The 69,319-nt window shown below is 59.8% G+C and overlaps 1 protein-coding gene and 1 non-coding gene across 3 annotated transcripts; one reads left to right on the top strand and one right to left on the bottom strand.

Moving 5' to 3' along the window:
- The first annotated feature begins 7,767 nt into the window (after window positions 1–7,767).
- LOC133767350 (U6 spliceosomal RNA) lies at window positions 7,768–7,873 on the top strand. The gene has a single exon (XR_009866838.1). It is a non-coding gene; the product is annotated as a U6 spliceosomal RNA (small nuclear RNA).
- Window positions 7,874–31,571: 23,698 nt separating this feature from the next.
- Window positions 31,572–46,307, bottom strand: SALL3 (spalt like transcription factor 3). Of its 2 annotated transcripts, XM_062200318.1 has the most exons (4): window positions 46,226–46,307; window positions 41,989–41,991; window positions 33,000–36,430; window positions 31,572–32,003 (listed from the first exon to the last, which is right to left on the bottom strand). In XM_062200318.1, the coding sequence occupies exons 1-4, from the start codon at window positions 46,305–46,307 to the stop codon at window positions 31,572–31,574; spliced, it is 3,948 nt and encodes a 1,315-aa protein (XP_062056302.1). The 2 variants fall into 2 exon arrangements, with proteins under 2 accessions (XP_062056302.1, XP_062056303.1); XM_062200319.1 differs by lacking the exon at window positions 41,989–41,991.
- Between the last annotated feature and the right edge of the window lie 23,012 nt (window positions 46,308–69,319).

Genomic DNA, 69,319 nt, shown 5'->3' with positions numbered 1-69,319 from the left:
ATAGGTGTCTCATTCGCCTCTGCCTCTCCTCCCATTCTAAGTCACCGAATACACAGGAGAGAAGCAGCAATTATTGGTAATAACTTTATTGGGTATAATTTGCATCTATCTTCTGAAAGGAGCCGCATATTAAGCTCGAGCACTGGTACTTGACCCTGCCCAGATCCGTTCCCTGCACCGCAGTGTCCCTTTCTTCCAGGAAGGGTAGGGACCACACAAATTACACCGTACTCGCTGTGGACAGTCTTTTAGCAGAGAAATCAGTGCACTCATCATGCCCGAGGCAGTGTCTGTGCAGATCTCATATTGTGCAAACCTTAGTTTGAGCTGAGACCGAAAGGACCGGACACCTTTCCACAGAGGGCAGAGAGACAGAGTCCTGAGTGCACTGGCCATAGCTGCACTCCAGGATAAAGGCTGGGCTCCGTGGGCAACCAGTTGGCACCTGTTGCATTATGGCCAGGGTGGGGGTGGGTAGTGTGTGTAGAAACCTGAGTTCGGGGTCTCCCCTGCCCTTCTCGGTAGTCCCCAGGGTAGAGGTGGCCACGGCGGGAGGCCTGGAGCCTGAGCACCCCAGGATACAGGTGGGCACAGTGGGAGGCCTGGAGCCTGGTCAAAAGAGCTTTGGAAGAGCCACCACCAGCATGGCAGGGTCACCTCTGAGAACCACACTTGCAGGGCGAAGGAAGCCACATCTGGGGATGGACAGATGCAGCACTTTCCACGTTACTTTAAAAACTTTCTCTCCACACAAGAATAATATGCATATTGTAGAAAAGCATAAAGCAGAAGTAAGTAAAACGGTAAGACTGAAACTGCAAATGTCCTTTGCCCGCAGACGTGGGATCGTTCTCTTTGTCTACACAGAGTGTGCTTTTCATAATAAAGTGGGGTGGTGGACATTTTTATTCTTAAAAGGTGTGAACCTTCTGGCTGGCACCGCGGCTCACTTGGCTAATCCTCTGCCTGCGGCGCCGGCACACCGGGGTTCTAGTCCCGGTTGGGGCACCGAATTCTGTCCCGGTTGCCCCTCTTCCAGTCCAGCTCTCTGCTGTGGCCCAGGAGTGCAGTGGAGGATGGCCCAAGTGCTTGGGCCCTGCACCCGCATGGGAGACCAGGAGAAGCACCTGGCTCCTGGCTTTGGATCAGCGCAGCACCGGCTGTAGCGGCCATTTGTGGGGGTGAACCAACGGAAGGAAGACCTTTCTCTCTCTCTAACTCTGTAAAAAAAAAAATGGTGTGAAACTTCTAACATAAAAAATCTTCATTCTTCTCTATGAAATGCGTATTCCAGAATTTTACTCAGCACCTCTGCCTGTGTGTGTGTGTGTGTGTGTGTGAACACTAGTGCTGGGCTGTCATGTCCACAGACATGCTTCCTGTGAAGACAGCATTTCAGCGGCCTTGTGAGTGAGCCACTCCTCGGGGGCGTTCTCACTGCTTGGGTTACACTCGAAGCGCTCAGCACCTTTTCAGCGCCTGGTTCTGTCAGCGAGTGGCTGGTTCGGCCCAGTGGACAGACTGTGTCAAGGGCTGCTGGCCCTCTCCAGCCCACACCTCCGCTCTGCTGACTCAGCCAGCAAGGGCCGCTGGAGCGCAATGCAGGCGGCTCCGCGCTCGGCTCCACAGCGGAGGGGGAGGGCGTGAGCCCTGCTCCACTGGCCACTGGCGCCACCCCGCCGGCCGCTGCCTGGGCGTTCCTCGGCTTGCACATCTACCTCGCCTGCCTGTCTGAGGTTCAGTGCCTTCCATCCCACGCCTGGTACAGTCTTCGCTCACAGTGGACGGCTAGTACCTTTTTGTAATTAGGCAAAAGCCCAAAGCACCGCTGCTCCCCGAAGCCCTGGGAGACCTGGCGGTCAGATGCCTGCCTTTCTGCTCGGATGAGTGCGTGCGAGCAGCTCAGCCGCTCTGCTCAGCTGCCCACGAGGGCGGCGCTAAGGGGAAACGCAGCCCATTTCCCGCCTTTTACAGGACTGAGGGCAGGAAAGGCCGGGGAGCGGTCCGTGCAGCCCTGGCACCGGCTGCCCCACAGGAGCGCCCCTTCTGCTCTCCTGCTGACGCACAGCCACGTGGGGGCACGTGGCAGCCATTCTGCTGTCATCCCCCATCAATTCACTGTGTACTCAGTACCACACATTGGGCTCTTTCGACAGATGTCAACACTGTCCCACTGAGATGCCAGACATCATTTCTTCTTTGGTTTAAAAAAAGGAAAAGTTCTTTCCAAATTGGATGAATGAAAAGTTAGGTTTTTTTTTAAAAAAAAATGTATTTATTTATTTGAAAGGCCGAACGACAGAGAGGGAGGGACAGAGTCAGTATGTTCTCACACACCCGAGAGTAGTTAGGGAGTTAGAGAACTGCAGTGGAGAAGAGAGTGCCTGTGGCAATCAGCTGTTGCCATAACGCGCGGCCTTTGCCTGGGCTGATAAATTGATCGTGCGTAAGACTGCCTTCACGGAAATTTCTGGTCTGTCGTTACTGGGAGAAAAGGAAACGCTGAACGGTCAGTGGTCCAAGTCTCACCAGCTGACGGGCGAGGGCCAGCCAGTGGCCTGGAAGAGCAAGATGCAACCACAGCACACACGGAACAGAGGTCCGTCGTCAGAATTCAGCTGGTGGGAAAAGGGGCTATTTTCCTGAGTTTCCTCCAAGGCTGAGTAAAATTTCCCAGACTTTAAGATGCGTGTAATGAAAGAGACAGAATATCCTTGCAATGAGGCCAGTGCAGTACATTGCATGTAGGTATGGGGGTCACCAGAGGCGGCAACCAGACATTCAGACTGGTGTGTTTGGGTGTGTGTGCGTCCATACACACATTTTAAATCAAAACAGCGTGCCAGCCTTTAGAAAATCAGCAGCGTGTGTCGAGGAACGCGGGACTGCTGAGTCAGGGGAGGCTAAATGAGATCCCAGCATGCCCTTGGGACGTGGGCACACAGCCCCCCCCCCCCAAGCTCTGGACGGGTGGTAGACAGGGGCCTCCTGAGATCCCGCCCAGGCATCTGACAGCTGAGGGGGCTCCTAGCCACTGCTTCTCGTTAAGAACACGCTTGGCGCTGCCTAAGCCGTTTCTTACCATGGGTATGCAGCTACTGAACTTACAGTGGAAACCCTTCTGTCTCGGAGCACGCGTTGGACTCCATTTAGGTAGAAGTGAATGTGCGGGGGCAGAATGCAGCTCAGGGGCAGCCAGGGCTGGGGCCCTGCTGGCGAGGGGGCAAATGCTCTGATGCTGGACTGTGGGGGCCGCACAGCTCCCTAAATATGTTCCAGCCACGGCATCGCACACTTTCAATGGATGACTTCTACGGTATGTAATTTATATCTCAATAAAGATGTAAAAGGCCGTCCTCCTCTCCAACATCTGCGGGGCTCTGATTTGCCCTGATGTCATTATTTACTTTAGCGCGCAGTCAGTGCGCTTCGTATTTGATCTAATCTCCATGATGGCTTGTTTACATGAGGCAAAATTAAATTTTCCTATTAATTGTGTACAAGGACATACAGCTGCATTAGCAGTTTCCTTTGTGTCAGAATGAAAAAATGCTTCTCCTGGCTTCATGGTTTTTTAAAAAAACTAAGAGGTTTGGTATGTTGTTTCTAGATATTTCATGACAGAAAGCGCAGTGTTTACTCAGGCCAGATGCTGCGCGCTGCGATGTGACTGCCAAGGAGACAGGGCGACAGCGCAGGCTGTGCTGTCTGTCGGTGTAGCCGGCTTGCAGTGCAGCCCCGGGAGGCTACTGCGTGTCAGACCCCAGGCTGCGCTGCGGCCTGCTTCAGTGCTCTCAGCTGTGCTGGGAACCTCTTCTCCCACGGCGCTGGAGCCGGGGTCAGCGAGCCGTGCTCGGGCTGGGGTGAGGCTCCAGAGTCCGCCCGGGTCCAGAGCCGTGGGCGGGACGAGCCTTGGACTCCACTCCGGTCTCCCTGACCACCTCGGATGCCAGTCACAGGTCACGGTGGGCTTTCCCAGGAGGAAGTCCGGAAACCCGGCCCCACCTCCCAATCCTGCGGGGGCTCCGGCGGGCGGTCCCGCCCTCTCCCCCTGGACGACCCCGGGCCCTGCGCCCCGCACAGGCCGGGCTCCGTCCGCCGGGTCAGCGCCTCGCCGACCACCACACGCCCAGGCGAGAGTGGCTGCGGGCCTGGGGCTGCGGAAATCGCGACTCCAGCCCCTCACCGCTTCCGGGGCCTCTCCCTTAGACCCCCTTCCTGCCCCCTTCGTGGGGCGCCGGCCCTGAGGTCCCGGGGCGTTTCGGGGTGCGCGTGGCCTCACCACGGGGCACAGCCGTCTCCTCACAGTGCGGGCACGTCGGGGTTTCGGGTGCTCTCTGCCCGCTCTGGTGACGCCTGTGCGGGCCGGCCTGCGGGACGCGCCCTGGACGCGTGCTGGCGGGAAGCGCGTGACGCCGGCTGTGCGCTCCCAGGCTCCCCCGCGGCAGCACAGGCGGGCTGCGGGACGCTCCCAGGCTCCCTCGCGGCAGCGCAGGCCAGCCCGCGGGACGCTCCCAGGCTCCCCCGCGGCAGCACAGGCGGGCCGCGGGTGTTGGCGGGAAGCGGGAGCTGTCGGGACGGCTTCCGGGGTGATGGGAGACTTCTGATCTTAGTACTCCGCCGGAGAAAGCCGGGTGCTCCAGTCTTCCCTCTGGGCTGCTAGAGGGCAGTTTGCGGCCCTTGGAGTGTCCAGAGGTGCGTGGTGCGGTGGTGGCCCTGACTCCGTCCGCAGACCCCAGGCACCACCCCTGCCCCTGGACAGAACTCACGTCCGCTCCAGACGCACGGCCGGTGTCCAGCGGCCCTGCTGGACCCGAGGACCGCTGGCCGGCGTGCGTGCCCCGCCCCGTGCCCTTCGTTAGGAGGGAGCTGGCAACTCTAATTTTCCCAGACGTGTTGGATTGCTTTCTGAGAGCAGACCACACAGATGTCAGCATTGTTTTATCGTCTTTGTGTTTTTTTGTTGTTGTTTTTTTTTTTTTTGGACAGGCAGAGTGGACAGTGAGAGAGAGAGACAGAGAGAAAGGTCTTCCTTTGCCGTTGGTTCACCCTCCAATGGCCGCCGCGGTTAGCGCACCGCACTGATCCGATGGCAGGAGCCAGGTGCCTATCCTGGTCTCCCATGGGGTGCAGGGCCCAAGCACGTGGGCCATCCTCCACTGCACTCCCGGGCCACAGCAGAGAGCTGGCCTGGAAGAGGGGCAACCGGGACAGAATCTGGCGCCCCGACCGGGACTAGAACCCGGTGTGCCGGCGCCGCAAGGCAGAGGATTAGCCTAGTGAGCCGCGGCGCCGGCTCGTCTTTGGTTTTTTAAAACGAGCAGCTCCACTGTCCTGCAACAGAAACCATACACAGCAGAGAATACGGCACATTCACTTTCAGCTGTATTTAAGGAGCACGACACGTCACAAGTTTGGGGAGCCAACAGCGCCTGGTATTTAGGAGTTAAGGATGGGGCGGCACTGTGGCGTAGTGTGCTCAGCATCTCCTCGGGTGCCGGCAGCCCATATGGCTGTGGTTCGAGTCCCGGTTGCTCCACTTCCCATCCAGCCTGGGAAAGCAGTGGAAGATGGCCCAAGTCCTTGGGCCCTGCACCCACATGGGAGACCTGGAAGAGGCTCCTGGCTCCGAATCAGCACAGCTGCAGCCATTTTGGCCATTTGGGGAGTGAAGCAGTGGATGGAAGACCTCTCTCTCTAACTGTACCTCTCAAATAAATAAATAAATCTTTTTTTAAAAAGTTCACGCTGTGCAGCGGGATGCCTGAGCTTCACTTACTCTGTCCGCTCCCCAGCTCTAGGATGTTTTTTTTTAATTGAATATTTTATGAACAGAGAGCCAGCATGACTTTCCATGGTGATGACATCTTGGTCAGTCCCTTCAAGGGAAACCAGGCCGTCCAACGTGACGGAGCCGAGGCCCTTCATGCACTGACAGACACTGGTGCTGCATGTGAGGTCGTGTTTCCAGAGCAGACCACGTGCGTCTGAGCAGACACAGTGGAGCGGGGACCCTGGCTGACTTCCACGGCGACTCCAGTAGAGGCGTGGTGACCCATGGTGCTCTCGGGAGCGCGACAAGGCTGAAGGCAGCTTCAAATGCTGAGTGTTCATCTCCTCACCTGAAGAAGGGTGGTGACGGTGCTGACTTCGCAAGGTGTGTGGGAGAGAGACACATCCTGCACCGAGCTCCGAGCAGACACTGCCCTGTCATGATGTGTGGCTCCCTCGGCGTGGGCCTTGGAGTGTCAGGGCCCTGTCACACAGCAGGGCTGGCCTACACGAGACGACAGACCAGAGGCCATCCCGGTCACTGGGCTGGGCTGGTGGCCCTGCGGCCCTCAGAGCTCCACAGTCAAGAGAACACGCACGCCCTCTCACCCTCGCCTTTACCAAAAGTTGCTCACGCGCTGTGTGTGTGTTACGACCTGGAGTGAGCTGTTCACGGCTGCTGGGAGCTCCAGGAAAGGAGGGAGGGTGAGCGCCCTCCGAACAACAGCAGATCTCAAAATAAAAAAATCCTCATTAGAGAATATTAATACTCATGGATTAAGAAAAACAAAAGGAGAAATTGCCTGGAATAAACGCAGATCACCCTTTGATTCTGTCCACTGAGACGTACAAATGATTGCTCCATTAAGCAGAGGCTGCATGGCTAGGAATAGGGGTTCCAGCCCTGCCGCGCCCTTCCCGGGAAGCCAGGCGCACCAGAGCTGGGAAAGGGTGGGCCCGACGGGGCCAGCTCCAAACCAGCCTGCCACATCACACGGTCACGGAAGATCCACTGCTAACGGCTCTCTCCTTCCCAAGAGAAGAGAAAGGTTGGTGTCAAGAGATCACGTATGCAGAATAACGCTACAGACCTGGGCAAAGCTGGGTTCATGTCTAGTTGCAAGAGGCCTTACAATTTAAAGTGACAACAAAGAACCGAATCCTGCCATTTGCAGGGAAATGGGTGGACTTGGAGGACAGTCTGTTGAGTGACAGCCAGAGAGAAAGACAATTCCTGCATGTTCTCCCCTGCACGGGGAGCTCAGGGTGAACAGAGGGTTGACTGCCACAGGCTGCGAGGGTGGCAGAGATAAAATGAGTTCAGGGAAAACCAGGGGAAGCCTGGTGAGAGACTGAATCGGGAAGTTAATGGGGGAGACGCACCGAGGGCTACACGGGAACTCGGTGTTACTGCCTCACAAGGTCTGTCTGGTGAATTTAAAATCAATAATAAAAAAAATAACAATAATTAAACGTGGAAATGCTAACACATGCTTGCTAGGACTGAGTCGCCCCACGTGGGCCTGGCTGCACTGCCCGGGACCCCAAGCTCAAGGTTTGAATCCCAGTTCTGTCCCCCGAAGGCGGCACAGCTCTTCCCGAGCCTGCTGGGTCACTGCTGCTCTGCTCTCCCACATCCCGGTGCGAGCCGCGTGAGCGTACATCTAACTCCGTGAGTGCAGTCAGCTCCCAGGAGCCCCACAGGGTGGGCGCATCCTGCTCCCCATCGCCTGGGCCGCAAAGGACCCCGCAGGAGCCGTTAGCGTTAGCATGACTGTCAGGGCATCATGGAGTGCGCATCCCTTTGCATCTGCCGTGTAGAATATGATTTTCTCCAGCGTGTCTCTGTGCTGTGACAGCCACATCTGACCGTGTGAGGTTTCCTGGGCTGTCAGATGTAATTTGGTTAACCTGAGAGAAACATGACAGCCCCGTGCATTCTCTCACGCGCTGTCGTGTCCTTCCTCCTTCTCGGCGTTGGAGATGCCTTCTCTTGTGCTCGCTTCGGCAGCACGTATACGAAAAACTGGAACGATACAGAGATTAGCACGGCCCCTGTGCCCAGGATGACACACAGATTCGGGAACTGATGCATGGTTTTCGGTTGAAGAACATTTTTTTTTCTTCATACTATTTGTTGAACTCTTAGTGTAGGGTTAATAACATGTATAAAGCTGATTGAAAATAGATCTTAGTAAAAAATGAGTTGGAATAGGAGAGGGGGGAGGAAGAAGGGCGGGAGTGTGGGTGGGAGAGAGGGAAGGATGGGGAGAATCGCTGTGTTCCTGAAGCTCTGTGTTCCTGAAGTTGTGTGTGTGAAATGCATGGAGTTGGTGTACCTTCAATAAAAGGTTTCTAGAAATCCGTCTCTGTTCCCTCCTGGGAGGACTGCGCCAAGCCCTCCCCTCCCAGCACGGGGGCCGGCAGCTGGCGCTGAGCTCCCTGCAGGTCTGAGGGCCACTTCTGCGATGTTGTGTTCTCTCGGCACCTGGAAGGTAGCCTGCCGCTTTCTCCAGCCTCCGTGGGTTTTGATGGCACCTGTCTTTCAATCTGCTGTCACTCAAGTTGTTTTCCCTGCAGGTAAGGTGTGATTTTTTTTCTCTGTCTGTATTTTTCGGGAGTTTAATTATGACATGGCTTGGTATGGATCTGAGTTTATCCTGTTTGGGATTTGTTTAACTTCTTGACTCTATCAGGTCGTCTCTTGCTAAACTTGTTAAGTTTTCAGCTGTTACTTCTTTGAGTGTTTCTATAGCCTCTTCCTCTTTCTCCTCTCTCCTGGTAAACATTGGATCTTTGGTTACACTTCCGCAGGTCTCGGGGGCTCCTTTTCTTCAGTGAATGTTTCTGTTTTCTCTCTGTTTTTCAGATTTGGTAATTTCTATTTTCCATTTCCAGCGTGTTCTGTGTCATCCGATCCTCCACTGAGACCGTTGACTAAGCTCTTTATTTTGATTTTCATAGTTTTCAATTTTAAGCTTTCCATCTGGTTCTTCATTATATCTTCTATTTCCATTACTTCATTTGTTTCAAGCGTATTTGTAATCACCCATTAAAGCATTTTTGTCACGGATGCTTTAAAATCTTTTTTTAAAAAGATTATTTATGTGAAAGACAGAGTTACAGAAAGAAAGGGAGAGGCAGAGAGAGAGAGAATCTCTCATCCTGTGGTTCACTCCCTAAATGACGCAATGACCAGGGCTGGGCCAAGACAAAGTCAGGAGCCAGGAGCTCCATCCTGGTCTCGCGTGTGAGTGGCGGGGGCCCCACTGTTTGGACCATCTTCCGCAGCTTTGCCAGGCGCTTTCGGATGCTTTAAAATCTGGGTCAGGTGATTCCGTGAACTTTTTCATCTTGGGGTTGATACCTCCTTGGAGTCCTTTTCTCATGGTTTGAGAGCTTCCTGGTTCTTGGTGTGACTTGTGATTCAGATTGAAACCATGAGACCCTGGGTCTTATCTAGAACTGACTGGCATGGCTGCAGCAGCAGTGTGGACATAGACATCCAGGTCCCTCACCTGGCCTCCGTGGACTGCTGAGACTGGGTTGGGAGGAGGACCTGTCCCCGACACTGCTGGATAGCTGTGAGGGTCCCAGCTTCCTTCATGACCACAGCAGATGCCACTGCAGGAATGGCCACGTTGCCACTGGGGGACGATGGCTGCCCTGGGTCCCCCACTGGGGGCGACCTTGCTGCCGAGGGCCTCAATGAGAGCGGCTGCCGGGGTGGGAGGGGCAGGGGTGCCATTCTGTGGGGATTGGCTAAAGCGGATGGTGACTGAGAACATCCTGTGTGCTGCGCCCCTCTGCTGTGGGTGGGCCAGGGCAGGCAAGCGCTCACTGACTGGCTCCGGGGACACCCAGGTGCCAGCGTCCCAGCTGGTCTGGCTGTCTCCTCCTGGCCTTGCAGAGTGCCCGTGTTAGTCTCCTGGGGGATAGCCAGGGCTTCAGTTGTGCTGAGCAGGAAGGAGAGGGGCGAGCGTGTCTGCTCATCACCCTGGGGGCAGAGGTCCTGGCAGGTGCTGTTGGCAGCATCCCCCACAGGGGCCGAGTTCCCAGTCTGCCCTGGGGACCTCCACTGGCCAGCACGGGCGGGTACGTGACCACTCACAACCCGCTGCTCTGCAACCTGACCTTGTCGTGCTGGCCTCGCTGCCCCATCGTCCCACTGGGACGGCGCCGTCCTCATCAGCTTCACACTGTGTCTTGATATTCAGCAACACGCAGCGTCACACTCGGACATTTTTCACGACTGTCTTGCTGGCCTTGACTGCGCTCCCCTGTGGGCTCTGTGTACAAGCACGGATGCTCACACACGTTCCTGGGATCTCTGCATGCATGTGTGCATGTATTCATGTGCTCAGATGTGTTGATATTTACATGTGTGTATATGTTTATATATAGTCAGGTGTAGGTATGTATAGATGTAGATGTTATATGTGAGTGTGTATTTATGTAGCGTCTATAAGTCTAGTGTATGTATCTTTAGCTATGTGTGATGCAGGTATGTCTGTGTGCATGGATAGGTTTTATCTGTGAATGTGCTCATACATATATATACATTCTAGATTTCTTAAGGACAGTATGTTGTAGATAGGACAGCTCTGTGCTTTTGCTTCTGCGATCTGAGGTGACAAAGCTGCAATGTACAAGGTATATGCTGTGGGGTCACCTTGCTGGAGGCAGCTCCCCTCCTCTGCACTGCCTGCCCCTTGTTCCAGGGGCACTGCCTCCTGCCACGGATCCTGAGGGGATCCCTGTGGCCACACCCTTGCAGGCCACTGGCTGACCCGGCACTGGACTTTACGGTGTTTCCTGCCAAACACTGCTCATTTCACATAAACAGAAAGCAGCACAATTTGCAGATAACCCCAATGGGAAGTGTGGCAACTGAATTAAAAGCAGCTCTGTTTTCATAGTGGCAGTTCTGAAGACCAGCAGCCTCGGAGCAAAGGGGAGACAGGCAGCTGGTGTAGTTTCAGCAGAACTGCTCTGGGAAAACAGGGGAATTACGCTGGGCAATGATTTGTACCCAGATCCGCAGTCGCCCGCAGTGAGAACTTGGTGTGGTCAGCCGCCTCGCGGAGCTGAGCCCCCTGGAGGTGACAGCAGCGGCCCGCGGGTGTACAGAGAGCCCTTCCGCTTTCTCCTAAGCTCGCAGGGCCCCCTGGCTCTGCCCCTGTCTTTGGTCATGAGAGGAATGTTGCTAAGCGAATGGCCCTCTTCTTAAACTTGTTCAAGCCGGCCAGGAGCTAGCAGGTGTCAGCCGTTTTTGCTCAGATCTCTCCTGTGTTAGTTCCCTTGCAAGGACAGTCTTCCTCTGTCTGTGTCCCTGTGTTAGAACCCTGCTGTCTGCTGGCCTTGGCACACCAGGCTGCCGTGCTGCTGGGGGCTCAGGGAGGAGACCCGGGGGCTGGGACTGAGCCTCCTCCACTTGCACGCATAGTGGGAGTCGAGTTTTGTTCGGAAGTTGACTTCATGTATCCACGGTGCCTCCCTCAGACAAGTATCACTTAACATACCCATAGTGCCTCTGGCAGACACGTATCACTTAACATACCCACAGTGCCTCCGCAGACATGTATCACTTAACATACCCACAGTGCCTCCCGCAGACATGTATCTATTGGTAAAAACGGTTCCACGCTGAATGATTAAGTCAGTGGGACCGTGACAACGGTCACTGTGCTGGGTGGGAGATTGTGACAAGAGGTAACTTCATGTGGCAGAAAGCGCTGACACAATGTGCCCACATTGTCACGGCTGCCGTACGGCTTGCAGCAGCTCTGAGGGGCCTTGCGGTCCTCCCAGTGGGCAGGAGTCAGGTGGGAGCTGGGTGGGCAGGAGGGAGCCGTGCTCTGGACAGCAGGGTGCCGCGCAGCCCCTCCCACTGCACTCATGGCGGTCCCGGGGCAGGGCGTCCCTGTGGGAGGTGGATTTGGCTAGCCCCGCTGGGTTCTCTTCCGATTTCTGCGATCAGCACAGCTCGCCAGGAGCGCGTCTTTGGGGATATTTCCCCTCACACAGGGAGGGAGAGTGGTGGCGTGGGAAATGCTTCAGGCTTCGCTGCTTTTCCTCACGGAGCAGACGGATTCAGTGCAAGAAGCCGTCCGCTGGAAGGAATCTCCCACCAGTGTCGTTCAGAGGCGGTGGGTTCGGCAGTGACTATCGTGAGAGACTCCGATGCCGTTATTACGGCAGCTGGGGCCGTCTTCCACAGGGTTCAGGGGCGGCATCGCTTTTGGTTTACTTTCCATGTCCGTCTCACCGGGGAAGGGTTGGGCCCTGCACCTGATTCTGGGTGTTGGAGGGAAGGCCTTGTCTTTGCAGCTAGTAGGAGTGAGAGTTGATTTTCTACAAAACTAAATACCTACAGCGTTAGAAATGCATTTACCTCCCCCCACCCCGCCCCTGGCTGAACGAGCTAAATACCTGGCAGCATTAGAGATGCTCCCCCCCCCCCCCCCCCCCCCGCTGAATGAGCTGTGCCTGTGTGGAGGAGGGCATTGTGCGTGGGGGCTGCTGGCTCCCTTCACACTCACCCTCTGCTCAAGAAGGTGGGCCTGGCAGGGGGCGTGGCAGGTGGAGACAGCGCCTCCCTCAGGGTAGTGGGCACCCTGTGGCCAGCCGTCATCCTCTCTGGGGCCAGGCAGGCTGGCTCACTGATCACTGTCCCTAAACTCAGGGCTCCTCCCCAGCCACGTGACCGTGGCCTGGCCACACCTGGCCTTGCCCTGCCACGCGACAGTGCCCTGGTCTCTCCTGTCCCTGCCCTGACACACGACAGTGCACTGGCCACACCTGGCCCTGCCCTGCCACGTGACAGTGCCCTGATCTCTCCTGTCCCTGCTCTGCCACGTGACCGTGCCCTAGCCACACTAGGCCCTGTTGGAACTGGTGTAAAACGCTGAGACTCAGGCTACCTTCAGTCGATGCCAGTAGCAGACTGCTTTGTCTGTGACCCGAGTCTCCCATCTTCGCCAGCATCCAACCTGTCAGCATGGGCCACGGCAGGGCTCCTACCGTGTCCCGGACACTAGCAAGACTCCCTGATGTCATTGCCAAGACACGTAACAGGAGACTGGTAGTCACTGCTCCTCCTGCACCCAGGGGAAAACCGACGGAGAAGGACTGGGTGGCCCCCCAAGGGCCGCACGGGGACAGGGAGAGCTGACCACCCTGACCACTCAGCACCGGGTATCCTGAGCAGGGGCGCCTTTTCCGTGGGGTGGTTTGGGACAGAAGTACTAACGAGAGAGGGTCAAGCATGGTGGGGCCGTCAGAGAGACGAGGAATGTCGGTGTCACTCAGCTCAGCTGCTCACAACCTCAGGACAGCAGGGCTGCAAGAGGATCTGGACCTGCCTGGGGGTGCCCTGCCCAGGGGCCTCTTCAGGTCCTAAGCCAGGAAAGGCCAGAGGCCCCATGTTGCTGCTGCACAGCATCGGCCCGGTCAGCGCCCTGCAGGCCAGTCTCGTCCTGGTTTCCCAGGGCACAGCATCGGCCCGGTCAGCGCCCTGCAGGCCAGTCTCGTCCTGGTTTCCCGGGGCTGTTGTGTGCTATGGGTGGGAGCTGCAATGCTGAAGGGAGCGGGGGCCTCCCTGGGAGCTCAGGTTCAGGTCCGTTTTGGTACCGCAGGCGCTTCTTCCATCGCTGCCTATGAAGTCAGTGTGCAGGTTGAATGATGGTCCCAGGCATGAGGGGAACAGTGGGCTTTCTAGCCCCAGCTACACCCAGGAGAGGTGGGGTGAGGGTGGGGGATCACGGGCAGGCCGACGTCCACAGCGTGGGGAGCTCTCAGAGGGAGCCCCAGCGCGAAAGCTGCGTGGCCGCAGCCAGGCCTGTGTGCTGGGCGTGCGTGGGTCACAGGTGCTTCGTGGAACTTGAGAGCACCTGTGCACCGTGTCCCAGGCCCCTGGGCTGCTACAGCCACGAGCCCTGGGCTGGGCAAGTCACAAACCAGTGAAGTCATTCTCCCGGTTCTGGAGAGCGCAAGGCCGAGGCGCCCGCAGACCCAGCGTCTGCTGGGGCCTTCCTCGTGGCACCTTCTTCCCGTGTGCTCACCTGGCAGAAGGGTGAGCGGACGCCACAGGCCTCTTCCACGTGTGCACAGGCCCCTCGGTGAGGCACCCCAGCCGGCTCCATCACAGTGGGACCCAGCTTTCGGGAGACACAAACGCTCAGACCAGCACATGGCCTCAGGGATGCGTGGGGGCGGCCGTGCCCAGCTCCACGTGGAGGTGGCCACACAGGGACATGGGCCCAGGGTGTCACAGGAGCTAGGAATCTAGGTCTGGGGGTGACAAGCCACAGCCAACCTAAGTCCAAAGAACAACTGAGAAAGGCGCTTGTGTGCCTGCGAGCCATCAGTTCCCAGCTCTGCCCCAGAGGCTGGCGCTGGAGCCGCCCTTCTCGGCACAGATCTGCAACCTGCTCTTGTTGCGCTCGGGGCCCTGGGTAGCTGCCCGCTGGGGACGCCCTGTGAGCTCGGCCAGCAGACAGACAGCATGGGAGGAGGAGAGGCTGGGGACGCGTTTCCTCAGCCATTCTGCCAGGTGTGGTCTGGGCACTGTCCACGTCCACGGCTCCTGCTGGTCCTCCCTCCTGCTACAGCTCTCCTGGGGCTCCACAGAGGCTGGCCACTGTCCTGCTCGGACTCTGAACGCAGTCCCTTCTCTGAGACTCCTCCAGGGTTCCATCTGCTGCCCACCAGGACCTGGGCAGAGACGTGGCCAGCTGTGTTCCCCAAAAGGCAGAAGTGCTAACCTCTGGGGTCTTGCAGATGTGAGAATGAACAGGGACCCTAAACCCAGTGCCTAGTGATGACGAGATGAGAGGGGGGCACACAGACACACCAGGGAGCAGAGGGTCTGGGGAAGATGCAGGCAGGGGTGGGAGGGGTCAGCTACAAGCCGGCCAACACCTCGGGAGGCAAGGGAGGGTCTTCTCAGAGCCTCGAGGGGGCGTGGCCTGGAGGTACCTTGGTCTCGAACTTCTGGCCTCTGGGTGCTGCTGCCTCAGCCCCCAGAGTGTGGGGTTTTGCGACCCAGTCCCAGGGTGCTCGCACAGGCCAGTCTGAGCGTGGCCAGTGAATGGAGCACACGGAGGTGACTCAGAGCAGGATTCTGCCCACCCACCTGTGCGCGTGTGGCCTCACCTGGGACAGCCAGACAGCACCGGCCTGGCCAAGTGGGGTTCCAGGTGTGGCTCTGTGAACACGCAGCTGCAGTGCTGTCTCTGGGGACCGGGGGTGCCGCTTCGCTCAGGCTCCGAGAAGTCTTGCAGTGGAGAACCAGCATGGTGCTTGTCTTCCACACTGTCCTGGGTCACTGGGTCCCTGCCTGAGGCCCTGCACGCGGCCATGCTTCCCCCTGCACCACACACTTGCTTTTTCAAAGACTTATTTATTTGAAAGGCGGGGTTATGGGGGCGAGGTTGGGGAGAGAGTGAGCCAGCGAGCGAGCTATCTTCCATCCTCTGGTTTACTCCCCAAATGGCTGCAATGGCTGGGGCTGGGCCAGGCCCAAGCTAGAAGCCTGGAACTCCATCTGGCTCTCCCATGTGGTTCAGAGGCCCACGTACTTGGGCCATCTTCCGCTGCTTTCCCAGGCTTATCAGCAGGGAGCAGTCAGGATGCTAACTAGTGTTCACGTGGGATGCTGGGGTTCCAGGTGGCAGCTCCAGCCACTGCTCTACCACGTCGTAAATAGACACCAGCCATGCTTATGTGGGGGGCAGCCATTTCAGCATGAGGGGTTCTTTACACGAGGGCTGAAAAAGACTAAAGCAGACGAGGCCAATATTGAAATTCAGAGTTGAGACAAGGATTGCTTTGGGACTACCATTCTGATGCTCTTTCCCTAGGATTCAAGGGCCATCTGATCTAATCCAATGTCAGCTGAGCCCTGTCTGGGGAGGAGGGCAGGTGCAGCCCTGGTGTGGACTAGATCCAGGCTTCCCCGAGGCAGGGAGGCCCCCTGCCAAAGCACCCGGGGAAGGTCCTCCCCACACAGTGTGGCCGGAGAGTGAGAGGCCCTGAGATGTGCTTTTCCTGGGCATCCAGGGGCCCCGTGACTCCAAACAACTGGAGAAGCAGCAGCTGGGGGAGTCACACACAGCTGGCACGGCGCTTCCACAGCAAGTCGGGGTTCCCCTTCAGTAGTCACGGAGTAGGGAGGCAGCTCACCGACATCTACTGCTTTAGTTGTTTTGAGCCCTGGGAGGTCAATATGGCTGCTTCATGTATTTGGTAAGCACAAGACATATCTGTGAATGCAAATACCATTACCATTAAAAAAAGATTTATTTTATTTAGAAGTCAGAATTACAGAGGGGGAGAGACAGAGAGATCTTCCATTCACTGGTTCCCTCTCCAGATGCTGCAACTGCCAGGGCTGGGTCAGGCTGAAGTCAGGAGCCAGGAGCTTCATCCGGGTCCCCCATGTGGGTGCAGGGACCAAGCCCTTGCGGCATCCTCCGTTGCTTTCCCAGGCCATTAGCAGGGAGCTTGATGGGAAGTGGAGCAGCTGGGACTCGACCTGGCGCCCACATGGGATATGGCATTGCAAGCGGAGGCTTAATCTGCTACACCAAAGCGCCAGCCCCATATCATCATCATCGATCCAACCTCTTATGTTGCAGTCGTTAAATACTTTTTTTGGCAGGCAGAGTTAGACAGTGAGAGAGAGAGACAGAGAGAAAGGTCTTCCTTTTCTGTTGGTTCAGCCCCCAAATGGCCGCTACGGCTGGTGTGCTGCGCCGATCCAAAGCCAGGAGCCAGGTGCTTCTCCTGGTCTCCCATATGGGTGCAGGGCCCAAGCACTTGGGCCATCCTCCACTGCCTTCCCAGGCCACAGCAGAGAGCTGGACTGGAAGAGGAGCAACCAGGACAGAATCTGGCGCCCCGACCAGAACTAGAACCCGGGGTGCCAGTGCCGCAGGTGGAGGATTAGCCTAGTGAACTGCGGCACCGGCCAGTCATTAAATACTTTCAACTTTCTTGCATCTGTATGTTTAGAAAAATCATCCTTTTATGAAGAAATCAATTTGATGCCATTTCTGAAGTGGTCGCAGGCGTGGTCCTGCCACCAGCCACCCCAGGGAGCACCGATGCTTGTCCTGGTGCCTCTGTGAGTCACGGCCAGGGCAGATATCTGTCCTCTTGGTAGCCTCAGAGACGCATCCCTTCTGTTGCAGGGTCCCGGGTGCAGCGTCACCCTTGCGGGGCTGGGAGCCTGGGCAGGGTCGCTGTCACCGCCTGAGGGGACCACCATAGTTTGCCTTCAGGATTCCATAAGAATCGTACCTTGGGGAGGGGGTTTGTTCTGCTATTGTTCTGTTCTTCAGAGCACTCCTACTGCTTCGATCACGCAAACCTTTGCAAAGCCCCGTATGTAATTTTCTGCCCATGCTGCTGAGAGAGGCATTTCTCCGGCTGTGCAGGTGGGTCCTCCTCCTGGGCGGATTCTCAGTGCAGGAGAGAGCACGTGGGCCTCCTGTCCCGCCCCTCCCAGGAGGTCGGGGCCTCTCCTGGGTCCTCAGAGAGTACGAACTTGCCCAGGAGCACCGGTCTGCAGCCCTGCCTTGCGTGCTAAGGCGATTGCTCGATGTTGGGTCTTAAACTTTGGAGTTTTCTAGAACGTGCCTCCTTCCTTCCTTCAGAAGTCACAGCTGTCCTTTCTCAGGCAGGACACAGTCCTCCACGCTTCGGGCTGGGCGAGACCTGCAACACTGAGACCCCGACGGTTTTCACCTACTGGAGCTTACGCTCTGACGGACAGCTGCAGATAACATCTCTCTCTTCTACTTTAGCCTTCTTACAATCTGTGATTGTCCCTGCCTCTGGTTGGACAGGGCATCATGCCTTTGTGTTTCTCTGGTATAGCTACTCCAACTCTTTAAATTCCCTATGTGAATTACAGATCACTTCAGAGTCAAGAAGGATCCCGCTGCTCACTCTTCCAGCCTCACCTTAGAAGTGACTGATGTCATCAGGTCGCCGCCAAGGAGCTTAAGGCCTTTTCCCCGTGCACTCATAACCCAGCTAACAGTGAACGCCTCTGCCGCCATTTCCACGGTGCACGCCTTCATGAGCATCGTTACACCGATGGCGATATATTTCCACCCAAATGACAGTGACTCCTCTTCGTACCTTATAAAGCTTCTATCTCAAGAACTGCAAAATGTTTTCATTAGTGCACAAACGATTCTAATGTGAAGGGATACAGATTTTCCTCATTAATTATGAGACATAATTAATGGATGAGGCAAATAGTAATGAAAATTTTTAAAAGGTGGAAAACATAACGAAGCAAATACTGGAGCCATGGATCACTCGAGAACTGACTAGGGGCCAAGCGCTCATGCTCCTGTGGTCCTGCACACCTGCTCTGGCCTCCGCCGTGCGGTCCTCACGGGGAGGCTGTCCAGGTCGTGCCAGTGTTGTGCCCACTTTACAGATGAGGAAACTGAGGCACAAACGTTGGCTCGTTGGGGATGCACAGCTCGTAAGTGATGGAGCCCAAATCTGCCTTTAGCTCCATACCTGCAGCCTTTTGGCCCTTACTACACAAACTAGCGACTCCAACAAAACACAGAGCCGAGGAAGCAAGTGAGAGGCAAGGCAGCAGACGTCCACACGAGTGCTCGACCCACCTGCACGCGTGTGTGATGTGAAGGGACCCACAGCTCAACTCACCCTGCAGTCTGGGATCTGCTGCTCACTTTCCTTTCATTAACAGAAAAAAGCAACTTTAGAGCCACTAAATTGGTCCACGAATGGGTTATGACTTATTCCGGGAATGGAAGGAGTCCGCAGCGTCAGTTTAGGAGAGGGAGGGGGCATCTGTGTGAACTGCCTATTCCTAAGATGGTCAGTATGTTTCAGGGTAAATTATCCTAGCTTTAAAGTCAATATGAAGAATGGATGCAGGACTCAATGGTAATCTGAGAGATTCCCGACATGTTAACAAAATACCTCTGTTACTAAAACATGTCTTAGGAGCAAGTGTGCTGCGGTGCACTGAGCCTCCACTGGGACACCTGCGTCCCGTGTCACAGTGGGACTGAGCCCTGCTGCGTCCTGTTGCTGTGCACTCCGGGAGGCAGAGGTGGTGGTTCAAGTGCGTGGGTCCCTGCCACACCCACGTGGGAGACACAGACTCAGTTCCTGCCTCCTGGCCTTGGCCTAGCCCAGCCCCAGCTGCTGTGGGCATTTTGGGACTGGACCAGAGGATGACAGAGCTCTCTCTCTGTTTCTGTGTCTCTGCCTTTCAAATAAATAAAAACAACTAGATACGCTTAATGTTTTAAAATTCTGTTTTTATTTGAGAGGCAGAGCAAAGTAGGGAAGAGAGAGACAGAAGCAGATCTCCCACAGTGGTCTCAGCGATTGGGCCTGGGCCAGGCCAACGCCAGGAGCCAGGGCTCCACTGGGGTCTCCTCCGTGGGTGGCAGGGATCCACGTCCCGAGTCATCATCTGCGGCCTCTTGGGAGACTGGGTCAGGACCAGAGCCAGGAATCAAATCCGGGGAATCCGACGTGGGCTGTGGGCGTCCCAGCCAGCACGCCGACCACTGAGCCAAATGCCTGCCCTGCCCCGGCCCGCCGCCGATTCTCACATGGCAACAAATGAACAAAAGGCAAAAACGCACAATTTGGAATTGATTATTTGTCAAGTTATTTCCCATATACACTGTGATCAACCTAGTTTTATAAATACTTATCTGTATTTCACTTAAGAACATTTCCAGGAGGAGAGAAAATATTTTACACACAGTTTCTGGAAAGGACTAACTAGTCTCCCATGACCCCCTTGGCAAGAAACTCGTGTTTCAGGGCAGTTAGCTCCTGCCCCCAGGCTGCCACACAGCGCCGCCATGGAGGCACACACAGGCCGGGCAGGACAGGTGGACAGCTGTGACAAGGGCGAGGGTTGCCTACACAACCCAAGCATATGATAGTCCACCCATACAATGGTCCATCCGTACAATGGTCCACCTGTATGATGGTTCACCTGTGTGACAGTCCACCCATGCAATAGTCCACCCATATGATGGTCCACCTGTGTGACGGTCCACCCATATGATGGTCCACCTGTGTGACGGTCCACCCATATGATGGTCCACCTGTGTGACGGTCCACCCATACGATGGTCCACCTGTACAACGGTCCGCCCGTACAACAGTCCACCCGTACGATGGTCCACCACCAGCACCACCAGCAGCAGGCCTGGCTCAGACCCACGACAGTTCCCAGTGATAAATTCGAGTTCAGATTTGACACAGACTGAAGCCTAAGAATCAAAGTCAAGATCCTGATAACCAAGAGTGATTTAAAAAATACAGAGCATTTATTCAAAATTTTAGGTTTATATGAAAATGATCCAAGACACCTCCACAATTCAGAGCAAGTGCCTAGACTTCAGTTCTTGACAGCCGAATTCCAGCGATGGTTACAAAGTATCTGGATCTGAGCTCTGAGCAAACCATCCAGGGCCGTGGGAATAGCACTCTATGATCACAATGAGGCGAGATGCAATGTAAGGTTAATAAATGGAAATACACCATCTGCTTGGGGCTGTTTATCCATTCTAGGACCAAAACCGCTACTGAAATTTCTGAGTTTCTAATTTAGAAAATCTTAAATAGGGAGAGAATGGTTTGGACAAGCCTGGCTAACAGTTTTCAAAAACTCATTAGTCCTGTAAAATTTCAATTTATCCTCTCAAATTTGCAAGGCTTCCAGCGCATTTACCGGTAATACCCTTTTCTTTTCAAGTTATCCTCACCTCCAGCTGCAGTTCCCCTACCGTCAGACCAGGCACAGAGATGGGACGCAGCTCGCCACTCCACTCCCTGCATGAAGGGCAGGGGAGGGAAGGACGGGGCGCAAGCAGTTCCTTCGCAGACCCGGCCAGCAGAGGCCCCCTTGGCCCGCGTATCTAACGCTGCTGTGAGTGCGTGGGCAGTGATCACACTTGTTCCATGCAGGGTTGGGGCTAGTTCAGGAAAGGGAGAGAAGCGAGGCCGCCCTGTGCCCTGTGCGTGCAGGACTCACACTGGAGTTTGGGATCTTCCACGGACACTTGAACTGCCCGCGGGCCTGCGCCGTCAGCACCTCCGAGGACCTCACACGGCTCGACACTCGGCAGGCGCTGGCTTAGCGGCAGCCGTGGGCCACACGGTGTCCCTACCGTGGAGAAACCAGAATGCACAGACCATGAGCAGACACAGGCCTGCAGCCAGCTGCAGGTGACACCCCGGACGTTGGTGCCGGGGTCTCCTGGAGCCAGAGCTGCTCGGTGGCAGAGGCGAGGCTGTGGGGAGGCCACCTTGATTGGCATCCTCCGGTCCCGACTGACAGCACCTGTGTTGGGGCTGAGTGTGTGGGTCTCTGGCTCCACACCCACATTTTAGGGCTAATCCCCCTCAAAGACTCCAACATTCCCTGTCCCACTCAGAGGGCCGAGCCCACCTGACCCCTGGGTGTGCAGGTGCTTGAACCTGGGGGGCAGTGTGCAGGGCCCCGTGCCCTCACGCTCAGCTCGCCCTGCTAGGAATCACGAGGAAACCGACCAGCTGCTGTGCCTGGCGACCTCCAGCCCGTCACCGGGCTGCTGGAGAAGCGTGTCCAGACTGCACACCAGACCCCAGGGCTCTGCAGACGCCGTGGGGAGACCTCAGCGGGGTGACACGGCACTGCCAAGCGGCACGCGGCCGCTGCGGCCATCCCTACAGGCCAAGCGAGGGGGTGCCCTGGGCCCTGCTCCCAAACCCTGATCTTCAGATGCACAGACCACGAGCCACGCCTGCGGCCACACAGTCCCACGTGTAGGAAGGACACGGAATTCAAGCCCCAGACTGCTCACACAGCCGTGCTCCTCGGGGGTCAGTGTGGCGCCCACTACCCGCTCTTCTCAGGGTGGGGCGGAGGCAGCAGGGGGATTCTGCTGGCCAGGGACCAGCAAGACCTGCCCAGCACAGCAGGCAGGCGCCGTGGAGGAGCTGCTGGTCCCCAAACCGTCACCCCCCCCCCCCCCCGGAGCAGCCCAGAGACCTGGGCAGAGTCTGCTGAGGGGAATTCTCAGACAGCCTTTATGTATGACCGAGATGGTGGGGTGGGGAGGCAGGGCTCCAGGCTCCGTGCCCTCTCCTCCTTTCCCGAGTGGAGCATGTGTGCTGCAGCCACCTGGGGTCATGAGGGAGCAGCGTGAGGACAAACCACCAAGTCTTTCCCAGCAGCCACGAGCTCTGGACTGTTGGTCTTGTGAGACAATAAAACCCATTTAAGTGTTCAGTGGGGTTTCCGTGATCCAGCCCAGTGCCAATTTCCGTGCTAGAACAGGAGCCTGGGGAAGGGGCCCCGGGGCAGTGGAGGCTGGGGGTGGTGCTGAAGACAAACTGTCAATCTTGAAGCAGTGCTCAAGGCTGCCTTCCCCGTCCCCCATGCCTGGCACTGCAGGGGCAGTCCCCGTGCAGGCCAGTGAGGCAGGACCTGCACTCCACAGGCTCTTCAGGTGGCTGCCGGCACCCGGGCCCCGCCCTTGGGCATCTGATCCCACCTGTTGGAGTGGCTGGCCAAGCCTCTGAGAGTGGATGTGCAGCTCCCCGGGCCAGTGTGGCTTCACCAGGGCCCAGGGAGTTCCAATGCTGTCCTGTAGGACAGAACACCCCGGGCCCCGGTGAGGGCTGTCACTTGGCTAAATGCAGCTTCTCTGAGGGTAGGCACCTGGCTCATCTGTCCCCTCCTATCTGCCATGTGCTCCGGGGAGAGGCCTGGAAGAGCCTGCAGATCAGCAAATCGCTCCTCGACCTCTCGTTCCACCATCTGTTCACCAGCTCTCACGGGCTGGGCAGGACGGGAATGGTGCGGGAATCAGCGGGTGGTCCTCTCTGGCCCCCCCTGGGTGTCCCTGCTGCAGACTCTCCCTGTGCACGGGAGGGGGCGGTGCTGCGGCTCTCACGTTGGTCCCGTACTAAGCTCTCCAGGTGTGTTCAGCAGGCAGCACTAGCTCTGGTCTGGTGGCAAGCTGGCTCTCGGGACTCGAGCTCCCCGTGACCGTGGCCAGTACCCTGGGCCGCAGAGTCTGCTGAGCCTCTGAGGCTGGGGAGGGATGACTGACAAGGAGCACAGGAGACAACAGTGGGGCTATGCAGGAAACCGCGGTCCTCACTTCCCAAGGAGGATGGCGGCTGCAATGGCACACAGGCTGGGGGACACCCACTTCCATGTGGGACAAGGGAGACCACACACCTGGGCCAGGTGCACCTACCACTTGCTCTGGCCTGACTAGGCAATAGGCCCACCCAGGGCCTGCATCTGCAGATGCCCCTATACGCTGCCCCAGCATGGTTGTCTGCTCTAGTTGGAGGTAAGCCATCGTGCCCGCCCTAGGACCCTCTCTGCGGGTGACAGAGGCCGCGCTGTGGGCCATCAGTCCCCGGGGCCCTAGAAGGGGCCTCCCTGTCAGAACAGGATCCTGCCTCCCAGGCTAGGTCTCCCCTCCTGGGCACCTGCTCTGTCCCCCCCAGCTCTCATGGAGGTGGCAGAACCAGCCGGGTGCACGGACACACCTTCAGTTCTGCTGCACCCGGGCCACACACAGGGAACGGCTGAGCTGCCCTCTCACGTGCCAGGGGCTGAGACCTGGGACCCCAGAGGGCTGCTCTGCCGGGACCGATTCCCAGCAGCTGGTGGGGCACAGGGGCTGGCTAAGGGTCCTCGTGCTGCTCCACATGGCTCGAGCTACAGAATCTGGAACTCAGGCCCCTCCAGGGCACACGGCTGAGACCGGGGCTCAGGAACGTCTGTGTGACCCCCGGCTGCCCTACCTCCATCGGAGACCCAGGGTGCATGGCCCGGGACCTGTGCAAAGACACACGCATGTGAAAACCCCTTCACCAAGGACGCGGACGAGTTAAGGAGGCAGGGGAGGGGGGTTTACCTGCAGAATCCGACTGGAATCTGCCATTGGCTCAGACCTTGGTCCCAGGAGGGCAGGGGGAAGCGGCGGTGCTCTGCACAACCCTCCCTGTGTCACCTGGGCGCTTGCTTTGCCACATCGCCTCTTTTTCCTGGTTGGGGGAGTCCCCATCTAGAGAGCTGGGAACACTCTACGTTTGGTTTCTCTTTCTAAATGACGCTAACTCCTGCTTAAAACTCAGAGGCACTGCCCGCAGCGCTCAGGAAGGCCAGCAAGGGAGCTGTTGCACTGCAGGAATCACCAGTGTCCCAGGGATCACAGCCACATCAGGGAGCGCCTCGGACCACACTGGCCACGAGCGCTCTGACCACGTGGATGACTCTGACCACGTGAGCATCGCTGCCCACGTGAGCGCCTCGGACCACGTGAATGACTCTGACCACGTGAATGACTCTGACCACGTGAGCACCGCTGCCCATGTGAGCGCCTCGGACCACACTGGCCACGAGCGCTCTGACCACGTGGATGACTCTGACCACGTGAACACCGCTGCCCACGTGAGCGCCTCGGACCACACTGACCACGAGCGCTCTGACCACGTGGATGACTCTGACCACGTGAGCACCGCTGACCATGTGAGCGCCTCGGACCACACTGACCACGAGCGCTCTGACCACGTGAATGACTCTGACCACGTGAGCACCGCTGACCATGTGAGCGCCTTGGACCACACTGGCCACAAGTGCTCTGACCACGTGAATGACTCTGACCATGTGTGCACCACTGACCATGTGAGCGCCTCGGACCACACTGACCACGAGCACTCTGACCACAAGCGCTCTGACCACGTGAATGACTGACCACATGAGCACCGCTGACCATGTGAGCGCCTCGGACCACACTGACCACAAGAGTTCTGACCACGTGAATGCCTCTGACCACACTCTGACCATGTGAGCACTACTGACCATGTGAGCGCTTCCGACCACGCTCTGACCACGTGAATGCCTCTGACCACACAAATACTTCTGACCATGTGTCTCTGACCACGTGAACACCACTGACCACAAGAGCTCCTCTAATCACATGAGCCCCTCTGACCACGTGAGTGCCTCTGACCACATGAGAACCACTGACCACAGGCTCCTCTGACCACATGAGTGCCTCTGGCCACGTGTCTATGACCACGTGAGCCCCTGACCTGTGAGCTCCTGCTAACCGAACTCCAGCACACAGCAAAAGCCCTCACTAGCTGATAACAAAAGCATGGGAAGCAAATAACACGGAGGGTACGATTGTTTAAATCCTTGTGAAATAGACAGTCCCCGATCCAACAGTCAGGCCAGATTTGTAAAGGCACGCCAATCGTTTTCTATCAAGTTTAGAAAAACTACCATTTTCTTATCTAAGGCAAAATGCATCAGGCTCTACCCGGGAGTGCAGCTGGGCGGATCTTGCTGGACAGGGACTCGCTGGCCTGAATCGGAGCTTCGCCTTCTGGAGTTTCTGCTTCAGGTACATAAAGCTGTTCTCAGGACGGTGGAGATGTCTGCTAACCACTAAAACAAAGAGGAAGCCATTTGAACCGTTTCCGACCACATGCAGGTGAAGACGGGGCTCGAGGCCTCGGGGCGTGAGCTCTCATCCCAGGCAGCAGGGCTCCTTCTGCAGGTCTCGCTCCGTCCTCCGCGGCTCCCTCGTGCGTAGACCTGGGTGCGTGCTGATCCTTGTTGACTACGAATGCTGCAGTTACGTTTTTACAGAGACCACGTTGTTCACGTAACGCCCCCGAGCCACGCTCGCTGCATCTACCACCCACGCCCTGAGTCCCTGGGAGCCCAAACCATGGTCAGCGCAGACCTGCAGCAGCCCCGGGCCCCCACGCAGGCCACACGTGTGGGCCGAGCCCTGGCCCCTTCTCAGGCGCACTGGCGGCCCCCGAAGGCAGCACGCTCGCGCCGGAGTTTGTACCTGCCCCGCTGGGCTGACCACTGAGGATGTGGGACCGAGTCATACTCACACTGGCTGTCTCAGGCCGTGTCCAGTTGCTTCAGGGCTTGAGAGAAAGTCCTGGGCTGTCTTCCATTACGGATCGAGTCCCAGCGTGAAATGCATGTTTCTATAACGGGGCTCAGAGTGTAGCCTGAGGGCCTCCTTGGAAACAACAGAACTGTTACTGCACGTCAGAACTGGTCCCCCCCGCCTTGCGCAAGCAGGCGACAAAGGTGGCAGGAACGAGGCTGAAGCCTCCCCGAAGACGCGGGAGCCACGTTCTGCTAAGGGCAGCGGCATAGACGAGGACACGAGGGTCGCGGAGTGGCTCAGGGAGAACTGGAGTGCGCTGGGGGCTCCCTGCTGAGCTCCTGGAACTCGTGTCAGATCCTGTGGAGTGTTCTGAGTGTGCAAAATGTTTATTTAGCATTCTGCAAGAAAGAAACGCTTCAGAAATATTTATGGATAAGGAGATGGCGCCGTGGCGCAGCAGGTGAAGCCGCTGCCTGCAATGCCAGCATCCCATGTGGGCGACGGTACGAGGCCCGGCTGCTCCTCTTCTGACCCAGCTCTCTGCTGTGGCCTGGGAAAGCAGTGGAGGATGGCCTAAGTGCTTGCACTCCTGCACCTGCGTGGGAGACCTGGAGGAAGCTCCAGGCTCCTGGCTTTGGATCAGCGCAGCTCTGGCCAACTCTCTCTCTCTCTCTCTGCCCCTCTGTAACTCTGCCTTTCAAATAAATAAATCTTTTTAAAAAATTGTGGATAAAGTTCTTTTTCCCGAATCACCTACAGTTTGGGAGGTCAACACAGCTCTTTCCTTGCTAATAAAGATCTGGTAGCTTCTTGGGTGGGATCATAGCCTGGTTCAATGTATCATCCAGCCCAAGTATCCGTAGACAGATGTCGCCTTCAGAACACAGGCCTCAGCAGGACTGGCTTCCTGAGTTACCAGAACAGTTCTGCGAGGCGCCACGCAGACGGCAGGGTCACTGCACGGCGCGCATCCCGAGCCCGCCTGCTGAGGAGGGGTACGGGGTGGGTCGGCACCTCATCGGGGACTTTCTGGCAGAATGTAACTCTGCCCCTGGAAGTCGCAAACACATGCGCAGCCAGAAAGCACCTGGACGCGTGGGGAGGGGGCGCCTGACCTTTGTGGAGAAATGGAAGGGAAAGAGGAATTCATTTTGGTGCAAAACAATGTGAAATCCACGCAGGATTTCCCCATCGGAGGCTGTGCCAGGTGCGGCGCTCTCCCAGGCCGCGGGCTGCCCTGCAGCCGGCCGGGTGCAGTCCCACGCGAGCCTCCCCGGAAAGCGAAGGCCACAGGCGCTGCTCTGCACTCCTCCCCGGAACAGCCACAGGACGAGGCTGAGAGAACAGGGGGAACGGGTGAGGCTACAGGGCAGGGGGACGGACGAGGCTACAGGCGAGTTCCCCGTTTTCACAAATAACCACACTTGGACCCTGGCGTAATCCGTTTATTCCCATGTCAACCACGCACAGCGAGCCTGACCCTTGAACCGCTCGTTCTGCACTGGACACAAGCGCGCCTGCCTCCTCCTCTCGTCCCCTCACCGCATTCGGTGACAGCCGAGTCACACACAGGCGACCCAGACACCTGTCCCAACAAGCGGTGACCCCTCCAGAGAACTCCAGGGGCGATCCAGGCCGGGGTGTACATGGGGGGGCTCCGGCTGTCACCGTCACCACGGGAGCTTTTCCACGCGCACAGGGAGCAGGCAGATGCCTGCTGTGGGCTGCAGTCCGCCACCCCCAGTCGTCTCGCCGAGCAGCAACACCGGGAAAACTCAGCGCCGTCTCAAACGGCTCTTTTCTAACAGGGAGTGCAGTAAGCGTAATATTCCAGAACTGGGTTTTATTTTACCTTGAATATATCACATGTCAATGAATTCAGTGCTTTCTAATGTTGTTTATAAAGTCAAAGCTACAAGCACACTTTTCATGGTCCAGAGATGCCTCCAGGTAGTGACTCTAGCAAGGTCATTTATCATAGATTTTTCATTTCTGTGGGAGAATGTTCTCAGGCAACCACTTGTATTTCCTGTCTATAAATAGCACCGTCGGTCTGCCTAGTGGAGTTCTACAAGGAAAGGAAAGGTGTGTATTAGTGGTAGCTTTTTTTTTTTAATAGAATTTTAGAAAAGGAAAGAATTTGAATATCATAAACTATGGCTGAGGCAGGGTACAGGTGGGCTGGGGCCCTGGCCCTCGCACGCACAGCCAGGGTGACGAGCACCGGCTCCCTCCAGCGGGCAGCCCTGGGCCCCCGGGAGAACCTGTGGACCACGCTGCCTGTCAGGAACACGCTGGAAGGAGGGCAGGAAGCGTCCTTCCTGGTGGGAGCGCTGAGAACTCGCGCCCACTACTGCTTTCCTACGTGAAGAGGGGGAGTTTAATTTTCCACCTGGAGTTAAAGAATATTTTGCCAGCCACATTTTCCCATGGTTACAAATCAGCCCCAGGCCCGCCCCCACATACCTCACGCCCGCTTTCTCAGTGGACGCCATGTCTGAGACTTCCCAAGGAATGAGCGAGCGCCGGTTCCCTCTCAGGACCCACGGGGGAAATGCGGCTGTCGGGGCTCTGGACCTCCCTGGAGACACACGGACGGGGAGGGGAGGGTGGTGGGGCCAGAGGACAGAGATCCCCACGTTGGCTGTGCTCGGTGCAGGACGCATCCGGCAAAGCCGGTTCAACGAGGCTGTGGAGCCCGGGAGCCATGCAGACAGTGTCGACGTCATCATGTCCGGTGAACTTGGAGATGCCCCCAAATCAGCAATTCTTAGGCCGTTTCTGGTTCCGTCACACACAGGCTCAGGAACCAAGTTGGTGTCAGAAAAACACATTTGCAGGGGCCGGTGCTGCTGCGTGGCAGGGAAGGCCTGCAGGGCCGGCATCCTGTATGGGCACTGGTTTGTGTCCCGGCTGCTCCACTTCCCATCCAGCTCCCTGCTGATGGCCTGGGAGAACCGGATGAAGCTCCTGGCCCCTGGCTCCAGCCTTGCCCAGTCCTGGCTCCTGCGGCCATCTGGGTCAGTCCCCAGTGCATGGAAGCTCTCTCTCTTTCAAATACATACATTTTAAAAAGAAAAAATGAACATCTTCGACAGTCAAGAGGTGAAGTCCCCTCTCCTGCCTTTTCATTTACATCCTTGAAAATGGCTGCGGTGTCATTGCTGTCTGCTTAGGTAACACTTGAGTCCACTCTCGAGTTAGCTGGTTCCTGTCCCCCGATGGCTACGCCAGCTCTGAACGCGACCCCAGGGACGGCGCGTGCTGCGGGGCGGAGACCTCCAGCCCGTCCCAGCGGAGGAAGGAGCCGCCGCGGCCTCTGGTTGTGGCTCTTAATTAAAAAAACCATTTACAGTTTCCATCTCCTCCGCATCAGCCATAGATGAAGCCCACTGTAAAATGCCCGAGCCCCCTGCTGCCCTCCCCCGGGCCGGCACCTGCCTCGCCTGTGCACTTTCTCACATGACCGAGTCTCAGGTGCGCAGGCGCCGTCTGTGCCCCCTTCCTCCATAGCCGGGCGGCTCAGGCTCAGGCGCAGACCCGCTCAGACCCTGCTGCACGCAGGCTGCCCAGGGCCCCAGGTGAGCAACGCCGCACATGCCCCTCCCATCGGAGAATCACAGAATGCGATTCAGAAATATCACGGCCTGCATGTATTCAATTCCACGACAAAACAGTCACCTAGACTGAGACACCCGTTTCCACCAGTGGGTGTGTGAAGCCGGAGATTCAATACAAAATGCTGGACCCAGGTAACATCCCCAGCTGTCCCAGGAGCCCCAGCCTCCACCAGGCTGCAGTAGGGACACGAGGTCTCTCCCAGCCAGGATCAGGGCCCGTGCAGCCCCCAGCACAGGCCGGGGTTGGTCTGGGGCGCCTGCGGGAGCTGTCTCGTTGTAACACTTTACGCTGCTCTTTTCTTACATCATATACACATCCTTGGGAGCCGAGAGAACATTCATGTGGACCGAGATACTAACCAGAGGAACGGCAAAACCACACCAGAGGGACGGGGCGACATGAGTAGCTGGGGAGAGGTGGGGGGGGGGTCAGATGAGCAGCCAGGGAGCGGTGGGGAGTAGGGAGGGACAGTGAGGGGCAGTAGGGAGTGGTAGGGAGTGGGGTGGGGGGCGGATGAGCAGCCCAGGAGTGGTGGGGAGTAGGGAGGGGCAGTGAGGGGCAGTGAGGGGCAGTAGGGAGTGGTAGGATGGAGACGAGCAGTCGGGAGCAGTGGGGGCCCTTCCTTCAGGGGTACACGGTCAGAAACCGCCATCCTCCTGCAGTGCCTGGGCTGGCGTGGCCGCGTGGGCCGGAGGCTGCTCTGCGCGTGCCTCAGAGGCGGCCCCGTTGTTGCGACGCCCTGCTGGGCACGCCGCTCCTCGCGCTGCCCCCAGCTGCCCACGCTCTCTCTGGAGCGGTTCTGCCATTGGAAGTGCCCGGCATCAGCGCCATGGGGTGGCACACACGATGCCGCCCCCGGCACCAACTCCAGGCAGGCCTCGACTCCATGCAGGCAAGGCCGCGGTCGGCGTCCGGCCGGGTGGTGCGCGACCACGAGAAAGTGTGTTTGCTCTGGTTCTGTCTGAGAAGGCAACATGAGGCCGGAATGAAGACCCCCAAGTTGAGCCTGGCATGCGCCTAGCACAGGCCCTCCAGGTCCCCGGGCAACGCCCAGTGCCTCCTGGCGGTGGAGACAGAGGCACGGGGACTCCAGGGAGACCGGGCCTACACCACATCTCCATCACTTCCTGGCTTGTGCTGACGTCACAGCCCCAGGGTGCTCATGCTCCCCAGGGGTGGTCACGGGTTCTACTTGGGGCTCATGGGAAAGTGATGTAAAAATCATCTCGAGGGACAGAGCAGCTGACAAGTGCCCTGTGAGTGGCAGATTTCTCAACTTCTGATCTCAAGACAAAGCAGGAAACTACAAGGGTTTTTTCCCCACTTTCTTGAAACCGAAGTAAATACTAGACATCTTTTTAGATTTTGAACTTACAGACAAACCTCCCTAATACACAATACTAACAGTGCAGCAGTATAAATTAAGAGTTTGCAACCACATTATACAAACATTACCTTTTTATTGTACAGCTTTGATAACGTGAAATATTTACTCACAACGGCTCATAATGTTGTGAATAATTTACGGTGATGTTTGTGACTTGTTCCCCAGTCCCTGGGCTAAGACCACACTCGAGAACAACGGTCCACATAGCAGCTACAGACATTTAAGTTAAAAAAAAAAAAAAAAAAAGGTTTGTTACTGACAGGTGCTTGCACACAAAAGGCATGCTATCTTTCCCAACGAAACTTCACAATTTCGCCTGCACTGAGATAATCCACTTATTTATAGTAAAACAAATCTTGCTTAAAAAAAAAAAATCACATAGCCAGATGTATTCTGCAGTACAAAAGCGTCATTTCAGGTTGGGGCTGTTATACCGTCAGGTACCCGCGTAATCTTAACATCATAAATACTACGGACAAAGATACTGTCGCAACACGGGGCGTTGGAAGGACCCCCGCCCCGCCTACCCCCCCGAGGGTGGAGGGCTCCCGCAGCACAGTCCCAGTCTCCAGCCCGCCAGCCGGACCCTCTTTCTGCCCTGCGGGGCTGCTAGGTTCTGGGGGGTCCGGGCTGTGCACGCTGTGCTCCTATGGCGGTTTTCCGAGCACTTCTTTGACGGAAATTTACCTACGAGCTGGCACAGCTGTCCAGCGCGGCCCAGCCCGGCCGGCCTCCCGGCCGCTGCCTTGACAGTGTTTTCTGCTACGAGGGCCCACGGCCTGCTGCTCAAATGTCAGGGTGCGGACGAGGGCGGGACGGCGGAGTGGGTCACGGCGCCTCCGGCTAGTTTATGCCAATCTCCTTGTTGTCCTCAATGAACCTCGTGAACGGGCGGCCGGCCCCCGCCTCTGAGCTCGCTTTGTCCAAACTGACAATGGGCGGGCTGCTGCCGGTGCGCGCCTTGTCCATGCCGCCGGCCATGCTGCCCAGCGGGGGGATGGCGCTCCCACCGAGACTTACTGGGAGCTGGGGGATGCCTCCGTTCTGGATCACGGAGATCTCGTTGTTCTTCATGGCCAGCCCGTTGGTGATGGCGGCAGCGTACTGGTTCCAAAAGCTGGGGTCCACGTTCATGGCTCGGGCTGCCAGGTCCTTCTGGAACATCTCCGAGAACTTGAGGGCGTCGCCGCCCAGCAGGGCCATGGGGTTTTCCACGGACAGGCGGCGGCCGCGCCTCGCGGGGGCATTGTTCCACATGTGTGTCCCCATGTGCACCTGGTGAGACACAGAGAGATGGCCCACAGGTAAGCAAGTCTGGGCGCGGGCCACGGGGGCCGCCCCAGCCCCAGCTTTGGTTTGTGGGCAACAAAACACAGGGCGCACAGAGACCCTGCGCCCCTGAGGCACAACACTGCACTCCCCCCCGACACAAAGGCCAGGGCGGTGCCCAGTCAGTTGACAGAGGTGACCTGCCAGGTGACAAACTCAGCAGCAGAATGGTTCTGGCTGCAGAGAACACCATGGGGCTCCCTGGGGAGGCCTTGTCCGCTGGCTCTCCGCCCCTACCCCACCCTGAACATCACCCTAATGCGCTTCTCTCGAACCAGGAGGCCTCGCAGCGCAGGCCTGCAGGGGCCACTGTGGCCGGCACTCAGCCGGCGCCCGAGCCCAGGTCTCCAGAGGCCGCCCCGCAAGCCTGCACTTCCCTCGGCACGCTGGGCGGCAAGCCTGCCGCCTCTTGGGGAGGTGTGCGAGGACAGCACGCTACGCAGCTGCCCACCAAGTGCCCCTGCCACGGGCTTCCAGAAGTTTCCGAGCAAGCCTCACCTTTGTATCAGGTATTGCGCAGGGGGGTCTAAAGGCGAGGTGCAGGTCAAGCCAGCCTCCCGCCGTGGGCCTGCCTGTCACGTGGCAGGTATGCGCAGGGGGGTCTAAAGGCGAGGTGCAGGTCAAGCCAGCCTCCCGCCGTGGGCCTGCCCGTCACGTGGCAGGTACGCGACCCTCACAGGCTGGGAGTCCCAGGGAGAGGGCGAGAGCCCTGTTCCTCTCCCTGACAGGCAACGGGGACACGTGCCTCGTACGTGTGCACCTGCACACACATGCACGAGGGCCACACATACAACACACGCACAGAGCACACTGCCGGCACGTGCATCGCGTGCATGGCAGCCATCATGGCACGCGACACACGCACCCTGACGTCTCGTCCCTGCCACTGTGCGCACAGCCTGCGTGAGGAGCCGCGGTGGCTGGAGAGCGCCGCCCTCTTACCTTGAGGTTGCCCTTGGTGGTGAAGGCCCTGCCACAGATGGTGCAGCCGAACGGCTTCTCGCCGGTGTGGGTGCGCTCGTGGATCTGCAGGGCGCTGGCCGAGGAGAAGGTCTTCCCGCACGACTGGCAGTTGTGCTGCTTGGGCGTCCGGCGTGGCGGGGGGGCCAGCATGGGCGCCAGGCCCGGGCTCATCACGGCCTGGGGCCCGCTGGGGACCTGCACCGCGGCCGGCAGCGGCGGGCCCTCACCTAGCGGGACGGCCTTGCCGTGGCCGTTGACCTCCATTTTGACCATGGCGGGTGTGGCGCTGGCGACCAGGCCGGGACCTAGAGCAAAGTTGGGGTCAAAGGCCTGCGCAGGCAGCTCGCGCAGCCTGTGCGTCAGCAAGTGCTGCTTCAGGTTCCCCAGCGTGGAGCACCCGCGCCTGCAGAGCGCGCAGACGAACGGGCGCTCCTTCGTGTGGCTGCGCCGGTGGATCTCCAACGCACTGTTGCAAGCAAAGGGCTTGCCGCAGATCCCGCACGCGGCGCCTGCACACTTACCCCGCTCGCGGTTCAGGAACAGCAGGCCGAAGGGGGGCTCCTCCTTGATGGGCGGCCGGCCCGGGTGGCCCGTCAGGTCCAGGGCGCCGCCGTTCCCGGGGCCCGATGGCGGCGGTGGCGGCGGAGGCGGCGGGCTGTCTGGCCGCTCCGTCTTGAGCGGGATGTCCGGCGGCTCCTCCTGGCTGCCCAGGCCTGGGGATTTGGAGCAGAAGCTCTCGCCGTTGCTGTTGGCCGGGGACAGCGCCTGAGAGGACTCGGACTCGGACGGGGCCGGGCTGCCTGCGCTGCGGCTCTCCAGGTCGCCCACGGCCGACGAGGAGTCGTTGCTCAGGCGGTCGCTCTCCCCGGAGCCGTTCTCCACGGCCTTCAGGCCGGGCAGCGGCGGGCAGCTCATGACCGAGTCGATCATCTTCATCTGATTCTCCAGGGCGGCGATGCTGGAGATGACGGAGGGCGGCGAGGGCGGGCAGGAGCCCGCGAAGGCCAGCAGCGGCCTGGCCGCGTCCTTCAGCTCGGCGTCCTCCTCCATGGAGGTGTCGTCCAGGTCGTCGTCGCAGCCGCTCAGCGCCTCGGCGCCCCGCTCGCCGGCGTCCATGGCGTCGGCGAGGCCGTCGGGCGGCGGCGTGTTGGGGATCTGCCCGCCCATGTGCATGCGGATGTGCTGCTGCAGCACCACGGCGTTGGTGAACTTCTTCTGGCAGATGGGGCAGGAGTGCTGCACCCGCAGCGGCGGCTTGGCCCGGTGCACCCCGAAGTGCGTCTTGAGGTTGCCCTTGGTGGTGAAGGCGCGGCCGCAGATCTTGCACTTGAAGGGCCGCTCGCCCGTGTGCGTCCGGTAGTGCATCTTCAGGGCGCTCTGGCAGCTCAGCACGCGGTGGCAGATGACGCACTGGTTGGGGTCGGTCATCTTCTTGTCGATGTTCTCCACCAGCTGCTGCAGCTTCGAGGTCTCGGACGTTTGCATAGAGTCGAGCAGGCCTCCGAAAGGGAACTGCGCCTTGAACGGGTCGGAGACGCCCGGGAGGCCGGGGCTGCCCAGGCTGGCGGCCGCGCCGTCTGCGCCCGCCGCGGAGGGGGACGCGGCCGCGGGGTCCCCGGCCCTGGCGCTGGCGCAGGGCAGGCCCAGGCTGGCAGGCTCGCTCTTGCTCAGGGACGCCCCGCTGAGGAGCGGCTGCGGGGACTCGGCGGCCACCACCGCCGCCGCCGTCCCGGGGACGCCCGGCTCAGGGTGGCTCGGCCCCGGGGACAGAGAGGTGCATTCGCTGGGGGCGGGGGAGGGCCTCTGCGGGGAGCGGCTGCCGGGGGTGACGCTGGGGGACTCGGCGTAGCCGTGGGTGCCGGGGACCGTGGGCGGGAGCTGCAGCCCCACGGACGTGGGCACCGTGGGCAGCACGGGCTTGCTGTCCAGCCAGGTGGTCACGGGCTTCTCGGGGGGCAGCGACATGCCGTAGGGGATGCCCGAGCAGGTGGGCACGTTGTCGAGGTACTCGGGCACGGGGTAGGGGTTCATCTGGATGTGCGGGTACTTCTCCTTGTGCCGCTGGAAGTGCACCTTCAGGTTCCCTTTGGTGGAGAAGCGGTTCCCGCAGATGTTGCACTTGAACGGCCGCTCGCCCGTGTGGGAGCGCAGGTGGATCTGCAGCGCGCTGTCGCTGCCGAAGACCTTGGCGCAGAACCTGCACTTGTGCTTGAAGAAGGGGTCCTCGGCGCTGGCCTTGGGCTCGAACACGGACACGTTGGGCGGCTTGCCCTTGCGGTGCTTCATGAGGGCCGCCAGCGGGTCCAGGGCGTTGGCGGTGGCCGCGATGCTGACCAGCGGGTTGGGGAAGATGACGCTGCCGGAGGAGGTGTGAGGTAGAAGCGCGCTTGGCAGCGAGGCCGTACCCGCCAGGGGCGCGGGGCCCAGGGCCGGCGGTGTGCAGGCATTCTGTGGCTGCGAGGCGCTGGCCGCCGTGCTGGACACCGGGGTGGGCGTGGCCGAGGCGGGCGCAGGCCCGGAGGCCGAGGGCCCGACCGGCTCGGTGGGCGCCCCGGAGCCAGCGGCCGCACACGCGGGCTGCGGCAGGTGCGCGGCGGCCTCGAGGGCCGAGGGCGGAGCAGCGGGCGCGGGGCCTACAGCGGCCGCCAGCTGCAGGCCCGGGGGCGCCGCCAGCCCTGGCAGCGGGCCAGGCGCCGGTGCTGCCGTGGGGGCGCCCTGAGCCGCCGTGGGGTTCAGCGCGGGCCGCGGGGGCTGGCGGTGCATCAGGGCCACCTGGCTGCGGATCTGCTCGATGAGCTGCAGCTGGTGGATCTGCTGTTGCTGCAGGGCCACGAGCTGCTCCAGGATCATGGGGATGGCCACGGCGCCCACGCCCGCGCCCGCGCCCGCGCCGCCGCCGGCCGTGCGCGCGCCCTGCGAGAACTGCGCCACGGCCACCTTGGTGCTCAGCAGCGTCTCTAGGGTCACGTTGGTGTTGGGGAAGCCGTAAGCGGCGGCGGGGGCCGGCTCGGGGGCCGGCGGCAGGGGCGCCTTGGGGGCGTCCCCCGAGGGCGCGGCGTCCATGGGCTCATCGCCGTCCTCCGCGGCCGCAGCCTTCACGTCGGCGCCGTCCGCGCCCTCGGCGGCCACCTCGTCGGCGGCCTCGCTGTCGCTGCGGTCTCCGGGCGAGCTGGCGGGCGAGGGCGCGGGGCCGTCGGCGGCGGGCGGCGCGGGCGCGTCCCCGGGCACGATGAGCACGGGCGGGCTGCGGGTGCAGGCCTTCCTGTGCGCCAGGAAGTCGGCCCACTGGAAGAAGGCGGCGCAGCACTTGGCGCACACGTTGCTGTCCTCGCCGCCGCCGCCGCCACCGCCGCCGCCGCCGCCGCGGCTCTCGGTCCCACTGTCCGCGCCCTCGGCGCCGTCCCCCGCGGCTGCAAAAGGAGAGACTGCGTCAGTGCCCGTCTGCCTCCCGCAAAGCCTCCCGCACGGCCCTGCTTCTCTCAGCGCCCTGGATGGGACCTCGAGGCCGACTGAGAAATGCCACAAAGCCACGGCTTGCAGATGGCGCCATAGCATCTGCGGCCACCCTGCCGGACTCCGTACTGTGCCGCCGGCCCTGGGCCAGCCCTCGCCCAGCCGCGCCGTCTGGGAGGCATTGAGCACGTGCGGCAAACTTGAGCCGAAGGCTCTCTTCAAACACAGCACAGAACCCAGCGCGCCTCACCCCCTGCTCAGGAAAGCAGCCTTGGGCGCTCGGAGCAGGATCAACCGGGCAGCCTCCGGCCTCCGCCCGGGGGGTAGGCTGTGCCAAGGGAACAGCAGTGTGGCCTTGGGCTTAAAATGAATCACGTTTAATAAATGAATTGGCTCCGTCAGATGCAATATTTCTTGGCAAAAAGAACTAAAATTACACGCTATTGTTTTTAGCCAATCGAGTTCAGCGGTTTGTTAGCAAACTAGAAATTAAACATTTAAAGTTCATTTATGTTGACACGTTTAACATGAGAACTGTTGCAGTCAGACACACTTTCTGTACCTGTTTTCACCCGTTCTCATAGAGAGATGCAGCAAATTCCATGGGGTGGGGGTGAAGGGGCGGACAGCCTTCCGATTGGGTGCCCCTGCCCCTGCCTCTGCCCCCACACCTGCTCCCAAATGAGCCACACCTGATTAGATAAAGGCAACGCACAGCAACACCTCGAGCCCCAGTTTCTGGGCTGCTGGGGTGAAGAGCAGTGCCCACACCACTCTGGTATCCCAGGAGCCTCTGCCCCTGCTGGGTACCGCCGACTCAGGTGCTGGAGTGACAGCACCGAGTCAGTTCAAACAGGAGCGAGCGACAGCTGGAAATCAGCACTCTGGTGCAGGTGCGTGGCCGAGGGTGAGAATCAAGCCGCCTCACCCACATCCCCATCACCGCCCCGTTGTCACAGTGGCGGACGGCTTTTCTCTGGGGCTCTGAGGAAGCCACTGGGCACTGGGTTCAGTGGAGATGTGTGATTTCCTGTGAAGGCACCAGCGTCTCCCTACTGGAAAAGAACAGAGGGATTCTGGGGCCAGGCTGCTGCTGCCCTGAGGATGTCACCAGTGACTGACACGTGCCATGCCTTCCGTGGTCAGCAGTACTGTTAGCGCTCCCTTCCCCGGCTGCGGCCCTGGAAGGGGAGAGCTGTCAGCTTGCAGCCGGAGTTGGCCGCGAAGGCCCAGGCTGGGGCCAGCGGTCTGAGGCCTGGGTGGAAGGCGGGCGGCAGGGCGCTGACCGGGAGCAAGGGCACCGCTGCTTTAGACTCAGACGGGCGCGCTAACAAAATAAACTAGCAGAGCCCTGCAGGCTGCCCCCTGCGCCGAGTTCATCGTAAAGCCGCTAAGGGCACGGAACAGGGCACAGACCAAAAACAAAGCCCGTGCAAAAACCAGAGCCTAAACCTTCATGCAGACAGTGAGTGACCGCTGAGAACGCAGGGCTCCGGCGTGGCCACGCTCTGCCACGGAGGGATGCTCTCCGGCCTCCACACCGAGCAGTCCCCAAGCGCCACGAGAAGGCTCCTGTGCGTTAAGGAGTCGACGCATGCACGAGCCACCGCTGCGGCCCCCAAGGAGAGTGTGAAGAGGCGTCCTCCGCCGGTTCCCAGAGTGGCTTTTAAAAAGCATGTTTTCAGTGCCATTTTGAAGGAGGACACCCTGACAAATACTGCCAATGTCCCGAGTCTCCACACAGAGGAAAGCACAGCCTGTGTGGTACACAGAATCATTTACTCGCATGTAACCGTAAATTCTTACAGCGCATTAAGAGAATGCCGTTCGTTGCATGGAGGGCGCGTAGGGCCAGCGCCCTGGGAAGGCTGGCTCCTGGGTCACCGTGGGCGGGGCGCTGGCCAGAGCAGACCGCCGGTTCTCACGGCGCCTTTCCCAGGTTCTCTGTGCCGCACAGACAGGCTGCTCTGTCTTCCCAGAGGCCCGGACCCAAACACACTGGTTCCCATGGACGTTAAAGGGTTACATTTCCCATCCCCTTGTTCGGTCCTAGGGATTTTTATTTTTACAAATGCATTTATTGGGAAGGCCCTCCCACAGGTAATCTCATTTGTTCCCATCGGTGGGTTTTCTAGGTCATAACTGGTTCTCACTTTGCCTAGAAGACTTAGGTACTTGCTGCTGAATAATAAAAATCATTTTGTTTGATGCGACCATGAGTGACAATCACCTCAACTCAGGGGAGGTGATCTTGTCCACCTGCAGTCCTCTTGCATGCACGCTCCGCCAAAGCAAAGGAGGAAATTCTGCAAGGAAGGTTCCGTTCCCACCACCGGACTCTTCCGGTCCGCGGTGCGGACGAACTTGGGAGACAAGCGTTGGGTTCCGTAAGCAAAGCTTCATAATCAGACTTTTGACGGAAGCAAGTCTCGGGAACTGTTCAATACAGTCCATATTTCCAAACACAAACTAGAACCAGCGCCCCGCGTCTGCTGCCACTGGGTTTCTGCACAACGCCAATACCACGTCCACGATCGATCCCCGCCACCGTGGCCTCGCAAGGTCAGAATGTCACAAGCAGCCCCAAGTCACACAGCAGCACAACTCCGCCAGACAGACTGGAAACGCGGCGAACACAGCATCTCACAGGCGGAGCGGAGAACCGAGAACTCCGCCCGGCCATGAGGACGAGCACCGTGGAACCAACCGCCCGGCGGCCAGTCTCCACGCTGCCGTCGGCGCGGCCGACACCACGCTGGACTTCATGCCTTCCGCGACTCGGAGAAGGGACCGCACCCCCGCTGGACCCGGCTTCATGGGGCTCTGGATGCCTTCCACACCAGGAAGCCCCCCACCCCCGGAGCCTCCGCATTTTGTCACACGGCCTGCCGGGCCCTTTAATCCTGCCATCTTGGAAGCCAATATTGTGTGGGATTCAAAAGATCCAACCATCTGTTCATTAAACTGAGGGACCAGCTCAAAACCTGAGCTACCACACCCAGTCCAAGACAAAGCCAGTCTGGGGAGAGGCACCCCAAGGACACGAGCAAGTTCGGGAAATGTCTTTCTAATGTGGTTCTCATCTTCCCTCAGGTTCTGCGGGAGAATCAGAGCACCGCAAACACCGTCATTAAGCCAGGGTAATTCTTTTTTTGTGCACTGACTATTCAACAACGGAGCTATCTGAACCTGTAAATAAAAAATAGGCCAGGGCTTGGGGAGGAATCTTAGCACCCATGAGGTTACATTAGAACAAGACGAGAAATGTGCCAACCAATGCCCCAGGTGACGGTGCTCAGCACCCACGCCGCCCTCCTGGTCTCCCCCAGAGCGGGCCCCGTGTGTGCCGCGCTCGGCAGGAGCCCACGCGCGCTATGCTGTCCTGGTGGCCACCTGCACTGCAGAGGCTAACGCACTATTTCTGCTTAATCTGCAGCGACTCCAGATCTGTGGTTTGTTCTTGGGATTCTCAGGGCTCCTGACCCCACCGGTGCGCACAGCTCCCGAGCGAGGGCTCTGTGGGCTGGGGCTGGGGGCGGGGGCGAGGTGCCGAGGCCTCCTGAGGAAGGGGCGGCTCTCAGAAACACTGTCTGTGGGCTCAGGCTGCTGGGGAAAACACTCCCGTCCTCCCAGGGGAGGCTCTCCCGCCCTGGGACCCTGGCCTGTGAGCTCAGCTCCCGGGGGGGGGGGGGGGGGCGGGCTGACGGGTACACCTGTCCTCCACAGCAATGCCCGACGTGACGGGGACAGGCAGTGCTTCCAGCCACGGTGATCTCGGCACAGCCACAGACACACGGGGTCCTGGCCATGGCCTCTCCTCCTTCTCTTCCAGGAGCCTTGCAGGGAAGCCGCCGAGTCACAGGGACATCGCAAGGCGGGAGTCCTCTGACTGCGCTCCCCCCTCAGAGCTCCTTCGGCTTCACTTTCCTTGCTAATCTTTAATTCATGGCAACTGACACAAGAGGGGAACCTTGTTTCCAGGCGATGGGGCCGGTTAACTTCTCCACCTGATCAGGAACTCGGCGCCACGTGGGTCTTTGGGAAAGGAACGCCGGCTTCCTCTTTCGCCTTTCCGGCTCTCAAAAATCTAGGGAGCATTTTTAAGTTTTGCTAGATCCTTAGGAGACACTTTTTTTCTTGCAAATTAATTCTTTTTAACTCCTTATGATAGCTCTGAATCCCATAAAGAAAGATGAATTATCACATACTGAGCCCAAGCTGTGAAGCAGGAGGAGACAAATAGAGACCCCTACTGTGTTTAACAATGTAGAAGAAATTCCAGACGCAATAGAAAAATTTTCTGTCCCTGTCCCCAGCCCTCGGAGCCTGTGTGGAGCGAGCTGAACGGTGGAGGGCACTCTTGCCATGCTCAGCGGAGCGCCGGCCCCCACATCCTCCCTCTCCTCTCCTCTCCTCAGTGGTCCACATCTCAAATTTGTTAAGTCAGGACCACCTGTGGCACAGGCACCGACTGTCTTCTGTTTAAAACATTTGCAGCCTTTAATCTGTGGGTGAAGTGTGGAGGGGGAGGGGGGCACTGTTTCCTTTATGGGCATATGCGGGTGGGGCGGGGGCAGGGGCGGCTCGGCTAAGCTTTGCTGTCCGCCCTCCCAGGCACCCCCGCAAGAGGATGTGGGGCCGTGCCCTCTCCGACCCCAGCGGCTGCGGCCACGCTCACACGGACGGAGCACACACGCGTCCCCATCCGCACCTCACGAGAGCCATGTAGACCGTACCCGGTCAGCCGAGTTCTGGGAAATTCGGCAGCAGTGGAAGAAGGTTTTGCAGTCACTTTTGGTTAAGCTGTGATGGTTTAAATTCAGAGGACACGGGGTGCAGAGATGTGACATGTGAAATTAAATGTTGTTTTGTGACTGGCTGTTCTTCAAATCCACTATGCACAGAAATAAATACCTAAGCAAAACCACATAGACACGCAAAGGCCTGTGTGCACCACGCAGTGCCCAGACACAGGCCGGCCAGAAGCAAGGCTCACGCGGGGTCGGCTGGCCAGGCCACTTCCAGCAGCCGCCATGGCTTCACGGCAGGCACTGCTTCATTTCTATGGGCGAAGTTTGCACACAGGCAAACACCGTGCTGCCACTGCTCTGGGTCACGGGGGCCAGTGACTGTGCGGAAACAGCACAGCAAAGGTCACCCCAGAAGACTGGGAATGCCGACGAACTGCGACAAGGTGCCAGCACCTGCAGGGTTAATTACACGGGTCAAGCCGCAGTGAGGCCAGAGCGGCTCTCTCAGCCCCTTCGACAGCACTATCCACACTGCTGCCAGCCTCCAAAGGCCTCTGATCAGCTGGGCGGCCCCGCACAGTCTGTGGCTAACCTCGCAGAGCGGTCCGGCGGCCCAGGTCAGCGCCGAGGCGCGACCACACTCGGAGCTTGACATCCCGCGGCCGCCGCTGGCAGGACTGAGCGCGGGAGGTCAGGTCAGCAAGGCTGGCCCGAGCCTCGGAACCACCCACCTTCAGGGAGAGCCGGCCGGAAGCTGGCAACACTACCTCTTCAGAGTCAGACAAAAAGGCTTTCTGTGCCACACCGAGCCTGCCTGGCGGCCCGCACTCACTGCCGCCATGGCGCCCGCGGATGGACGCGGAGAACGCCTCCCTTTAATTCATTAAAGCAAAACAGTCTGAATGTCCAAGGAGAGGCCACTCCATTCTGTGATGGCAGCGACGGTCTCTCTCCTCTGCCAGGAAATCGCATCTTGATTTAGCTACGTCTGGGTTCATAAACGTGATGAATTCCAGGAGAAGAACCTAAGCTCGAACTTCCCAAAAAGTTTATTTCAGGTGATAGCAAAGCCTCCAGTTTTACGTAGTTTTTTACCTCTGTTTGATTCCGTATGAAACGTGTGACAACTTAACACTGGCCCCAGCTGCAGAACCACGAGATTCAAAGAGCCCCCGACTTCATCCTGGCAACCAGTCAAGAACTCACGGAGGAAAAATCAAAAGCGAGCAAGGACGAAAACATCCCTGCCATCACACTGCTTCCTGCGATCATTCTGCGGCACGGAAAGACGCTTCCTAACCTCATTAGCAGTTAAAAGGGCCCTTGCCTGGCTCCCAGGAAAGCCGGGGCAATATTTACATGTAAGTGCTGGGTTCCCACACGGACAGCTGCAGAGACGCCGCTGCTCCGTGGGCACCTACGCTGAGGCGCACGCTCTCCAGCTACCTGGAGGTGCAGGGAAAGCTGCTTACGGATCGCAGCTGAACATGAAATCCGACCCACTTCTGCCTGCCTTGGCCATCATCTTGTATACAAAAAAGACTCCGCTTGCTAAGTAGTTCCTGCTGTTAATGCCATGCCTTCTTCTGGCTCTGAGCACATCTCAAAATGCTGGATTATCCACGTGCTGCGGAAGTTTAAAACGTACATAAAAATCCCCTAACTCTGTTACATAATCAGCTCTCTCTAAGGTGGGGAAGAACTGGCACGCCGTTTTGTTGAGCACGGAGGTGCATTTTTAAGTAGCTTGAGTTTTTAAATATTATTTTAGAAAGGACGTTTGCAAGTTCTTTTTTCCTCCCCCCACCCTGCCCCCACGACTTACTCTTTACCTTTCTCGTTCCCCAGAAAACAATGTGCCTGTGAGAGCTGGAAAGTGGCTCCTTGCATTGTTCCCTTTGGTATGCTGAATTGCCAATGTGTGTAGAGCAGTGAGGGCAAACCATGCATAGACAGATAAAAGCAGCAGCCCTCTTCTCCAGCACGGGTGGCCTCCTTCCCCTTCATTTAAACACAGTCTGCGAATTCCACTGGTAAATTCCTCAATCGCACGCTCACCACGTTGAAAAGGATTTTTTAAAGATAGCCAAGTACTGTAAACTGGCAGAAAATAAAACTCTTTGATGCAGTTCGTGCCAACAAAATCTAGGATGGCAAATTGCTTTAAATCATAATATGCTTTTGTTTTTCTCCAGAGGCACAGTTTCTTTCTAAGAACAGGGCAGCTTGCTCAAACGGGAGTCTATCTGCTGGGGGAGAGCAACGCATCCCCCAGTTCTCAGCGGGGCTGTGAAACACTGCACTCTCACCGGAAGTTTTAATTAATTTTTTTCCCTCTGGAAAAAAATATTCAGCTGGCTCCAAGGATTTCATCACTGGGGGCACACATTTAAGTGAATCCCAAAAACTGTATCACATTTACTGCGAAGATTAAGAATGAAATAACCTGCGAATAATTTTAAAAGACAGTTTCTGTGGGGGAAACCTTGAAGTACATGTTTACCAGGAGGATAACTTCAGAACTTCCCGTGAATCACCGGTGATAGGTCTGGATGGCCCTCAAGCTAGCTGTGTCCAGCACCTTCCCATCGCGAGCCTGCAACAGAAACAGGTCGCGTGCTTTCTGAAGGGCAGGCTTCCTTCCGTGAACTGGCGGGGTGTGCGCCTCTGCCCCCCAAGAGCTGGCCGCCTGGCTTCCCGTGTGCGTTCACAGGGTGTCTCCCACAGCCGGCGACCTGCTGCTCCGGGTGAGGCCAGGCAGGATTTGCTCCGCCTCTGGAGCAGGGTGCGCTAACTTCGCTCACTTCCAGCTGGCTTCCTGGGGGAGCCGCTGATTCCCACCGCACTTCACAAAATAACAACTTTGGGGCAGAGGGCACTGCTGCTGGGCTGATTTCGTGGCCACTACCATCCGTCCTGCAAGAACGCGTGCTCAGGGGGTCTGGTGAGCTGAGAGTCAGGACCAGCCCCAGGCACGCAGCCCACCCCGACTCAACAGAAGCAGAGCCTCCAGTCGCCAAACCAGAAAGAACTTGGAATCGCGGCTCCACCAGCCCGCCCTGGACACAAGCCCACAGCCGAGCTGCACGCGGGGCTGGGCCTGGCCTGTTGCAAGACACCATCAGCAACTGAGGCAGAGTCCCGAGAAACACAGCTTGACAAAAACTTGGCTCCCCCAACGAGGAGCAATAAATAAATAACTAAACAACATGCCCGTGCCGCGCCGCGCCGCAAACCCGAGCAGCGAGCAGGGGCCTCCCCGGCGCGGCGCGCGCAGGTGAACTCGGCCCGCCCGGGCCGCGCGTCCTCCGCCTGCGCGCGGCTCGCACTCCTGGGCTGCGGTCCACAAGGAGCCGCGAGCCTCGCCCGCCCGCCCGCCCGCCAGGAGATACGGGGGTCTGCGCTATTAATTAAAATATGTGCTAATAGGAGGAGGCATCGCACATTCGATCGCGACCCCACAAAGCCGAGAAGTATTTACATTGTTGCTTTTTGGGGCGGCTGTGAAAGCCGATTTTCAGCCATTCAGGAGCCACAATAACGCAGCTTTAAAATTCCTCGCTGGGATGCAATGTCCCTCTTTTGAAGGGGAGACTGTCTTTCTCATTCGGCAGAAATAAATCCATTCATTTGATCGTGTAGTCATTGAGGGCGATACAAAACAAACCAAGTGTGAGAAATTCTGTGTGATGAAGTAAACAAAACAGAAAAAATCCATTTCCATGACAAAAAGGCTCTTTCTGGTAGTCCGCCCACCATATGCAAGCGCTGCTTTTCAGCGCGCCCGCGGCCGGCCTCGGCCGCGCCGGCCCCGCGACCCCGCGGCCCGCGAGCCTCCGCCCGCCGGAGCCCGGGCGCGGGCGCGACCCCGCGCCGCCACCGCACGAGCCCGCAACTTTCGCTTTCGCAGGGCCCGACTCCCCGCGGGACAAAGACCCGGGCGGGCCTGGGAACAACTTGCGGGGGCTCCGACCCCGCGACCCGGCCATTGTTTCTAGGGACCGCGTCGCTCGCTCCCCTTCCCCGCGCACCCCGCGGGCGCTGCACGCTTGGAGGGGGGCGCTCGGCCACAGCCGCCCCCTCCCCAGCCCTGCGGGTCCGACTTGCGCCTTCCCCTGCGTGTCCGACGTGTGCGGGAGTCGCTACGAGCGAAACCACGGCCTGGGAGCCGCCGGCGCCCGATTTCGGTGCATCTGGGAAGGCAGGCGAGACTGAGATACAACCTTGGAACCCGCTAAAAAAAAACAAAAACAAAAACAAAACTAAACAAAAACAAACAGGCGAACGGGAGGGCCGCACTGCGCGGCGGGGCCGGCCTCGGCGGACCTCTCCAGTCGGCCACGAGGCGAAGGCCAAGGCACGCTGCGTTCCGCCCGCGGAGGATCTGTCACCGCGGCGCGTGGCACGCGGGTCCCCCGGGCGCCCTGCCGGCCGCACGATGGACCTGGGCTCCGGGGTCGAGAGGCCGCGCAGGCCCCGGGCCGGCTCCGGCCGTGCACCGCCCGGGGCGCCAGGGCGCGCGGCGCTGAACAAAGCTTGGCAGGCGGCAGCGTCCGGCCCGCGCACGGCGGAAGGCGAGCCCGGGATGCGTCCCCCGGTGCTGCGCCTCCCCGGGGCGGGGAGGAGGGGGGCGCCCGGCCCTCAGCCCGGCCAGGGTGCGCCAGCGTCCTGGGGGCTCCACGGTCCAGCCCCGCGTCAGGGCGCAGGGGCCCGGGGCGACACGGGGACGGCCGCTCGGACCCTCCACCCCGGCCCGCGGGCTCCAAGCGGTCCCCACGCCCGCGCTCAGCTCCCCAACTCCGAGGAGCCGAGCAAGTTTACTTAGCCCGAACTCTTCCCGCGGCCGCGCGCGCTCGGCAGCGGACCCAGGTCCCTGAGGCCGCCTGGCCCGGGCCCCGCGCGGCGCGGGCACCTGGGAACTTTCTCCCACGCGGCGACGCGCGCAGCCGCTCCCGCGCCCCCCACCCCGCCCCCAGCCCGGATGGGCGCCCCGGGCCTCACCGTGCTCCGGAGCCCCGTCCGGCAGCGGCAGCTCCTCGTCCGACTTGAGGTGCTGGGGCTTGGCCTGCTTGCGCCGAGACATGCTGCTAGCGGCGCTCGGACCGCGCGCGGGGCAGCGGCATCAGCGGGGACGGCGCGGGGCGGGCGCGGGGCGGCCGGGCGGGCGCGGGGCGCGGGGCGCGGGGCGGCGGCGGCTGCGCGGGCCGCGCATGGGGCTGAGCAATTAGGCTGGTGAATAATGCATGGCCATTAGCCGAGGGCCTCGCCGATTGGCCGGCCTCCAGCGGACTCGGGCGGCCTATGCAAATGAGGCCGCGCTCGCAATTAGCGGCCGCGCCGGCAAGGAGGGGCCGCGGCGCCTGCGGGACCCGGGCGCGCGCTGCCCGGCGCCGCGTCACATCGCGGGCCCCGCAGCCCGCGCCCCGGCGCCGCGCGGCTCGGCAGCCCAGGTGCGGCTCCGGCGGGCGCGGCTGCGGCGCGGGGCCGCCCCTCCGCAGGGCGCAGGCAGCAAACTTTGGCGGCGTCCGCGCGGCGCCGTCTCCGCCGGCGCGCGGGGCTCGCCCCTTTATAGAGCGTCTGCGCCGCCGCCCGCGCCCCGCGCCGCCCCCCCGCCGCCGCCGCCGCCGCCGCCGCCGGCCCCTCCCGGAGCGAGCGGCCGCGGGCAGGGCTCCGGCCCGGCGCCTTTGTCTCGCCCGGGCCGCTCGGGCGCCGCGCCGCCTGCGCTCCGGGCGCGCGGGGCGACTGGCCGCCTTCGCTCCCCGGCGGCGGGCCGCGGCGTCGCTCGGCTGGCCGCCCGGTCGGGCTCGGGTGCCCGCGCTCTCCGGACCTGCTCTCCGGGCTCGTGTGTCCGGCGCGGGCTGCCCCGGCGGCCTGCCGGGCTCGGAGGCTCACGGCCGGAGCGGAGCGGAGTGAGCACGCCGAGCCGGCGGGACTTCGGCAAGACCAACTTTCCGGTTCGGAAGCGGCGCGGGCCGCGCGGCTCCTCCCCTCCCCTCCCCGCCGCTACCCCCTCTCTCCCCGCCCCCCGGGCCCCGCCGACTCCGGAGCGCCCGCCCCGCCCGCCGCCGCCGCCAGGGCCGCTCGGGCCCCCGCGCGCGCCCGCCGGGGTCTGCAGCTGAAGTCCGGGGAGGGCGGGGCCGGCGGGGCCCTGGGGGCCCCCTCCCCAGTTCCCCTTCGCGACGGGCTCGGTCACCGCGGCGCGCGCAGCCCGGGAGCCTGCGGAGTGAGCAGCGAGAGCGACAAAGTTCTCTGAGCCCGCACAAAAGTCCCGCGCGCGGCCCGCCGTGTGCTGGGGTTTTCCCGGGTTGCGTGGGTGGGGGGCAGGTGAGGGAGTCGCGCGCCTCTGGAGCAGCCCCGCACACTCAGGCAGATGACGCGGCACGCGCCCAGCACACGCACCCGCCCCCTCGCGCGCGCCCCCGCGCGCCCTTCCACCCGCAGCCGCGCACACGCGCCCGCGCGTGTCCTCCAACCGCGAGCGGCCTCCAGGATGTGCCTCGGGCCTCGCCGCCGCGCCCGAGCGGTGCCCCTGGCCCCAGTCTGCCTTTTCTCCTTTCCTAAATTTCTTCTTTTTTCCTTGCGCGCTGCGCTGTCTGGGGCGAAGCTCCGACACTGGCGGCCTCCCCCGGCGTCGCTGGCCGGGGGAGGCCGGCGGTGACCAGTGGGCCGCGAAGCCTCCTGCACGGCCGTGCGGTCCCTCGGGCGGGCGGAGACCCCACCCCGGCCCCCGGGGGACCCGGGCCAGCGCCGGCCTCTAGCTGCCAGCCAGCGGCCTCCCGCCCGCTCCCGAGTGAGTCCCGCGAAGCCGCCGCCGGGGCTTCGGGAAAAGCTCAGACAGCCCTGAGCGGAAGGAAGCGCACAGGTTGGAGTCGCCTCGGGGAAGTCCCCAGCGCCACTTCTGGAAAAAAAAAAAAAAAAAAAAAAAAAAAAACCTGCAGGTTGGTTTCGCTGTGCCTTCGCGGCGGGCGCATTCTTGGAGACGCTTGCTCTTTTTAAAGAAAGGCCAAGAAAAGCCGCTCGATCTGGAGCTGTCCCGTTTCGCACACGCAGCGCAGTGGCTCCAGAGTGGCGGGACGGGGGCGTCCGTGCCAGGCCCGCCGCGAACTTGGAGGACGCCGCGCGGGGCCGAGGCCGTGGGGCGGGGGCCCCTCGCGGGGCCGACGGGGCCGACAGTTTGGGGAAGTGGCCGCGAGCGGCGGAAGGGCCATCTGGAAGGGAAGGCGCTTGGGGCGGGCGGCTGCTGCTGAATGCCATCGTCAGAACGACCCGGCTAACTCTGCCTCTCTCTCTTCCTCTCTCTCTCTGCCGACACTTCGGGGAGCAGCAGCCCACGCGGGTTCCCACGGCGCCGAAGCCTGCGGCGTCCGCAGCGGCCTGGCCCCGCGGCCCCAGCGCCTCCAGGGTCGCTCTGCGCGCGCTGCTGCCCGGCTCCCCGCGGCTCGGGGCAGGCCCGGCCGCACCCCGCCCCTCCCTGCGGCCGGCCGGCGCGAGGTGCCCGGGGCCTCCCGGTGGACGCTCGGATTCGTGGACTTGCTCTGCATCTCCTACGCGGTGTGGTCGAGGGCGGATCTTTTATGCCCCTCCAGTGCAGACAACCCGGAGACCCGGGCCCTGTGTTTGCTAGAAGCAAGCAAGGTTGCAGAGGCGCCGCGGGAGCCGTGGCGAAGTCAGGGTCCTGCCGGCTCCACTGGGCGCTGCGTGGACGTCGTGGACCCCAGCGCGCGGGGCGCGCCGCGTGGGCCCGGCCGGCCGTGCGGCCCCGTCCCAGGTTCACGAGGGGCCGCTCTGCGCGGCCTGGGCGGAGGGGCGGGTCCCGCGTCTCCCCAGGCGCAGGCAGCGCCGGGGTTGCGTGAAGAAGATGGAGAGGAGACTCGGAGCCAGGGGCTGGGAAGGCCGCAGGAGCGGCGGGAGCCTGCGTGCGTCTCTGGGGCCGAGCTGCGCGCCTTTTAAAAGGCGGGCTTGGCTGAACGGGCCGTCTTTTAAAAACAAAGGTGGGAAACCGAGGTTGCCCGCTCGCCTCCCGCACCCACGGCCGAAACTTTGTCGTTCTGGAAGAAACGAAAAGTTCTGCGGGAAGCGCCCGCGCGTCCTGCGAAGGGACGCCGTGCCGGCCGCACGCGTCCACGCACCACGCGGGCCGCGGCTCGGGCGCCCCGAGGCAGGGGCACTGGGCGCACGGCGCACGAGCCGTCACCACGTGACCTCTGCCGAGGCGAGGACCGTGGTACCTTTTCTCCGGCGCCCAGCAATTTCATCCAATTTGTTGTCATCTTCCCTCTCCCAGCGCCGGTTCCTTCTTAACAGGCGACATGTTATCATTTTGCTTGCTTAATAATATTCTTTACCGATTAATACTGTATGCTTCACATTAATGGAACGTGTAATTAGGTTTGATTTAATCCGTATCATTCATTCAGATACATCAGAAACCAAGATCGCCTGGACCAGAGGCGGCGGCAGAGCGCGCGGAGCTCGCTACCTGGCTGCGGCCGCGAGCGGCTCACGCCGGTGCAGCGGCTTCTCAGCGCGGGGCTCCAAATGCAAAAAGCGCCCCAATGTTAGGGCTTCCTGCGCCTCCCCCTCCCCCTCCCTCCCGTTCCTTTCTTCCATTCAATGGCGCGAGCTCTCTCTCTCTGTTCCTCCCCGCCCCTAACTTTTGTTTCAGATCCTTAGGGTTAAGTCCAGCGTGTTTTTTGTGTCTTTAACGCCGTGACAAGTGACCGCTAATTGGTTCTCACTGGAGCAAAGATATTACCATACTAATATTATTATTGGTAAGAAGAGGTAATTGATAACACCACCTGCCACTCCGGGGCAGTCACGATGATAAATGTTTCCATCAGCCGGAAATCTGTGCCTGGTGTCCCACGGCCCGACGCAAACAGCATGCCAAGTGACAATTACAAAGATGCTGCTCTTCCACGCGGGCGCGGGGGCGGGGGCGGCTGGGAAACGCGCAGCCAAAAATTGCAGGTATGGGTTTTTGAAAATGCCTTTTCCCAGCTTCTGGGGTTCCCCTTGACCACCACGCTCTCCAGAAAAATGAAGTGCCCTGCTGAGGACCCTAACGCTGCGAGCCGCCCTGCCCGCGCGGTGCGACGCCTGCCCTGGCTCTCGCAAAGCCATAAACACGCCCAAGTGTTTTCTGCGGGTGCAGCCGTCGTCGTCGCGCGCGGCCTCCAGCGCTGGTGCCCGCGGCGCACGGGGGGGGCGCCGCGCCTCCCGGGATGCCACGAGTGACGCCGGCCCCGAGCGCCACAGGGAGGCTCAAACGATTATTATTAGCTTGCATTAATAGATGCAGGCCTCAAAAGGCGAAATCAGCTATTGATAATTGCAAGAAGTATACAGCAGCTACTGTATCGATCCGCTTGTCCCTGATTCCCCTGGTAGGTGAGAGATAAGAAGCCTCTCTGTTTAGTGCAATATAATTTCTTTTGACCTATCTGCTTGCTACAGACTTATGATGAATAGCCGCAGTGGTTAAAGTCCTTTATCACGAAAGTTACCCCTTGATATAATATTGATTCTTTATAACTAGCTCCAAACACAAAAATCAAACTGTCCACTTGACCATCATCATCATCAATATCATCACAAAGCCTGTGGAATAAAGATCAGCGCCGGCCCGAAAACGCTCTCCATAATCTTCCGGCTAATCTTTATTTGCTGATGATGGAAAGCAAAAAAGGCGGGTGGGGGCGGGGGAGCGGACTGTCCCCGCGGTGCGGACGCACGCCTGGCCCGGCGAGGCGGCCTCCGCCGGGACAGGCCTCGGCGCGGGAGCCGCAGGAGGGCCTCCTGCTCGCCGGCGAGGCGCGCTGCCCTGGGCGCTCGCCGGGTGGGCCGGCCGGCGCCGAGGGGCCGCGCCGCCCGCCGGCACACTTCAAAGGCGGCCCGTGCAATTCGTGTGCATTTCCCCCAATTAACGGCGCTTCCTGCCCTCGCGGCTGCCCCGCCCCCGCGCCGCGCGGTGCCGGGCGCGAGTGTGACTGCGCGGGCGGCCGCGCGCGGGCGCCTCTGCTCATGCGGCCGCGCCCAGTGCCAGGATTCGGGTGCGTTCTGGCCCAGCGGGCTTCGGGGCACGCGGAGGACCCCAACCTGCGCCTCCTCGAACCTTCCCCAGTGCCTGCACCTGCAAGGGTCGCCTCTGTCCTCCACGGGCATCCTGCGTGCAGGGAGCTCCCCGGGCCTTCGAAGTAACGACCCAATGGCTCCTGCCCAGGAGGAGCAACGGATGGGGCCTTGGTGTCCCGGTGAGCGCGGCTGCAGGGTGGGGGCGGTAGGGGCCCTTGGTCGCCCCGGCTCCCATGTGTCCTGGTGGGGCTGGGGTCAGGGGTGTGGGTGTGGGAGGTGAATGTGGCTGCAGGAAGGGTGTTGGCCCTCCCACACTGCGGTGAGGCCGGCAGACGGGGTATCCCCTCTCCATTGCCATGGCTGGGGAGCAACCCGGACTCCTAACTTGTTCAGTCTTCAGAAAAGTGGGCACAACTTGGACGCAGCCTTATCTTGATGACGAAGTCTCTGGCTTTGGCCCAGGCTCTGCAGAAGGCCCGGCTTTCCGGAGAGGCCTGGAAGGGGGTGCAAGACCCTGGAGCGCTGGGGGTGGGGGTGAGCGTCTTGGCGGGACCCTGTCGGGAGTCCTTACCCAGCAGACCAGGAGAGGAGCCGCAAAAGCCAAAGGGATTAGAATCAGGTCACCTGCCTCACGGTGGCCCGAGGAAAGTGTCGCTCTGGGACCAGGCCCCGTGAATGGTCAGCTTCAGAGTACGGGTATCAGACGTGGGCGGGCACCCAGGGGTTCTCCGGCTTAGCAGGACTGGCTGGGAAAGAAACCCACTTCCATCAGGAGAACTGTGGCTGCCCTGCCCTGGCCTGTGCCTCCAGGAACCCTGTTCCGTGTGAAACGTGAGGCACAGGAATCCAAGGCATAGCCCCTCGGTGAGGGTGGATGTCACTGGAATTAACCGTGCCCCCTGCCCCGTGACACGGGGTGTGCCGTCCCCCAAAGAAATGGCTTTCCGTGCGATCACAGGTAAGGTGTACATGCGTGTGTACACACGTGTGCACACGCATGCACACACAGGGGAATTCTTTATAACTCTTTACAAAGCTGTATTTATTTGAAAGGTAGCATTACAGAGAGAGAGGAAGAGACTGTGGTCCTCCATCTGCTGGTTCACTCCCCAAATGGCTGCAATGGCTGAGGCTGGGCCAGGCCAAGGCCAGGAGCCAGGAGCCAGGAGTTTCTTCCAGGTCTCCCACACGGGTGCAGGGGCCCAAGCACCTGGGGCATCTTCTACTGCTTTCCCAGGCTATCATCAGGGAGCTGGATGGGAAGTGGAGCAGCCAGGACTTGAACCATCGCTGGTCTGGGATGCTGGTGCTAACCTGCTATGCCAAATGCAGGCCCTCTTTACAAACATTTTGACTCCTGGGTAGAATGTGGATTCTCCTGAAGTCTGACATGTTCAGATGTGTGCTCTGCCTTAAGAACTGAGAAAGTCAGGGGCCGGCGCCGTGGCTCACTAGGTTAATCCTCCGCCTGCGGTACCGACATCCCATATGGGTGCCGGGTTCTAGTCCCGGTTGCTCCTCTTCCAGTCCAGCTCTCTGCTGTGGCCCGGGAAGGCAGTGGAGGATGGCCCAAGTGCTTGGGCCCTGTACCCGCATGGGAGACCAGAAGGAAGCACCTAGCTCCAGGCTTTGGATCGATGCAGCGCCAGCTGTAGTGGCCATTTGTGGGGGTGAACCAAGGGAAGGAAGACCTTTCTCTCTCTCACTGTGTAATCTGTCAAATAAATAAAGAAAGAACTGAGAAAGTCAGAATTGGTCCGTGGAACGCTTTGGGCTGTCGCTGGCCGCGGAGAGGATCCTTGCACTTTTCAGGGCAGTAGCTGCAGGTCTCTCGTGAGTAGCCGGTTCTGCCGCCGTCGCAAGGCCACATGCTGTCTCACAGCCAGGCTCGAGAGGTCTGCAGGGGCATGGGGGCTCAGCGTCCTCGGTGAGTGCCGCCAGGCTGTGGCTGTGCCTTGTGAAGCTTCTCCTGCCACCAGGGAGGGAGCCCTAGCCAGTGGCCCTGGGAGGCGGGATGTGTGTGTGCCTTCCTGTTAGCCCAGTTGGTGAAGTGCTGGCGTCCTGGGCATGGCTGTTGTGTGTGTGTGTGGGGGGGTGCGTTTGTGTGGGTGTGGTGTGAGTGTGGGTGTGAGTGTGGGTGTGGTGAGGTCATCGGTGTCCTGATGGCACAGCTGGTGAAGGCGTCCTTAGGGCAGTGGACATGTCCATGGCTGTTGTGTGTGTGGGGGTGTGTGTGTGTGTGGGGGGTGCGTTTGTGTGGGTGTGGGTGTGGGGAGGTCATCGGTGTCCTGATGGCACAGCTGGTGAAGGCGTCCTTAGGGCAGTGGACACGTCCATGGCTGTTGTGTGTGTGGGGGGTGTGTGTGTGTGTGGGGGGTGCGTTTGTGTGGGTGTGGGTGTGAGTGTGGGTGTGGGGAGGTCATCGGTGTCCTGATGGCACAGCTGGTGAAGGCGTCCTTAGGGCAGTGGACACGTCCATGGCTGTTGTGTGTGTGTGGGGTGTGTGTGTGTGTGTGGGGGGGTTGCGTTTGTGTGGGTGTGGGTGTGAGTGTGGGTGTGGGGAGGTCATTGGTGTCCTGATGGCACAGCTGGTGAAGGCGTCCTTAGAGCAGTGGACACGTCCATGGCTGTTGTGTGTGTGTGGGGTGTGTGTGTGTGTGTGGGGGGGTGCGTTTGTGTGGGTGTGGGTGTGAGTGTGGGTGTGGGGAGGTCATTAGTGTCCTGATGGCACAGCTGGTGAAGGCGTCCTTAGGGCAGTGGACGCGACCATGGCTGTTGTGGCCAAGGACAGATTGTTCCCTGCAAATCAGATCCACCAGGATGGAAAATAGACCAGAGAGAGGGGGGTGGTGGGACGGAAGCTGAGAGGCGGCTCGGGTTGGTAGGCGAGAGGGAGAGAGAGGGGATGGAGGCCTTGGACACTTGTGGGCAGGGCATGAGAATTGGAGAAGGGAGGCCGAGGGCTGGAGGCTGGCAAGCACCAGGTGAGCCAAACCCAAACTTTCTCCGGGAGGTTCCCAGGGCTACCGGGAGCACGGAGGCTGGAGTGGCATCAGGGCTGTGAGTGACAGAGGTCCCCGGAGCCCGGTGGCCGGAGCCCAGTCTGCTGTGAAGCTGTCCGCCATGTGTCGAAGGTCGAAGGAGTTTGTCCCTCCCTCCTCCCTCTCCCTTTTTCTACGATTTATTTATTTATGAGAAAGGTGGAACATCAGAGAACGAGAGATATAGAGATAGAAGTCTTCCATCTGCTGGTTCATTCTCCAAATGGCCACGACAGCCAGGGCTGGGCCAGGCTGAAGCCAGGATCCTGGAGGTCCATGAGGTCTCCCACGTGGGTGGAGGGCCCATGCACTCGGGCATCTTCTGCTGCCTCTCAGGTGCATCAGCAGGGAGCTGGATCGGAAGTGGAGCTGCTAGGACGCAAACCTGCACACTGCGGCCTGGGATGCCAGGGCCACAAGCCGCGGCCTCACCTGCTGCGCCCTGGCACTGCTTGTGTCTCGGGGCAGGCTTGAGGGAAGACATTCACAGCACGGCTCTGAGCTCGCACCCCCACATTGGTCCTGTGAACCCCGAAGGCGGCAGCTGGGCGCTCCCCTTGAGTCCAGCCCCAGCCAGGCCACATGGCCTGTGCTCTCATCGCCTGGGGTGCGCATGTGGCGCAGTGGGCTGAGCCCAGCTTCGGACACCCTCATCCCATATCAGGGCGCCTGGATGGAGCCCTGGCTACTCCCCACATCTGATCCAGCTCCCTGTCAAGGGGCGGATGACGGCACAAGGGCCTGGGCCCCTGCACCCACGTGGGAGACGGAGAGGAAGCTCCTGGCTCCTGGGTTTGGCCTGGCCCAGCTCTGGCTGTTGCAGGCATTTGTGGGCGTGAACCAAGGCATGAAAGACAATCTCTCTCGTTCGCTCTCTGTCATTCTGCCTTCTGAAGAAGAAGTAGATTTTAAAAAGAAACATTCATTTCCTAACTAGCTTCAAACACGCAGGTCAGGAAGCACCGTGGAGGCCCCAGAGCTGCAGTGGACACCCAGGGAGGTGGCTCCGAGCACCCCCATGTAGGACGGGGTGCAGGGCGGGCCAGACGCACACAGCTGCCCACGACCCTCTAGCATCTGCTCAGTTCCCGGGGGTACCCAGGGTGGTGGTGCCCAGGGCCCTCCAGCTGCTCTGAGTCCTGGTTCCCGCACACCCTGTGGCAGGCACTGCCCCCGTGCCTTCTCCTCTCTCCCACTCTGACCATTCTCTTGCTAACCCGTGTTACAGACGCAGCAGCGTAGCTTCGGTGTTGGCACTGGAGTGCCCAGGGTGCGTCAGCTTGGGGCTGTGCGCCCGCTGTAGCAGGTGCATCACCAGGAGCAGGGCCCGGCCCTGGGGCTGCAGCTCTCCAGGCCTTTGCCCCCCCCTCCCCCCGCCCCATGCACATACGCTCTGAGCAGCAGGGCGGGGCTCCATGCCTCCTGACAGGGCTCCCGTGGCTTGGCTTCTGGGCGGAAGCGACTCTTCTGCAGCCGGGGTTGTGCCGGCGATGCCGTTCCTTGCCCTGGGTGCCGTGGGAGCCGCCCGGCCCCCTGCTCCTTGCTGAGAACCCGGCTCCCCGGGCTCCGCTCTGCTTTCCTTCTCTCCTGCTCGCAGGGGGAGCTCTCTGGCTGTCGCCCCCACGGCTCCTCTCTGCGTTTTTAGAACGGTTAATCCGAAGGGAGAATCTTAGCTCTCTGTGATTTGTCACCAGACGGTTCTTCACCCCCAACCGTGGCCCTGACTGCTGTCCGTGGCCCTGTGCTGTGTCCCCTTGGACCCTCAAGGACCCCCTCAGCCCCTGATGGAGGAGGAAATGGAAGCCACGGGAGTCCCAGCCTTGTGCACGGCCACGGAGGCCGTACGTGGACACCCTGGGTGGCCGTGGGAAGAGCTGCATCTGGGCTCACGGGGGCCACGCTCAGGCTCTGCACAAGGCACCTGTGGTTGTCTCCCAGCCTTTCAGGGGCCCCTCCGGTAAGAACGCCGTGTTTGGAACCAGCCACTTGCGGGCAGACTGAACGTGCCACGTGAGGGTTGGGGAGGGAAGACAGCCCTGGGCCAGGACCAGAGGAGCCAAAGAGGGAGCCAGCATGTTCTCAGAGAGTGCCCGAAGGGGCCAGCTGTCCACAGTCAGGGCCACCCGCTGACCCGGGACCCCATGTGGCCACACTGGACACGGGCAGGACCTCGCTCTGAGGTTCGCTGCGACCTGGGGATACTGCACAAATGTGAGGACGGCCACCGGTGCCTAAGTGGGCAGGGTGGGGTGGGGCGGGTTGTGCTGTGGAGACCGCCCAGTGCCAGGGTGGACGCTGCCTCCTCGCAGCCCTGGTGCCAACCTTCCCCCCACCCCGGCCCCGTGGACAGTCTGCCTCACAGGATGTGTGTCTGCTGCCTCAGCCGTGCGAGTGCCACAGTGAGGATCGGCCCGAGGCGTCAGCCCCTGTGTGTTCAGAGAGGGGACAAAATGGTGGGAAGGCTGTGGCTCCGCCCCACAGAGGCTCACGGCGTCAGCTGCCACGGAGTTTTGTGCCACGTGCTTCGTACATGGTGTTCCGTGTGGGTGCACGATTGTGGGTGTTTGTGGGGATCCCAGGTGCTGGTTCCAGCAGCCACAGGTGCACAGAGCGGGGGGACAGCAGCAGCCGAGACCCGAGTGCCCAGCCCCGCCAGGCACCTCTGCTCCTGCGCAGATACCGAGGGTCGGGTGCTAAGCCAGCCCAGCTCCCTGCAGGTCGTAGGGACCTGTGTGCTGTGCTTGCCTTCCTGGTTCAAGCGGAAGCTGTCAGCTCTCACACAAAGGAAGTGCCTCCCGCTGCTCTTTGGTGTGTCCAGGTCGCCGGCAGTGCTGTCTTGTGCTCGGGACTTTTTTTTTTCTTTTTCTTTTTTTTTTTTTTTTAAGATTTATCTTTATTTGAAAGATAGAGTTACAGAGAGAGGTAGAGACAGACAGAGGGGTCTTCCACCCACTGGTTCACTCCCCAGATGGCCGCAATGGCTGGAGCTGTGCCGATCTGAAGCCAGGAGCCAGGAGCTTCTTCTGGGTCTCCCACGTGGGTGCAGGGACCCAAGGACCTGGGCCATCTTCCACTGCTTTCCCAGGCCACAGCAGAGAAAAAGAAAGAACTCCATCCCCGTCTCCCACGTGGGTGCAGGACCCCAAGCACTTGGGCCCTCTTCTGCTGCTTTCCCAGGCCACAGCAGGCAGCTGGATCAGGAGTGGAGCAGCCGGGACTTGAATCCACAGTCATACATGGGAGTGGCGGCTTACTCACCTGTGCCACAGTGCCGGTCCCTGTGTATTTTAATGTGCCATTGAGGGACTGGCGCTGTGCCGTAGTGGGTAAAGCCTCCACCTGCAGTGCCCGCATCCCATATAGGCACTGGTTCGAGACCCGGCTGCTCCACTTCCAATCCAGCTCTCTGCTATGGCCTGGGAAAGCAGTGGAAGATGGCCCAAGTCCTTGGACCTCTGCACCCATGTGGGAGACCAGGAAGAAGCTCCTGGCTCCTGGCTTCGGATAGGCCCAGCTCTGGCCGTTGCGGCCATTTGGGAAGTGAACCAGCAGACAGAAGACCTCTCTCTCTCTCTCTGCCTCTCTCTCCCTCTCTCTGTGTAACTCTGACTTTCAAATAAATAAATAAATCTTTAACACAAAACAAAACAAAAAACACATTGTTTTAAAAAAAAAAAGTGCCATCGAAGACAGGCGAGAGTGGGTCATCTGAGTTAGGAAAATCACACGTGTGGGTGTCGGGATGCCCTGGAGGCACTGCCGGGCGCCCTGGCCGAGGTCACCCTCTGAGGTCTTGTCGCGCTGTGCTCAGCAGAGAGGGGACGTGGTGCCCTCTGACGGCAGGCGGGCGCAGAGGCTGACGGTGGGCGTGGAAGCCTGTTCTCCCTCTCCCGTCTTGGGGCGAGATCTGCACAGCGTGAAGCTGACCAAGTTGGAGTGTACCCTTGGTGCTCCCAAAGGGAGACCCAGGCCCAGCGCAAGGCGCTCCCGTGCCCCGTCGTGGACGCAGCCTCGTGGGCTCCAGTTGGCTGTATTGGCTTTGTCTGTGTGGCTTACGTGGGTCACCCTGGTGCTGTCGCCACACGACGGAGTTCTGTGAAGCCACCCAAGCGGCTGACGGACAGCAGTCCCAGTGCGCTGGGCGGCAGAGGCGTTCCTTGGGGTGCAGAGGTACAGGCTGGCCGGTGTCTGGTGCAGCCGATGGCCGAGACATCTTGTCTGGGCTTGTCTCGTGCGTGTTCGCCTAGGGAAGGGCCTGGGACTTCCCGCGGTCCCCCAAGCCTGCGGTCCGTGTGAGGCGGCATTTCCCATAGCCACGTGGCCGCGAGAACTGTCCCCGGCAGCTTCAGTGGCCAGCACGCTGGTGCTGGCCAGAGCGCCTGGGGCCCTGGTGGGGGGGGGGTTCGCTGCTGTAGTGCAGAGTGCTCGGCGCCTGTCTGCAGAGGCCCTGCCTGCCCCCAAGCCTCCCTGTGCTCTGTGTGGAGCCCAGAGCTGCGTCTCTGCCCCCGTGGAGGGGAGCTCTTGGCGGTGGGGGCTGTGCTGTGCTCTCTGGGCTGCCGCAGCACCCACGTCTCATGCCACCAAGCACCCTTTCGTGGCGGTGGGGGTGGCGGCCCCAAGCTGGAATGCGGGCAGAGGGGCTGCTCAGACAGGCAGGGCAGCCTCATGGTGGCGGGGGGGGCGGGGGTGCAGCAGGTGCAGGATCTGCCGGCCGTGCTGGCTCAGAACTGCGAGGCGGATGGAGACTGAGGCCTCAATTCAGGGGGAGCGGAGGGTGAGGCTGCCTGGCTTCCAGGGTGCGTGGAGCAAGGTCACGGGGGACCCCAGCCCCAGGGAAGTGGGTCGAGAGCGCAAACAAGTGTGGACGAGGCAGGACGCAGGGCTGTTTGCTTGGTCAGCACCCGGTGGGGGAGAGAGAAGAGGGAGGGTGCCGGGGAGGGCGGCCGTGGCACCGGCTGCGGTATAGGACACTCGGGTTTCACACTGGGGAGGCCTCAGGCCCCACCGCGCCCTCTGAGGCCTGAACTTTGCTCTCGTGTGAGGGTGGGATTCTCGAGAAATCTTCCCGGTGGAGTGAGCGGAGCCACGATTGGCTGTGCACCCCTTCGTCACCAAGCGCAGGGGGCTTTGCAGGCTGCTGGCTGCACTGGGTGTGTCCAGGAGGGGGAGGGGAACTGGCTGCAGCCTCTGGCTTGGGCCACTCAGGGCAGAGAGGGACAGAGGGGGACAGCTGTGCGCTCAGGCCTTGGCCTGGTGGAAGGACCCTGGGTCCGGCCAGGCTGCTGAGGGTGGCACAAGACATGTAGGTGTGTCCGGGGGTCAGCCTGGCCTGCAGGCCGTTCCCTCGCTGGCCTGGGCCCTGCTGGGCACTGATGGGGGTCCCAGGCAGGGAAGTCTGGCTTTCTCTCTGCTCCATGGACCCCCGTCCCAAGGGGAAGACTGTCCCCCCCCCACCACGGCCAGGGCGGCCTCTGCCTGAACGGAGCTTCCTCTGCGGCCAGGCTCCTTGGTCAGAGTTTGTCTCTCAGGTCCAGAGCCACACAACAGCCGCTGTAAATCACCCAAGCAATTCCACCGAGCGTTCACTTGGACGTCAGTCCCGGTTTGGACGCGAGCGTTTGAGGGCGAAAACAGCAAGTCCCGCGTGTTTACAGGAGGCCCCGAAGTGTCTGCAGGGAAGGGAGGGGCCTGTGGGGCGGTGCTTTGGGATGGGGACAGGGTCGCTGTGGTTGTGAGGGACTTGGGGATCGTGCCCTGCCGGGAAAACGGGCTCGCAGAAGCGACTCGGAATGCCGAGGGCGTGGTGGCGTCTGGCCAGCGGTGACGACGCCGGTGTCCCATCGCGGGCTGCCTGGGGTCCAGCCCCGGCTCCGCTTCCCATCCCGCCTCCTGCCACTGCACACCCTGGGAGGCAGCGGGCGAGGGCTCAAGTTCTTGCTTCCTGCCCCGACGTGGAGCCCCGGTTCCTGTCTGCGGCCTGGCCCAGCCCTGGCTGCTGTGGCTGTTTGGGCAGTGAACCAGAGGTGGAAGAGGTTTCTCTCCCTCTGCGTCTGACTCGGTCGCTCTTTCCAATGCATTTTAACAAATACAATTGACAAATGTCATGGGAAGACCAGCAACAGCGAAACTTCCGTCAAAGGAACTTATGTCCCTGCCATTAAAATCTAAACAGCACTTTCTGTTTCCTTCCAGACTCACTTTAGGGTTACAGTCTGGTGCAGATTCCCTTAGCATTTTTTAAGAACAATGTAAAACTCATAGAAGAGATGATTAAAAGTGTACTTCTAGTTCAAGAGGAAACTTTTTAAAAGATTTATTTATTTGAGAGGCAGAGTTACAGACACAAAGAGAGACAGAGAGAGAGAGAGAGAGAGAGCGAGCTTCCATCCACTGGTTCGCTTCTTAAATAGCCGCGACAGCCACAGCGGGGCTGATCTGAAGCCAGGAGCCCAGAGTGTTTTCCGGGTCTCCCACGTGGATGCAGGGGCTGAAGCACTTAGGCCATCCTCCACTGCTTTCCAGGCCACAGCAGAGAGCTGGATTGGAAGTGGAGCAGCCGGGGCTTGAACCAGTGCCCCCATGGGGGCCGGCACTGCAGGCAGTGGCTTTACCATCTACACCACAGCACTGGCCTCCAAGAGGAAACTATAAAATGAACTCTACTGACGGATGAAAAGTCATTGTCTAATTAACACAAAGGAGTAGGTATGAGTGTGAGTGTGAGAATGAGTGTGAGTTTTGGTGAGTGTGGGCATGAGCGCAAATGTGTGAGCAGAGTGTGCATGAGTATATGTGCATGTGTACGTTCGTGGGTGAGAGTATGTGTGAGAATGTAAAAGGGATGTGTGAGTGTGATGTGAATGTATGTGACCAGGTGTGTGAGTGAATGCATGAGTGTGAGTGTACATGTGTGTGAATGTGTATGATTGTGTGTGACTGTGAGTGTATATGCGTGTGTGTCTATGAAATGTGTGGCTGTGAGCATGAACGTGAGTGTGTGAATGCATGAGTGTGTGTACATGTGTGAGTGTATGAGTGTGTGTGTATATGAGTATGTGTGTGTACATGAGTGTGTGTATGAAGATGTGTGGACGTGTGTAAATGCATGAGTGTGAGTGCACATTTGTGTGAGTGTATGTGTGTATATGAGTGTGTATGTGTGTATATGAGTGTGTGTGAGTGTATATGAGTGTGTGTGGGTATATGCGTATGTGAGCATGTATGAGTGTGTGAACATAAATGATTGTGTGCGATTGTGTGTGTGTATGAAGCTGTGTGGACATGAGTGTGTGAATACATGAGTGTGAGTTAGTATGAGTGTATGTGTGAATTGTGTGTGTGCGCGTGAGTGTGGGTGCATGCAAGTGGATGTGAGAGTGACAGCGCGTGTGCCACTGTGAGTGAACGAGGTGCCTGTGTCACGTGAGTGTGAGTTGGGCAGCGTGAAGGTGGGAGGAGCAGATGAAAGTTCCGAGGCTGCAGACCCAGAGTTAACGAGATAATGAGATGTCTGAGTTCACGGTTCGATTACTGGGTTTATATGGATTTTGTGTTTTAAATTTCGGTCTTGGGTGAATTACGTAAATGGAAATGGAGAGTTTTAATTTTCATTCTCGCCTGTGAAACTTGCGTTTGTGACTCGAAGTGGAAACGGGTGAAGCCCAGGAGCCCCCCGGCGCCCAGGCCGTCTTGTGCTGCAGAGGACGGTGAGGGTGAACGGGGCTCTGCCCAAGCGAGTCTCCTGTAGCTGCGGCCAGGGTCCCTCGTAGTCATCTTTCACCGACCTGTCTCTGCTGTTCGCTGTCCTGCAGGAAGATGGGAGCCGTTAGGAAGCAGCAGTGCTACCGTGGGGTCACTTCTGTCGGACGTGGCGCGCCTGCCTGCTCCGGTTCAGCGGAGTCCCAGCTACAACTCTGCAGCTCCAGGTCGAGCTGGGGTGCAGCCCAGGAAGCGCGAGCTTTTCGTGTGCTTGGGAGACAGAAGCGCACTGAGCCAGGACACTCGAAGGGGTGCCCATGTGGACAGTGGCACTGGACAGGAAATGATTCTTGTTCGTTACCAAGTGGGCACACACGCAGGCTGGCGTAGGTGGACATTGGCCCTCTGTGTCGTGCAGGTGCGAGCGGTGCTGCCCATGGCAGTTTCCTGTTCCTAAGTGGGGGGCAGGACCTGGCTGCTTCGTGCCCACATTAAGACTCCATGTTTGGAACCCGTGTCAGAATCTATTGTCAGGTGGAACTGTGCCTTTGCCCATCTGTAGTCACGTGTGAAATCCTTTTTTCCCGATTGGAAAATAGATACAGGTTGCTTAAACTTGTTCCGAGCTAGTGTGTTCCTGGTTCCAGGTGCGACATTTTTCCTGTAATATTAGGGCACCCGTGTTTTAAGCTCTGGGTGCTAATGCCGATAACATTTGGAATAAATGGTTATTGACTATCAGCAACACACAGGAAACAGTGGTACTGTTAGCGAGGGCTGTGTACCCAGGACCACAGCAATGGAGGAGCGAACTTGGAATGACAGGACAAAAGCAAGCCATCATTGGTGATTGTGGAAACACAGCAAACCAACACAGGAAACCATCACAGAAAAACAACACAACAACACAGCAAACCAACACAACAACGCAGCAGACCAACGCAGCAAAACAACACAGCAAACCAACGCAGCAAACCAACACGGGAAACACCAGAGCAAACGTACTGGGCAGGAGCAGGCTAGGAAGGGGTGCAGGAAACACCAGGAGAGGGAGCACAGAGCAGGCGAGGAGGAAGTAGCAGCGCAGTGGACCGCACAGACGCACAGACGCACAGACAGCTGCCTCACCAAGCATCCCGCGGCAGTTGGTCTGCTCGCTCTTGTAGTCTATGGGTATTTTTTAAAAGGGCTGATTCGGCAGGTTTTTGTGAAAAGCACATTTCATTGACTAATATTTTCTGTAGAGTATAGACCCTTGTAATTCACTTTTTGGTCGATTTCTTTAGTCTTTGAACTTTTGGAAGGCAAGTAATTAGTCTTTGACCCAAGGGAGGCCGCTGGATGAGATGGATAAATGAAGAACTGTTAATTGACTTATATACCCCAATATTCCCTAATCCCAATCCTTGCTTCCGTGTAATCTTTCAAAAAATTGGGCCGCCACCTGTGTATGCAAAATATTAGACTGTCTTATACTGAGGCACACATCCTTTATATCTTTGACAAGCAAAAATGCAAAATTTATTTTGTTGCGTTTCCCACTTTATTGTTCGGTTTTGCCCACACTGTTGATTTCATTTTGAAAAAGCAGATTTTGGCCAAAAAATGTGAAGACAGAATTTATGATGTGAAATACACGCGGTGTAGATGCGGTGAGACAGGAACACCGTGTAGACACTCTCACGTGTTTGCACTGAGCTGTTTGTACTTCTGTGCTGGGGCACTGACGCCCAAGGTGGCTGGAGTGCTTGTGGGGTTCGAGGCCGTGCTGGGCCGGGTCAGGGAGGTCCCTGCTTGGTGTCCACGCCAGCGTAGGCTGCCGAGAACCGTGCTTACGACTGGCATGGGAACCAGCCGGAGGTGCTCCCGCCTCCTCGCGTGGCGTGGAATCTTGGCCTCCATAGATGCCTCCCGGCCACGGGGATCGGCGCAGAGGGTAACGTGGTTGCTGTTACTCTGTCACAAGGCACCCATTTTAAGGAGAATTAAAATGAAACCACGTGGGCCGGTGCTGTGGCACATAGGTTACGCCGCTACCTGTGGGGCTGCATCCATGTGGGTGCTGGTTTGTGTTCTGGCTGCTCCACTTCCGATCCAGCTCCCTGCTATGGCCTGGGAAAGCAGTAGAAGATGGCCTGCACCCATGTGGGAGGCCTGGAAGAAGCTCCTGGCTCCTGGCTTCAGATCAGCCGGGCTCCGGTCACCGCGGCCATTTGGGGAGTGACCCAGTGGATGGAAGACCTCTCTCCCTCTCTCTGTCCCTCCCTCTGTCTGTAACTCTGCCTCTCCAATAAATAAAGAAATCTTTAAAGAACGAAATCACAGGATCTTGATTTTTTTATTCCATCAAACCTTACGTGTGTTTGCACCAAGAGTCAGTGATGAGTTTTTGAACCCGGTGGCAGCTGCTGCACTTGGCTACCACACGGCTCTGCTCCCGGCTCCATGCCCATCCTGTCCTCCCAGGCCGTGTGTGCCGCCCTCCTGGCCACGGGGCTGGAGTTGGGCAGCTGTTTTGTCTACAACCGCAGGGTCCAGCGTCAGGGACTGGGAAAGGCCGCTGTGTTTCCCAGAGTGGCTCTGGCCCTGGCTGCCCCGCTTGGGCTGGCCAGGGGGGGCAGGTGTGCAGTGCTGGGTCTGTGATGGCCTGGGGGGGCAGGTGTGCAGTGCTGGGTCTGTGATGGCCTGGGGGGGCAGGTGTGCAGTCCTGGCTCTCAGTGCTGGCCTGGGGGGGCAGGTGTGCAGTGCTGGCCCTGTGATGGCCTGGGGGGGGCAGGTGTGCAGTCCTGGGTCTGTGATGGCCTGGGGGGGCAGGTGTGCAGTGCTGGGTCTGTGATGGCCTGGGGGGGGGCAGGTGTGCAGTGCTGGCCCTGTGATGGCCTGGGGGGGCAGGTGTGCAGTCCTGGCTCTCAGTGCTGGCCTGGGGGGGGCAGGTGTGCAGTGCTGGCCCTGTGATGGCCTGGGGGGGGGGGCAGGTGTGCAGTGCTGGCTCTGTGATGGCCTGGGGGGGCAGGTGTGCAGTGCTGGGTCTGTGATGGCCTGGGGGGGGCAGGTGTGCAGTGCTGGCCCTGTGATGGCCTGGGGGGGCAGGTGTGCAGTCCTGGCTCTCAGTGCTGGCCTGGGGGGGGCAGGTGTGCAGTGCTGGCCCTGTGATGGCCTGGGGGGGGCAGGTGTGCAGTGCTGGCTCTGTGATGGCCTGGGGGGGCAGGTGTGCAGTCCTGGGTCTGTGATGGCCTGGGGGGGCAGGTGTGCAGTGCTGGGTCTGTGATGGCCTGGGGGGGCAGGTGTGCAGTGCTGGGTCTGTGATGGCCTGGGGGGGCAGGTGTGCAGTCCTGGCTCTCAGTGCTGGCCTGGGGGGGCAGGTGTGCAGTCCTGGCTCTCAGTGCTGGCCGGGGGGGGGCAGGTGTGCAGTGCTGGCCCTGTGATGGCCTGGGGGGGGGCAGGTGTGCAGTCCTGGATCTCAGTGCTGGCCTGGAGGGGCAGGTGTGCAGTCCTGGCTCTCAGTGCTGGCCTGGGGGGGCAGGTGTGCAGTCCTGGCTCTCAGTGTTGGCCTGGGGCGGGGCAGGCTCCCTCCCACCTGGAGTGCCAGCTCTCCCCAGCCTTGGTTCAGCTTTTCTTTTGGTTGCTGAGAAAACCTCTGGGTTTCTGCCCCTTTTATTTTTACTTCTTAAAGAGTTGTTTATTTATTTGAAAGGCATAGTTAGAGAGAGGGAGAGAGAGAGAGGGAGAGAGAGGAGAGAGGAGAGAGAGAGAGAGAGAGAGAGAGATCTTTCATCACTGGTTTGCTCTCCAAATGGCTTCAGTGGCCATGGCTGGGCCAGACTGAAGCCAGGAGCCTGGAGGTCCATCTGGGTCTCCCGGGGGGTGCAGGGCAAGCAGAACGCCCCTCCCAGGCCTGGTCTGTGGTGCAGTGGGTTGAATTTCCTCCTGCAGTGCCGGCATCCCACGTGGGCGCCAGTCCGAGTCCCAGCTGCTCCGCGTCTGCTCCAGCTCCCTGCTCACGGCCGGGGAAGAGCTTGAAATAAGCCCCGGTGCCGGTGGTGCCTGCTGGGTAGGTGGAGGACAAGGCCGTCTCGGCCCAGAGCGGTCTAACAGCACGAGCTCCGCCGCGGGCACAGTCGCGGAGAGGGCTGGGCACCCCAGCGGCAGCAGTGGATTCTGTGTTTCTGAAAACATGGTTTTGTTTTAAGCTCTCTTTTCCTCTTAAGCTTGCGCATCTTCTCTGTGTGTCAGGGTGAGAACGGAGGCCACGCGTTCACCCGGTCCCCCGGGCAGCGCTTGGGCCAACCCGGAGGAGGAGAGGGCGGCCCCCTCCTCCGATGGGGCTGCGAGGGCCGTGGCCGGGCCAGGACGGCCTTGTCCAGCGTCTGCTCCGCCCGGCACACCGGGATGGTCTTTGGTGCTTAGGGCTGAGATCTTGGGGGCGGTCATTTCTGCTCTGGTCAGCGTGCCCTCGCCCACCAGGAAGCCGGACCCTGGCGGTCTGACAGGACTGTCCACGGTCCTGCTCTCCAAGAGCTCTCTTGGACGGGGCGGAAGCTGGCGCCGGGGCCTCCCTGCAGGGTGGAGCAGCAGCCGGCGGCCGGTTGGCACTGTGTGCCCGCGTCCCCTAGCCACAGCACTGGGCTGCGGGCGTGTCCACGGCAGCACGGCCACGGGCCAAGCAGAGTCCTCTGCTCCAGGCTTCAGCGGGGCCCGTGTCCCGCGGGAAAGCTTGCGCACGCCTGAGGGTCTGTTTCCGTGGAGGGCCCTGGTTGCTGGTCTGCGACTTCCGGCTGGGGGCCCAGCACTGAGGGTCCCGGTTGCCCAATGGCGACTTTGGTTAGGGACGTGGAGAGCTCCAGCTGGGGCAGCACTCTGCTGCGGGGTCACCCATGTGGGGACACCGCGGACGATCCGGACGCTGACCAGACGTCGGTCTCACCCACGCCCACGCCCCGAGGGGCAGTGGGCAAAGGCATGGTCTCGGTGGACACAGCCCGGAGGCGCGGGAGTGGCTGCGGCCGCCCCTCGCCGCCCGACGTGCAGCTCCCCAGCTGTGTGCTTAACCTGGTGTCCTGGCTGCAGTGGCTCCGCCGCAGGGCCAGGCAGACCACAGCTTCTCCCGAGCCCGGAGCCCGGAGGTCGGGTTCTGGTGCGGGCCCTCCGATGGTGGGAGAGGGGTGAGGGGCTCCCTGGGGTTCACCAGGCGCTGACCCCATCTCTGAGGGCTGCTCCCTCCTGACCTCATCACCCCATGGCCCCCACCTCCTGATTCCATCTCCTTGGGCTGAGGATTTATTTTGTTATTATTATTATTTTTATTTTTTATTTTTTTTTGACAGGCAGAGTTAGACAGTGAGAGAAAGAGAGAGACAGAGAGAAAGGTCTTCCTTTTCCATTGGTTCACCCCAAAATGGCTGCTACGTCCAGCGTGCTATGGCCGGCGCGCTGCGGCCGGCATGCTGCGCCGATCCGAAGCCAGGAACTTTATTTGAAAGGCAGAGTTAGAGAGAGAGGAGAGAGAGAGAGAGAGAGAGAGAGAGAGAGAGAGGAGAGAGAGAGGAGAGAGAGAGAGAGAGAGAGAGAGATTCACTGCTGATTCACTCCGCAAATGGCTGCAACGGCAATAAATGGGCCAGGCCACAGCCAGGAGCCAGGGGCTTGTTCCAGGTCTTCCATGTGGGTGCAGGGGCCCAAGTACTTGAACCATCTTCCACTGCTTTCCCAGGCCATAGCAGAGAGCTGGACCGGAAGTGGAACAGCCGGGACTCGAACTGGTGCCCATATGAGATGCCGGCACTGCAGGCAGTGGCTTTACCCACTACGCCAGAGCGTTGGCCCCAAGGGTGAGAATTTCAATAGGTGAACACACTGGGGACAAACACTTAGCCCGCTTTGGCTGGGAAGCAGCACAGAGCCACCAGGCACCAGGCAGGCTCTGGTGCCAAACAGAAGACTGAACCGTGGACCCGGCGGCCAGACTCGCTCACACAGGGTGGGACTGCGGTGAGGACGAGAGGGGACAGGCCCAGTGAGGGGAAAGCCAGGCCCCAAAGACCCTGCTCAGGGTCCACCGGAGACAGGAGGGAGAATGCTGCTCTCCCAGGAGTGACAAGGCTGCCCCTGCTTTCTCCCATTCTGTGGACATCGCCACACACACTCTGCAGGAGTCACCGTCAACTCACCACGGGCTGCGTCGTGGGAGGTGGGGCCCCAGGAGGGCACAGGGAGCACACCTGCATTTTGGCCAGGTTAATTTTTCTCCATGGCTGTTTTGCAACAGGGGATTGGGTTACATGCACAGGTGTGAGCTGGGCTCCCTGGGTACATGCACGGGTGTGAGCTGGGCTCCCTGGGTACATGCACGGGTGTGAGCTGGGCTCCCTGGGTACATGCACGGGTATGAGCTGGGCTCCCTGGGTACATGTATGGGTGTGAGGGGAGCTCCCTGGGTACATGCACGGGTGTGAGGGGAGCTCCCTGGGTACATGCACAGGTGTGAGCTGGGCTCCCTGGGTACATGCACGGGTGTGAGCTGGGCTCCCTGGGTACATGCACGGGTGTGAGGGGAGCTCCCTGGGTACATGCACGGGTATGAGGGGAGCTCCCTGGGTACATGCACGGGTATGAGGGGAGCTCCCTGGGTACATGCACGGGTGTGAGCTGGGCTCTCTGGGTACATGCATGGGTGTGAGGGGAGCTCCCAGGGTACATGCACGGGTGTGAGCTGGGCTCCCTGAATACATGCACGGGTATGAGCTGGGCTCCCTGAATACATGCACGGGTGTGAGGGGAGCTCCCAGGGTACATGCATGGGTGTGAGCGGAGCTCCCTGGGTACATGCACAGGTGTGAGCTGGGCTCCCTGGGTACATGCACGGGTGTGAGCTGGGCTCCCTGGGTACATGCACGGGTGTGAGGGGAGCTCCCTGGGTACATGCACGGGTATGAGGGGAGCTCCCTGGGTACATGCACGGGTATGAGGGGAGCTCCCTGGGTACATGCACGGGTGTGAGCTGGGCTCTCTGGGTACATGCACGGGTGTGAGGGGAGCTCCCAGGGTACATGCATGGGTGTGAGCTGGGCTCCCTGAATACATGCACGGGTATGAGCTGGGCTCCCTGAATACATGCACGGGTGTGAGGGGAGCTCCCAGGGTACATGCATGGGTGTGAGCGGAGCTCCCTGGGTACATGCACAGGTGTGAGCTGGGCTCCCTGGGTACATGCACGGGTGTGAGCTGGGCTCCCTGGGTACATACACGGGTGTGAGGGGAGCTCCCTGGGTACATGCACAGG

Source organism: Lepus europaeus, chromosome 9 (assembly GCF_033115175.1).
Source record: "Lepus europaeus isolate LE1 chromosome 9, mLepTim1.pri, whole genome shotgun sequence".
Lineage (NCBI taxonomy): Eukaryota > Metazoa > Chordata > Mammalia > Lagomorpha > Leporidae > Lepus > Lepus europaeus.
Note: the sequence above shows the minus strand (reverse complement) of the source record. Positions and strands in the feature narration are given on the sequence as shown.

Coding starts and splice junctions, on each gene's coding strand:
- SALL3 (XM_062200318.1), bottom strand. CDS start 46,307: ATGTCTCGGCGCAAGCAGGCCAAGCCCCAGCACCTCAAGTCGGACGAG. Junction 32,004..32,999: donor CCACCAAGGGCAACCTCAAG/GTAAGAGGGCGG, acceptor GTGTCTCACCAG/GTGCACATGGGGACACACAT.